The sequence below is a fragment of the Dryas octopetala genome, chromosome 2, assembly GCF_963921425.1.
Source record: "Dryas octopetala chromosome 2, drDryOcto1.1, whole genome shotgun sequence".
Classification (NCBI taxonomy): Eukaryota; Viridiplantae; Streptophyta; class Magnoliopsida; order Rosales; family Rosaceae; genus Dryas; species Dryas octopetala.
This window is the reverse complement of record NC_141367.1, coordinates 14909678-14969832: the sequence shown is the minus strand read 5'-3', so window position 1 is coordinate 14969832 and position 60155 is coordinate 14909678. Positions and strand designations below refer to the sequence as shown.

At 36.5% G+C, this 60155-nt stretch overlaps 2 protein-coding genes and 1 pseudogene across 2 annotated transcripts; all 3 read right to left on the bottom strand.

Annotated features, from left to right (window-relative positions):
• Window positions 1-16929: 16929 nt before the first annotated feature.
• On the bottom strand, window positions 16930-18188 carry LOC147293363 (stearoyl-[acyl-carrier-protein] 9-desaturase, chloroplastic-like). Its single transcript, XM_086230439.1, has 2 exons — window positions 17714-18188; window positions 16930-17622 (listed from the first exon to the last, which is right to left on the bottom strand). The coding sequence occupies exons 1-2, from the start codon at window positions 18149-18151 to the stop codon at window positions 17068-17070; spliced, it is 993 nt and encodes a 330-aa protein (XP_086086565.1). The 5' UTR covers window positions 18152-18188; the 3' UTR covers window positions 16930-17067.
• A 19091-nt stretch (window positions 18189-37279) lies between these two features.
• On the bottom strand, window positions 37280-37950 carry LOC147293362 (AP2-like ethylene-responsive transcription factor At1g16060; annotated as a pseudogene).
• Window positions 37951-55725: 17775 nt separating this feature from the next.
• LOC147293361 (AP2-like ethylene-responsive transcription factor At1g16060) lies at window positions 55726-59110 on the bottom strand. The gene is made up of 7 exons (XM_086231741.1): window positions 58959-59110; window positions 58676-58758; window positions 58524-58532; window positions 58325-58413; window positions 58084-58208; window positions 57672-57748; window positions 55726-56273 (listed from the first exon to the last, which is right to left on the bottom strand). The coding sequence occupies exons 1-7, from the start codon at window positions 59108-59110 to the stop codon at window positions 55726-55728; spliced, it is 1083 nt and encodes a 360-aa protein (XP_086087867.1).
• Between the last annotated feature and the right edge of the window lie 1045 nt (window positions 59111-60155).

Genomic DNA, 60155 nt, shown 5'->3' with positions numbered 1-60155 from the left:
AAAGAAGAAATGCATAGCTTTAAAACAAGCATATGTTTGCTGAATTTTGGTGAGATTTGATAGTGTAAAAGGCAGGCCAAATTTAATAAAACAAATCTGTACATTTATTAAACAAATGAAACAATTAGTGAACCAAAACAGAACTTAAAAAAGATTGTGGACCAAAATTGAACTAGGTATAAAATAACTAGACTAAATCTGTAATTTCCTCAAATATTTAAATATACTTAATATTGGGCTCATATTAAATATCTCATTAAAATATTTACAATAATATAATTATTAAAATAATATAATTTATAAATTTTGATTTATTAGAATATATATGAATATATCAAAGGATAAAGGTATTAACTATAGATTTTGTGCCATTGTAGCAAAGCTCACATAAACTATAACTAAAGCTAAAAAATTGTGCTAAGTTGATACCCGTATTAATTAAGTAGAACTACGTGTCATAGAAATGGAAACAATAAGTCTTGGGATCGTTGTTTGCCTAGATATGGGCTAAGAAAAATGCCCAAGAGACTAGAAACACGTCCATAGGCCTTAAAGGCCTAGTGGATGGGGCGAGACCTAAAGCATGGGCTTGAGACCCAAGGGACCAAGGACCAATTGTGGGTTTAGCGACCCGTGGGCCAAGGCCGGTAAGGCTTGGTGACCCAAAGAAACGAGGCAAAGATAACTTCGGCTTAGACACGGGTTAGTAGCCTGTGATGGACCATGAGTTGGCACGTACTCATGGATACGAGTGCTCAATATTAGAAAGGTGCAAGGCCTAAGAGGGCCTTGGTGCGTTGAGCGTGCAATGCTCAGGGTAGCTTATCCTCGACACTAAAACAAGGCCAAAGCCCGATGATATAGGCTTAGGGTTTCGTTGTAGGGGAGTCTCATAGGCCCACACTCAAGGGACGCCTTGGGGAAGAGGCGCTCTGGAGATGGCCCAGTACCGGTGTCGGCCTAAGATGGCACTTGGGGACCCATGGGGTCCTAGAAGGTAAGGTTCGTAGGCAACTAGGGTATAGTGGATGAGCTTCTTGGATAGAAGGCCCAGCTTGCGTGAGAATTAACCTAGAAGAAGGCGTGTTCTACTTGACCAAGGAGTCATGACCTATCTTAAGTTAGACTTAGGCGACAAGCTATTAGAAACCCCAATTGAACAAGAACTAGGCCCTCAGCCATAATCACTATAAATGGGGCACAGTAGCCCTCAGGTAAGATATGCAACCTTAGCTATCTAGACTACTCTGAAAGGTGTAATTATTGACTTGAGCGTTATAGGGTCATTATTCGGTACCACACCGGTGGCCCTTCTTATGCTTAGTGTTCTTTGTTTTGTTGTGCAGGGTAGAAAGAGAGTGAGATGGTGATCAACGAAGGCCTTAACGTGGAGGTCAGAGGCTAGGTTGATGGCTTGAAGAAATTTGTGCATCAACATGCTAAATATAACATTTAGCAATTTAGCAATTGCTAAACCATTGTACATGCTATAGCTTAACTTGTCTATACCCTTCAACATTCTATAGTTGATTTTGAAGTTCTTTTTTTTAGTATTATAACTAAAGGTATGAATCTTATTCATGATGATTTAGGATGGTATCTATTTTTAGGTTTGGGCTACCCTACTCTCATTCTTGAATGTATTTGTATTATCTTTGTACAAATATTTTGTGTAGTAGTCAATAGTCCTACTACATGGGCCCAAGGTTTGAATTATGCCTACGGTGCCATGTCCATTAACCTGGGTAGGTAGATGAGACTAATTATAATGCACCAAACTAATGAATCGCGCGCTGCCTAGTGCCTCTTACAAGAAAATATGGTAACCAAGCTACCAAGCCATTGGCCATTCTTAACATAATATGGGCCATATCCGATTATTGGGCATCTGTGAATTGTTTAGATTTTGGGTTTTAACTTAATGGCAAAAAAGAAAAAAAAAAGGTTTTAACTCGATTGATTAGCGTCCTTTGCTAATCGATTGATAGTGAATTCAAAAATTTAAATAGTCCGAACGTCTAGACCTAGAATTCATATATATATATGGTCAAATTTTACTTTTAGTCCTTATAGTTATAGTTTAGGCCTAGTTCCACATTATTCCTCCTACTAGTTGTTCCATTTTTGCCATTATATTTTACAAATTGATGCAATTCTAGAAAGTTAAGGTTCCTTGGCAAAAAAAGTTATTTGGATGCACCTTCAAATTTCTTCAACTTTTTTTACCAAAAAAAAAAAAAAAATTACTTCAATTTTCAGCATGGAATACACTCTACTGAGAATTGACATTGCTCAAGATGATGCAGCTCCATTTAAGCAATGGTACCTTCAATATTATGTGTTGGATATTTAATTAACTTTTGGTGGTTGATTGAAATGATTGATTGAAGAAATATTTAACTTTAATGACATTTGATTATTTTCTTTTGGTGATTGATATTTAATTAACTTTTGGTAGTTGTTAGTAAAGTATTACCTTACTATTTTCTCAATGTGTTTTTTTGTTTTTTTATGGAAACGCCAATAGGCTTTTTTATGCATTGTGATTCATCCAAGAATATACATCACGCTCCAAAGACGGCAATAGCCAACTCGGACCGTCCTCCAACAAATGCATCGGATGAACGACATCTAATCCATTATGTGCTAAAGTGTGAGCTACGTAATTACATTTTCTAGACACATAATTAAAGGAAATAAACTAAAAATTAGAAGCTAAAGCATGAATTTCATCAACAAGGTCTCCTTTCACACAAAGCAAAGAACCTTCCCCTTAAACAAGATTAATGGCTCAAGGGAATCACTCTCCACCACAAGTTGAAAGAAACCTGCTTGGTGAGCTATACATAAGTTAAAGCAAGACACCCATGAATAGAATGCATGGAGGATGTCAATAACTCACCCTCTCTAGTAAGGTGTATGCAAGGTGTTAAATTTTGAAATTTTCGGCGAAATTTCGCCGAAAATTTCAATTTTTGAGGGTAAAATCGAAACCCATATTTGTTAACTTTTCGTGATAATTTCACCGAAATCATCGAAATTTCGCTGAAATCTTCGAAATTTCGCCGAAAGCTTCAAAATTTCGACGAAATTTTCGACGGTGAGACCAACCCAGCCCCCGTTGCCTTAGAACTCTGTCTCTTCGCCCAAAAAACATGTAAACGCTCAAACATTAAAAAAAAAAACAGAAACATACATGGCTGTTTAGAGAAGATGACCTCATCCATTTGTTTACAGCTTCATCTATCTGATCCAGGGAGGAAGAGGAGGGGGCGGCATGGAAGAGATCGAGGGAGAAAGAGGGGGCGCGGCAGGGGGCAGCAGAGCGGAGATCAACGGAGAAAAAGGGGGCGGCGACAGGGGGAGAAAGATGGGGCGGTGGCAGAGGGGCGACATGGGGGAGATGAGGGAGAAAGAGGTGAGGGTGGGTTGAAGGATAGATGAGAGAGAGAGATAGAGAGAGAGAGAGAGATGAAGAAGAAAGAAGAAAAAAAGAATTGGAGATGGAGACTCATTGGGGAAAAGAAAAGGAAGGAAAAAAAAGAAGGAAAAAAAAAAGAAAAGAAAAAAGGAAAAAAAAAAGAAGGAAAAAGAAGAAAAGGAAAAAGGAAAAAAAAAAAAAAAGGGAAAGAAAAAAAAAAAAAGGTTTAGGGTTGATTAGGGTTTGGGGCATTTGGGCAATTGTAAAGAAAAAAAATGGTTTAGGGTTTTGTTTGGCCGTTTTGGAGTTTCGTTTAATTATTTTTAAACCCTAAATCAATAAACTTTAATATATTTTTATATAAAAAATAATTAAAAATTTCATAAAGGGCCTAAATTCTTAGATCATATACCATATCCTAAACAATATAGAGTATAGATTATAAAATATATAGAGTTTAGTGTATAAATTATAGAATATAAATAATATACTAATTTCATTTATTCATTATACTAATTTTATTTAATAGTATTTGTCTCCAGCGCACATTATATTCATTTTATATCACATGAAGCCTACTATATATATAATTGGTTTCTTCAATGTTTTTTTATCAATTTAGTAGATAATATGTTAAATAAACATATGGTAAAGTTTCATTTAAAATTTTCGTATTTTGATAGTAATTTCCGTCGTTTCCATCTAATTTTTGTCGAAATTTAAAAAACTTCGAAATTTTCGTCGAAATTTCCATCGAAATTTCCTCGAAACCCGAAATTTTATTCCTTGGGTGTATGCAAACTTTAAATGGATTTTTAACATTTTACCCACCTGAATTTTGACTTATTTTTTATTTCACCACAAAATTTTTTTTTTTGACTTGATGTGGCACCTTAATTTAAAAAAAAATTTCAATGTCAGACCTCCGTCCAATTCCGTCAAGATTTCAATAAAAAAATAGTCATGTGCTTCGCATGTGACCTCTTTTTAAAGGGCATTTTGGTCTTTTTGAGTCTACCATGAGATTTGTTTAGGAGTTCCTCTATTCATACCCTAAATATTCTCTCCACACCCATAAATTTTTAATTTTACCCTATAATAATAACCTAAATTTTTAAACCAACTTATATGTTTATTAATAATATATGTATTTATATTTATCATTATATATATATATATACATGAAGAGGTGTGGCGGTCGGTGTGTGTGAGTGTTATAAGGTTGGGTTAATTAAAATGAAGGCAGCAGCTGGGTTTTAGAGCAAACCAAAACAAGAATAGAGGAGAAAGAAGAGGAGAAGAATAGAGAGTGAAGGGAAGGGAAAAAGGAAGAGATTAGAAAAGCTTAAAGGATCAAACTAAAATAGGAATTGAAGGGAAAAAGGAAGAGATTTTCGAGTTGGGGTGCACTGAGTAATTTTCAGTTTTGGGGTTTATGTTCTTAATGGAGATTTTGATTTCTAGGTTGGTTAGAGGTTGGGTGATTGATTTGAGGTGTTGAATTAGAAGGAAAATGAAGTTATGTGAAATTTGAAAAATCTGCAATTTTCTGAAAAATTTAGCAATTTCGGATAGCCTACTTTGTGATCAATTATCACGAGTTTCATAGCACTATTTTGAATTCTTTTTATATTGTTTTAAAGAGGAGATTCATAAATTCAAAACGAGTATAAGATTATTGATTTTGATAGAGATTTGATGAGTCAAAAGTAGAGGTGAAGTTGAGATAAAAACTGAAAAACAGGAGGCTTGAGGTTGAAGATGATGAATACTAACCTCCAACAAAAATAGAAAGACCAAAATACCTTCATTTTTAATGGAAAATGTGACGGAATATAACGGAAGTCTGACATTGAATTTTTTTTAAAATTAAGGTGCCACATCGAGTTAAAGAATTTATTAGATAGTGAAGTAAAAAATCAGTCAAATTTCATGTAGGTAAATTATTAAAAAGCCTTTTTTTTTTTTTTGGTCCAAGGTGTATGAAAAAAAAAAAAACAACTTTGAGAAGCAAGGGTTAAAGGATATATATTTCAACATAAAAAAAAAAAAAAGGATATATACGCATACAAAGTGTGTATAAAGCCAAGAGTGCATGAGAGGCCAGATGTCCCCATCTTGTACACAATTATTTTTCCTTGTACATACTTACTTTTTACATGTGTCTCATAAAGTTACTGGCTAATTTGATACTATACAAAAACCAAAAAGTAAAATTAATTAAATTAATCATAATGTTTAGTTAATTCCTCAAAAAATAAAAATTTCAAGTAATTAAAATTAATTCACATGCAAAAAGAAAATGTACTGTTTCCTATGGATGGGTAGTTGGGTACCTCTCCGGCCCCTTTATATTGAGAAGAGGCATATATTAATTAATTTTGCGCCTACTAAAGTACATGGTTTAGATAAAATAATAAATTTTGACAAATAAAAAAAATAATAACAATAAAGTAGATAGTGTTTCTTTTTTTGTTTTTTGTTTTTTTATCAAGAGGGAGAACTTTTATTAACTAATTGAAGGCACTGAAGCTACATCAGCATCCAACAAAGACATAAGTAGGGGTGGACGTGGGTCTGATCGGGCCCATATCGGCCAAACAATCGACCCACCTAACTAATCGACCTTGTCTATTTCTGAAAACCAACAACCAACCCGATCATTGTGGGTCGGTTGCAAGTTGGGCAACCGATAAAGTCGGTAGAGGTAGAGTCGGGTAAGGTTTGGCCCGACTTTTTTTTTTTTTTTTTTTTTCCATGCACATTCCCTAATTGTTAATAAATTACCAATGGTCCAATACTCAAATAATCAATTGTTGAGACATTGATTGAGTTGAGACTTATTCTGGTTGGTTATGAATAAAATGAGAAAATGAAATAATTCATTTTGTTTTTAATTTCATATATGCCTTTGTTTTTTTTGTTTTTTTTTTTTTTCACATGATTGAATCAAATTGCAAAGCATTCCACATAAAGCAATAAGCTTTTCACTTCGAAAAGATCCCAAATTGATAACAAGAAAAGAGAACCAAGAAAAGCCAAATATCAAATTAATCGCATGGTAGACAGAGGAATCATCAAAAATCAAACCTTCGAACAGAGAGAGAGAGAGAGAGAGAGAGAGAGAGAGAGAGAAGAAAAAATCAAAACAAATTAACCTTGAGAAATTAAAAACAGAGAGCAGCGAAGGTGTGGGAGGAGCTGAGCTGAGCCGAGCTTAGGGGTTCGTGGTCGCTGGTGAGAGAGAAGATGAGAGAGTGAGAGGGAGTGAGATGAGAGAGCTTAGGGTTTGAGAGAGAAGAATGATTTGGGATTTTAGGCAGCTCGCAAAAGATCAAAACATAGAGGGAGGCCTGGACTAGGCTGGGGTGATTTGGGCTTTGTTTTCCACTATCACACACACAACCCAAAGTAGAAAAAGGCCCAAAAACAATCCCAAAGTCGGTTGATGGGTCGATTGGTCAGATATCTGACTTTCCCTATTTTAGCAACCACTAACCGAACCAACTTTTATGGGACGGTTGGTAACACTCAACCCGACTTTTGTGGGTTGGTTGTTGGTTGCATATCAGCTACAAAAATGGGTTGGTTTTGAGTCGGTTACAACCGACCCAAAACCTACCCACGCTTACCCCTAGATACAAGTCAAGGAAGGCCTTGTTCAATCCAATACTTATCCTCACCCAAAGAGAGAGCATGCTTAGCCAACCCATGTGCAGCCATATTACAAACTCTACGAGCAAAACTACACTTGGACCCCAGGGCACGAAGGAGAACCTTAGCTTCCTGAATGAACTTGCCTTCCTTATTCATATCCTCTTCCAGTAGCCTTTAGGGAAAAATAATACAATCACTTTATTCTTCCCAATATAAGTACATATATATATTATGATATTATGATACTCGGTAAAAAATTTACTATGATTTTTTTTGTGATATTACTTACTATGTCTAACTATTAGGTCACATGCCTTTCTTTTGTTTAGGGATTTATCTTGACCGACCTTGTATGTATATGTGGACAAGACTGGTTTTGGGTTCGCCATATATTTTTGTGATGATGTGTTTTGTTCCTATTTTGATGCACATAAAAAAAAAAAATCTATTTTGATTAATTAATTAAATAATTTTATTTATTTGATATATTTGCAGGCATGAGAAGCCATCCTACATAAACTAGGGTTGGAGGGCAAAAATGTCATGTTACATTATTTTCTTCTCGGACCAAGTAACATGGACACTTGGATGACCTGGCGTGAGTGGAGAATGACTCGTGGAATTGACATATAGCTAAAGGTAGACCCACGGGTGACTCAATTAGATTTGAGGGGATTAATTTCCAAAAAAAAATTCTCATTTAATTAGGACAAAGGCCCAAATTTATTTAATTTGTGACCTTAACTAACTAAGTTGGACTGTAGCTTTTAATTGTCAGGCCCATATTAATTTCCCACAATTTTAGAGAATCAGAATTTGGGCAATTAATAGAACCAAACCTCAACATTAGTTATAGGCCCAAGACTTCAACCAAGGGGAGTGTCTCACTAATTGAAACCTAGCCCACAAGCCCAACCCTCTCTCACAGATTAGGCGTACAAGAGGGATTAAAAATTCTTATTTTGACAATCAAAACCCCCTTGTAGTCTTACACCTATACGCATGTGCGGCTATGCGTACATAGGTACTTTTCAAAGATATGTTAGGATTTCCGAACACTTTCCAATTAAATAGAGGAGAAGGATCCACGATGTACACTATATTTTTTACACAAGTTTTGATACAAGTTTTCAATGGGTCCATTTTATATATAATTTTAATGATCCGAACCATCTATTTTTTAGGTTTTCATTAAAAGATCATCTCTACAAAAAATTAGGTAAATCGGAAACCATTTACCTACAAAGATCAAATGGTCAATAAAATAATCTTTCATCTTTGTAGGTAAATGGTTTCCGATTTACCTAATTTTTTACAAGAATGATACTTTAATGGAGGCCTAAAAGTAAACGGTTTGAATCGTTGAAGTCCTATATGAAATAGATTCGATAAAAAACTTGTGTCAAAATATGGTGCCATGGATTCGCCCTCTTATATAGAATACATGTATTTCAAATGCAAACGTATTCTAATGAAATCACCAAATACTACTAGACGAGCCTCTTTCCGAAGAAAAGGACACTTTGGCCTAGCAACACTTTCCTTATATGTTGTGCCCTATTAATCAATAAAGTTAACATCCTATGACTTTACTTTGTTCCATAGGTCAATAACCAGAAAGGAAGTATTTACGATCTCTTGCCGATTTAGGATAGAGGTTTAAAGCTCTCTTGGCCTTCTCTATGCTATGTGTCACGGTCTGACTTATTACACAGCGGAATATGATCGTGCGACACCAAGATTCTTCTAAATCAAGGTCATGTTTTTCCTTCTCATATGCTTCTTTCAAGAGTTAGACTCATTCATTGCCATCTTGATGAGGTTTTCCAACAAGAATTACTCATTTTGAGTCTCGCTCGTAGCGACTATATGATTACTTCCTTGTGCCAAGGTTATTAGCCAATTAATACACTCACCCCATTGATAGGTTTTCATGAAGTCGGAATTCCATTCTCTATGTCGGGTCTTACTTTATTCCCACATCTTAACTGTCATAGCACTAAGCGCTCATGCCTATAGGCCTTTCCTTAAGTTGAACATGCAAGCCAGCTTGCATGCATGTCACCCGAGTGAACAACTCATGTCCAATGCCCCAAATTAGCTTTCTCTCCTTAGGACAGGGTCTTCCCTTCCCGTGCGTGCTAGCATCACATATTATGCATGGTGAACCTAAGCCAATGCCCTCATTGAGTACTATGTGGCTAAGCTGCACCATGGAGCCTCCGAGAGTTCACATATAGCCCGCATGTTGTGTTTACGACGGATCATAAGAGAATCTCTCAAGCAGCCTCGTATACGTAGGCACAATGCAATACAAGCTCTCCCGCTCACTTGCACTGTATGTGGGACCTCCTGTCCCATGGAGACACATGACCGCCTTTTGAAAGTCATATCCATGCCCCTAGGTCTCCAAAGATTCCTAAAGTAGCTCACTTAACGCCCCATAGGTGTCAAGGGTGGTGGAGAGCCTGACACCATGTCTCTCCCTAAAGAGCATTTTAAGTCTTTCTTTACAAACTAGGAGGAAACATCGCTTTGCGCGAAGAGTCATAATGGCCCATAATAAATTTATCCGAACTCCGATTGGCGATCCACCAGCTGCGTTGGACTCATTTTGATCTCTTGAGTTCACCGGTATTTTTAGATTTTCCAAATTCCAATTGTAAGATCCCGAAACTACCAAATCACCTAATCACCTTTCTACGCGTGCAACTTGGCCACTCTTCGCCAAAAGAATACCACACTCTTGCCATTCAACCCTTCATCCTCCATATTAATGTCACGGAAGCACTACTCTAAGTGCAGACCATGACACTATGCCCGATTCACTCTTTTCAAGCATAGGGGCTTTACTTGCTCAACCATAAGAAGAGGGCTTTTAACATGATCCCATAAATATATATATATATATATATCATGCCAAAGAGTGAGTAACTTAATTGCTCGGCTAACCACTAAGTCACTCATGGACAAATTCCTAATAAAAGGAGATCCCCGTGGAGGTTGGAGATAAATCTATATCTATCAATCACAAAGCCAAGATATATATCCCCAAATTTAGATTGTAAGCTAGGACAAATGAATTTCTTTTCTATTTCTGTCTGGTCTAACTAATTTTCTAGGGTTTAGGATTTAGCTTTAATGGCCTTTTAGCTTCCTCCTCTTCATTGACAGTTGAGCTACTTCCACTCCTCTCCCAATTTTAGTTAGCCACTCCTGGCCTCTTCATTGACAGAGCTCTGACCCTAATTGCCTAGTAACTGATTGAATTAATGTTTATAGGACATTCCTTTTTTTATTACTCATGTAACGTGTATAAATAGGAGTTAACCTTAATGGAATAAAATACTCATCTCTTTAATTTTCTCTGTAGATATATTACTTTTCTCACTATTTAACAACAATTTTCTTTTATCTTCTCATTTTTTCACTTATTTCGAGCCCCCAAACAGTGGGTTAAGTAATTAACCACGCACACAGTAGAGATCACGTACCATGCACAAAAAGGAAGTGTTAGAGTTACTGTTGTTAATTACCATGCACAACTAGATTGGAAGCCAATCATAGTTAAGTTGTGATTGGATTATCATTTTTTTTTTTTAAATTGTACTACAGTGTAGTATAAATAAAGGTCAAAGAAGTACCCTTACACAAAATAATAATTAGTGTAGTGGTGGGAGGTGTCCATTTCATGCCAAGTTGTTTTTTTTTTTTGAGGTTGTTCGATGTCGGTTGGACGGAGGTGGCCTGTGGTCGATCGGATGACGGGTTTCGGTGGTCGGCCGGATGGCGATTGTAGGTGGTTGGTAGGACGACAGTGAAGGTAGGTGGTTGGGTATTTTTTTTATTTTTTATTGTAGTGACATATGATGTAATATTTGTGAAATGTAGTACTCTTTATTTTATTATTTTATTTGACTTTTCAACTAATACATAATCTAAAATGCTATTCAATTTTGATATCTAAACTAAAAAATTATTAAAATTTGGTATTTAAAATCAATGAACCTTTAATATATTTTATGACTTAAGTATTTTAACACATCAAACTGGGTAACCAAGGAAAAGTCAACCCAAACTTAGCTTCTACAAATCTGAAATATATCAACAAAAAATGCCATAAAAAGTCAATCCATAAATGTTGAAGGTCAAAAGACTGAAATTAATATTTGATATAAGACGAGGGTTTATTACAATCACTACAAGAAAAAACACTTTGGGCGACGAACCTAGTTCCTCTCCCAAAGTTGATTTTCGTCGCCCAAAACTTTGGGCGACGGAATGTGTTCGTCGAGTATTTGGTCGCCCAAAACTTGACGCCCAAGAGTTTGGGCGACGAACTTATCAATTTGGTCGCCCAAAGCTACCTAAGGGAGACGAATTTAGTTCGTCTCCTAAGGCATGTGGTTTGTCGCCCAAAGCATGTTTAGGCGACGAATTATTTCGTCGCCTAAACATACTTTGGGCGACGAATTAGTAGTTCCTCTCCCAAAGTATATTTAAGCGACGGAATTATTCGTCGCCTAAACATTCTTTGGACGACGAATTAGTAGTTCCTCTCCCAAAGTATATTTAGGCGACGGAATTATTCGTCACCTAAATATGCTTTGGGCGACGAATTAGTAGTTCCTCTCCCAAAGTATATTTAGGCGACGAAATTATTCCGTCGCCTAAACCTATTTTATTTAAAAAAAAAATTAATTTTTTTTTAAATTTAATATTTTATATATCCAAAATATATATAACACAAAATTAATAAATTTATACAAAACCTATTTTATTTAAATTTTTTTTAATTTAATATTTTTTATATCCAAAATGTATATAACACAAAAATTAATAAATTTATACAAAATGTATTAATAAATTTATTCACCCGCTTCGACTTCAGTCCTCCGAATTGCGTAGATACGAAAGCCACACCGCATGACGCAGGAGCCGAGGTGCCTATAACTTGACTGTAGTGGTGAGCCGAAGAGGGTTGGACTATAGCATCGGGAGCCGAAAAGGGAGTAGCCTAGACTGCTGCATCAGGAACGGGTGAGGACATGGCTTGGACTGCGGCATCAAGAGCGGGTGAGGTATCGGGATCGGGAGTGCATGCCAGCTCGGTGGTCCTAGATGCATGCATTCGCCTTCCACCTTATAATCAAAAAAATTAAATATAACAATTTAACAATTAAACTAAATTCAACAATTTAACAAATTAACTAAATTTTATAATTACTCTAAATCACATATTTTACACACGGTGTTGTGCTGCCATCTAAGAGTACATTTTCAAGCTTAAGGTCTCTATGGCAGATTTGCTGCCACAAATGAATTAATTCCTTACTACAATCAACGCTACCAAAGATCATAAGGAAAAATAGCAGTATAACAACAAATTAACAGAAGAGTTCCAATTTACAGTGGTTCTACAACCAATTAACAGCAAAAGAAAAGGTTGGTTAGTTCTACATTAGTAATCTACATAGAAGAGTAGCATTTATGGATATACACATAATTCATTAGTAACCTCTTTGAATTGAATAATATTTGGATGCTTCAATGACCTGTGGTTCATGATCTCCCTTTGCACATGGTCGACTATCTGCAACACCAACGAAATGAAAAACAAAAAAACCCAATTCCCAGAAAAATTCAAACATCAAAAACAAAGGAAAAACAAAGTGAGAGAATTGACACAAAAAAAAAAAAAAGGAAGATAAGAGGTGAAGGAGATGAAACAGTCCTTCTGGCCTCTCTGGTCCACTTGTCTCCGACCAGCCTTGCAACCCAAAAATTTCCAGACCCTATATCCTTCACAATCTCATAAATAAAACCATAAATAAAAAAATAAAAACAGAAAAACCCACAATTTAAAAAAACAAATTAGAAAACCCACAATCGGGTGGGTTTGCTGCAGGTGGGTTCCGGTTGGGTTGCTGGCCAGGGTGGGGTGGGGGTTGATGATGGGGATATGTTGCTGGTGGGGAATCAAGGGAGGCGGAAGGGAAAGGGGAGAGAGAAAGAGGAGGCCGAGGAAGGTTCGATAGGGGTGGGGATTGGTTTCGTGGAGAGAGAAAGAGGAGGGGGTGGGGATGGGTTTCGGGGAGAGAGAAAGAGGAGGGGGTGGGTATGGGTTTCGGGGAGAGAGAAAGAGGAGGGGGTGGGTTGGGTTTCGGTGGGGAGGGCGGCGGTCACGGAGGGAGAGGGGAGAGAGAAAGAGGAGGCCGAGGAATGTGAGGATTGGTTTCGTGAAGAGAGAGAAAGAGGAGGGGGTGGGTATGGGTTTCGGGGAGGAGAAAGAGGAGGGGGTGGGTATGGGTTTCGGGGAGAGAGAAAGAGGAGGGGGCGGGGATGGGTTTCTGGGAGAGAGAAATAGGAGGAGCTGGGTTGGGTTTCGGTGGGTCGGGTGGGTTTCGGTGGGGAGGGCGGCGGTCACGGAGGGAGATGAGTGGTCGGGGAGGGAGAGAATGAGAGGTGGTCTGCGTTGAAGCAGGGGAGAGGAAGAAGACATTAGCAGGGGAGAGAAGGAAAAAAATAAATAAAGAAGAAGAAATACCAGATCTGGGGAGGGTTAATCGAAAAGACTCTAAGCGAGGAAACTAATTTTGTCGCCCAAAGAGAGTTTGGGCGACGGAATGTTCTATTTCGTCGCCTAAACTCTCTTTAGGCGACAAAATTAGTTTCCTCGCCTCAGTTTGTTAAATTTTTTGCGCGAGTTAACCCCGCCAATTTTTTAAGTAAAATTCAGAAAAAATGAATGAACTGGACTTTGGGCGAGGAATATATATATTCGTCGCCCAAAGTGACTTTAGGCGAGAAATAGATAAATTCGTCGCCCAAAGTATGGCCCTAATGCCATTTTTTACAAATTTATAATTTATATTTAGTATTTAAAATTTATATATAATAAATCATTATAATAAAATTGTATACTTAATTATATACAATAGGATTCTAAATTTTAACTTAATCACTAAATTATATTTATAATTTTACATATTACAAATATAAAAAAATTTCATCGTTATTTAACTTCTACATCTCTGATTAAGCTAATTTTTTGCATGTATGATCTTTGAGTGTGAAACTAAAAATGAACGTTTCAGATCATTGAAAACACATCGAGATGTGATCATCTACATATAAATGAACGGTTTCGACAATTGAAGAGTATAATTTTATCAATTCTTTCATTGAAACCTTGTCATTTCAATAATTGTGAAGAACAATCAGAGCTGTTCATTTTCTATGTTCATACTCAAAGATCATCTCTGCAAAAAATCAGCCAAATCGGAATTCAGCTAGTCGTTGAATTATCATTATAAAACCCACGATCGTTCTTTAATTTGACCACTGTTACCTCATTTCTATATCTTCAATTGAGCTAAATTTTTGCAGGAATGATCTTTGAGTAGGGAACTAAAAAATGAACGGTTCTGATCGTTGTAAACACAATCAAGATATGCCCATCTACATATAAATAAACGGTTTCAACACTTGATTAGTATAATTATATTAACTCTTTCGTTGAAACCTTGTCGTTTCAATAATTGTGAAGACCACAATATGATTTCAATGATCAGAGCTGTTCATTTTCTATGTTCATACTCAAAGATCATCTCTGCAAAAAATCAGCCAAATCGGAATTCAGCTAGTCGTTGAATTATCATTATAAAACCCACGATCGTTCTTTAATTTGACCACTGTTACCTCATTTCTATATCTTCAATTGAGCTAAATTTTTGCAGGAATGATCTTTGAGTAGGGAACTAAAAAATGAACGGTTCTGATCGTTGTAAACACAATCAAGATATGCCCATCTACATATAAATAAACGGTTTCAACACTTGATTAGTATAATTCTATTAATTCTTTCGTTGAAACCTTGTCGTTTCAATAATTTTGAAGACCACAATGTGATTTCAATGATCAGAGCCGTTTCATTTTCTATGTTCATACTCAAAGATCATCCCTGCAAAAAATCAACCAAATCGGAATTCAGCTAGTTGTTGAATTATTATTATTAAACCCACGATCGTTCATTAATTTGAGCACCGATACCTAACTTCTACATCTTCAATTGAGCTAAATTTTTATAAGTATGATCATTGAGTAGGGAACAAAAAAATGAACGGTTCAGATCGTTGAAAATACGATCACATCGTATTCTTATACCTAAATATAAATGCACATAAAAAATAAATTGGACTTTGGGCGAGGAATCTATAAATTCGTCTCCCAAAGTGACTTTGGGCGAGGAATACATGAATTCGTCTCCCAAAGTGACTTTGGGCGACGAATCCAAATATTCGTCGCCCAAAGTCTCTTTGGGCGAGGAAATATATATTCGTCTCCCAAAGTGAGTTTGGGCGACGAATTCATGTATTCCTCGCCCAAAGTCACTTTGGGAGACGAATATATCTTCGTCGCCCAAAGTATAGGCCTAATTAATACCATTTTTTGCTAATTTATAATTTATATTTTAGTATTTAAATATATATAATAAATTATTATAATAAGATTGTATACTTAACAATATATAATAGGATTCTAAATTTTAACTTAATTACTAAATAATATTTATAATTTTAAATATATACAAATATAAAATAATTTCACCATTACTTAACTTTTACATCTCTGATTAAGCTAAATTTTTGCATGAATGATCTTTGAGTAGTGAACTAAAAAATGAACGGTTCGGATCGTTGAAAACACGATCAAGATATGTTCATCTACATATAAATGAACGGTTTCAATACTTAAAGAATATAATTTTATTAACTCTTTCGTTGAAACTTTGTCGTTTCAATTATTGTGAAAACCACAATGTGATTTCAACAATCAGAGCTGTTCATTTTCTATGTTCATACTCAAAGATCATTTCTGCAAAAAATCAGCTAAATCAGAATTCAGCTAGCCATTGAATTATCATTAGAAAACCCACGATCGTTCATCAATTCGACCACCGTTACCTAACTTCTACATCTTTGATTGAGCTAAATTTTTGCAGGGATGATCTTTGAGTAGGGAACTAAAAAATAAACGGTTCAGATAGTTGAAAACACGTTCGCATTGTATTTTTATACCTAAATATAAATGCACATAAAAAATGAACTGGACTTTGGGCGAGGAATCTATAGATTCGTCTCCCAAAGTGACTTTGGGCGAGGAATTAATATATTCGTCACCCAAAGTGACTTTAGGCGAGGAATATATATTCGTCGCCCAAAGTCACTTTAGGCGAGGAATATATATTCGTCACCCAAAGTCACTTTAGGCGAGGAATATATATTCGTCGCCCAAAGTCACTTTAGGCGAGGAATATATATTCGTCGCCCAAAGTCACTTTAGGCGAGGAATAATTTCGTCGCCCAAACTCTATTTGGGCGACGAATAATATATTCGTCACCCAAAGTCACTTTAGGCGAGGAATATATATTCGTCGCCCAAAGTCACTTTAGGCGAGGAATAATTTCGTCGCCCAAACTCTATTTGGGCGACGAATAACATATCCGTCGCCCAAAGTGACTTTGGGCGACGAATATATAGATTCCTCGCCCAAAGTATGGTCTAAGAGTATTTTGGGGCGTAATTTGAGGCGACAAATACAATATTCGTCTCTCAAAAGTGCTTTAAGCGACGAACACTGTATTCGTCACCAAAAGTCACTTTGGGCGACGAAATTATTCCTCGCCCAAATCTTTATTGGTTTTGGCGACAAATGTTTGAATTCGTAGCCCAAAACCTCTTTGGGTGACCAATTTGAGTTCGTCGCCCAAAGTTTCGTCGCCCAAATATTTTTTTCTTGTAGTGAATTCCAATCTTATGCAAAGATGAAAATGTAAAAGCCCCTAAAATAATTTAAGCCCAAAGAGTCTTAATTAAATATGTTTTTATTCTTAATTTAGTAATATTCTAAAATATATTAATGTGATACAGAATTTTGGTGCGTCTCACACACAAGAAGTGAAGAAACAATTAATAGTAGTGCATGTCTAGACTGGTCTGTCAAAGATCCAGCTGAAAGGTGTAGTGGGTGCATGTTTGGCCCTTGCTTTAGCTTTTTCGTCTAGCCTTCTAAGTCTTGGGGCTAACCCACAAACATATTCCTGAGCCTTTTGCCCCTCAGCCGAGAGTCCAGTTAGGCTCTCCACCTTCCACCTCCCCACCAAGAACTCCAATATATCCACATAGTCATCGACGGTATAGACACTGAGACGCTGGGCCACAACCGAGAAGTGCTCGAAAAGGTTGTCATCTCGGCCGTCGTACATCAAGTGGGCCGGCATAGTGATTTTCTTCCTCATCATGTCCGCAAAAGAAATGATGGTATAATCAGGATCTAAGTCGAAGAGCTTTTCCACAATCTTAGTGTAGGCAGCCTCATGGCGCTTCTCATCTGAGGCTATTGTGCCACATATTTGAGCCAACTTCAAGTCCCCATGCTCCCTGGCAAGCCTCGCAGTGTTCCCATGAGAGATAGCAGTGGCCCTTTCTTGGAATGAAGTGAAAATAAACCCGTTGTAGGGACTGTTTTCAACACCAGGATCCTAATTAAACAAGAAATTAAAGATACACAAATTATGATCAGTTAGGAAATATAAACATCATCGATCAAACGGGCCTAAGAAACGTACTCACCATTCCAAAACTGATCAAATAATGAATGGTCTTCTCAATTTGGCGCATGTCCACTCGTCCAGAGAGATAGAGATACTTATTGAGAAGGTCACCATGCCTGTTTTCTTCAGCAGTCCAAGCCCTGTTCCAAATTGCCCAGGAAGAAGAGCTTGCACCCGTTTCATCTCTCACTCCATCCAACGTATTAAGCATTGTTTGATAAGTTGGAAGGGCTTCTTCAGTGATCATATCACCAACCAAAACGACGTAGTAATCATCTGGAATCTCCTTTGCCCTCTCCCTCAGTTCCTCGACCTGCTCATGAAATCCATCAGAGGCAGCGTCTGGAAGAAAATCTTGAGGCTGCCAACTACTTTCAACAGGCTTCAAGTGGACTAAGAGGTTCTTCGCCGCCCAATCATCCAACGATTTGAAGATCTCAATCTTTTCATGTGGCATGGTATGAGTTTTTTGAAAACACAACTCCCGACGAGGCAAAAAAGCCTTCTTCCCATTCACAAGCTCCCTACATTATTGAAACAACGTACACCAATTTTAAAAGAGCAACAGCAAAGGAAAGCAAAGAAAAACAGCACAGTAATTATATGAGAAACTTGATTAATTAGAAAGATACTACAAAACCAAATTATATGGAAGAATTAATGAAGTCTCACTTGGAGGGTGAGTGGAGAGTAGAGGCCATGATGAACTTGGGAGATCTGAGGCTGGTCATTATTTTGTACCAGATAGAGCACATCAACAAAGAATTGGAAATTTCAACACTTACGAGATTGAGAGTGAGAGGTGAAGTATTGAATTAAAAATGCAGTGACAATATATTTATAACAGATTTTTGGGATGGGAAGCATTTAACGTCAATGTGATATACATAAATACATGTCCTAGCAGATTGACCTTTTTGTCCTTGTAATTAAGTTACATTGTCATCATTTCTTCATTTAATAAGTGTTATTAATTCATAGCCCCCTAACTACTTTGGAGTTCTCTAATTGTCACTAACCTTGTTTGTCATATTTTCACCCTGGACTTGTGTCCTTTTTTTCTTTTCGTTTTTTTCACCCCTACCCTTTTTCCCCGTTTCTTTTTCGGCCATGCATGGACAGCGATCAAACAGTAATAATTTAATTGTAGTAGTACAGACTGTACAGTTACAGTCACAATTTGTGACAAAGTTACACCTATAAGGTTATATTATCTAAATATTTATTTTAGAATATATATTGTTAATGATGTAAGGTTTACATCCTAATTTTTGGGCAGGACCCCAAAACTTGGGAGCTACACCTTAAAATTATAAGCTCTAAAGCGACTATTCTACCACTAATTAAAGTAAATCACCCTAAATTCTATGCTCTAAACCTCCTAAATTATACTAAATCTTACACTAGTAAACTACAATATCCCCTAATAAATCTTATGGAAATTAAAAATAATTAAGAAAGAAGAAACTATATTTGTTTCAGCTAGTGGGAGGAAGATAAGTTATGTTCAGGTGATTACTTTTGAACGGAAAGTTTGACATAAATGACGGAAAGTTCCAATTTGACACGAAATACAAGTTAAGTTCAAATTACACTTACAGTCACAATTTGTGACACAGTTACACCTCTAAGGTTGTATTATTTATTTTAAAATATCATTAATAACTGAAGGTTTACCTCCCAATTTTTTTGGCAGGACCCCGTAGTCTATAGACAATGGCAGTTCTATTTTTTTAATTTGTATACAGTATATTAGGGGTTATTCAAGTTTATTAGTATAAAATTTAGTATATAGTTTAATGGGTTTAGGACTTATATATGATTTAGGGTTAATTATTTTAGAGGGTGGAATCATCGTTTTAGAGCTTATAGTTTAGGGTTTAGTTCTTAAGTTTTGTGGGCAATCAGATCAAAATCTTAAACCATAAGGTCCATAAGCGATTACTAAAATTCTTAAAAAAAATGCATTTAATGATCAAAATGTGCACTGCACCCTTTCCAAGGATAAATAATAAACTCCACTAAGTTATAATTAAATGAATATGGTCCACTTCATAAACCAGCATTTGAACGCCCATTGTAACATTGGTCAAGAATATTTTAGGGTTTGGAAGGATATGTGGTTAGACGATCGAGGGGCTATAATACCATGTGAAATAATTGTGTTTAATCAACTGATCGATCAATATGATTTACAAGGAATATATAGGGTTCAAGTCTAGCATAATTACAAGAGAGCTACTTGAGACAAGTTACATATATAATATATGACCCTAGCTAATGTGTACATAGGAAACCATAATATAGGAACCTAATGCTACCAAAATCCTATCATTAACGTACGTACAGTTGCTAGTATATATGTGTGGTTGTAACTGTACAATACTAATCATCACATGTGCTATATGTACGTTTTAAGATATTTTTCTTTTTTGAACTTATGTATTTTACTTTCTTGTAGTTGCATGTGTATTAACATTTCACACATAACATGTAAAAAAATAACATGTGATCGAATGACTATTTTTTTTTGCATAATTGTGAGTTGTAACTAAATTGACTGTTACAACCTGAGCGTTCATAGTTGCATCAAGCGTTCGAATTGATTGCTTAGAAGCTTGAAGAGAAAACTAAAAAGTGCACTAGTTTGTTCTTTAAATTTTTTTTTTCAGTGCCTCTCTTTATTTACCATTATATTTTATGGGTTGTTCTTCCAGAAACAAAAAACTACAAAAACATAAGCGAAAATACACTTGATCAGTATATAACTGTGACACAGCAAATTGTAACTGTATGATCAGTGTCAATGACTGGACAATAAACAAAAATAAAATAATTTAAAAATCTGTTAGCCATTTAATTGTTATTAATTCATAGCCCTCCTAATTAACTACTTTGATTATCCCCAGCCTTGTTTGTCATATTTTCCCCCTGGACATCTTTTTTTCTTTACTTTTTCTTTAATTGTCCACTCTGTAGACAATGACAGTTCTATTTTTTAAATTTGTAGGTAATTTGGGGCCCATGTAGTGCGCTGGCTACTACACAAAGTCTTTGTTACTTTGTATGAAGGTAATACAAATATACAATACATTCAAGAATGAAAGTAGGGCAGCCAAAGCTAAAAATAGCATGAGATGTTAAATGATCATATATGAATTACATTGATACGTTTGGTACGTCACTACCTAGTGGACAATTAAATTGCTAATCTACTAATGTACCTACCTAGTTTCTTTGTTGCATATCTTGGTATTTTGTTGCAGATCTTGTTGGTTTTCACTTGAAGGGATTGAACTTGTTGGTTTTGAGATCTGATTTTGTTCATGAAATGATGAACTGGCTGCAGCCATGTAGATAGTGCTGCAAGACTTTCTGTCTACCACTTTGTCTACGATGAGGGGTATTTTTGTCTAAAAATGGACAAAGGGTTAGGCAAAGTAAAAGTTTTGGCGCCAATGTCATAAAAGTAGGAGCTTCATATATTAAAACAGGTCATTTTTGTAAATTGCACTATTTCTTATGAATAATAATGTACCTACATGAATATGTCAATTAATGGATTATGTAAACTTAGATGCCCAACATACTTAAATGACTTGTCTTTTCCTACATTTAGGTGAATCAATTCTATTCAGCTTCCATGCTAACTCGAATGATGTAGGTGGACAATATTATAGTAGTAGGTACACTATTACATGTAGGTACATTAATATATATAACCCTTCTAAAGAGGGTGTCCACACTTATTTTTAGGACTTGTATAGAATTACGTCATCCGATTTTTACGCATCAGCAAAAATAAAAATAGAGTGCTTTAATTTCAAGGTACTGATAAGCTAAAAACTTAACCAAAACCACTATAACATACAAATTTAACTTGCAGGTAACTTTATAGAAAACCAACTCTAACACAAGTCCAACCCACCCAAAATAAAAACTGAAACTAATACAAGTCCAACTCACTCAAAATAAAAATTGAAACTAACACAAGCGCAACCCACTCAAAATTAAAAACTGAAACTAACACAAGCCCAACCCACCCAAAACAGCTTCAGCACTAGCCAAACTGAAATTGCGTTAGAAAACTAAAACTAAAACTGCAACTGCAGATATATTTTTACTACACTTTGGATAAATATAAGTTTTATATACAAAAAAAACTAAGAGAATTTGAGAGAAGAAAATTCAAAACGAACAAAACTAAAAAAAATGAATGTTACAAATGACCTAGAGATTACAAATGTTATCTTATTGTTACATTTTAACAATAGGTGTACTAGAGGTTAAGTATGATGTTTGTCATGCATCCTACACTAATTTATTCAAAAAAATAAGTGTTGATCCTCCGCACTGAGAAGAATCTTATATATATATATATATAGGAAAAAACTTATTTATAACAGGGATAGAGGCTGATTTGGCATCTCATGAGATATGTTTTATCTTAAAATTGAAGAAAGTTTTATGTGATGAAGTATAATAGTATATGTGTCATCATGTTATTGGGTTAGAATACCAAATCAGCCATATTTCTGTTACAGGGAAGTTTCTCTCATATATATATATATGATATTAATTTTTATTTCTCATCTAAAAAATGTACCTACACAAAAATAAGTATATTATTACTACATATATTGCATGTATATATGTGTAATTAATACATATTTATTACATAATATCAAGCACCTATATATGATCACCGAAAGATAAAAATAAAGCACCTACATGTGTATAAGTATGCTATTACTACATATTTATCATTTAATATAAAGTACCTATTAAATTAGTTACAAAAAGTAACTCATGAATAAATATTTAAATTGATTGGAATTTGTATTACTACCTAAAATTAGGAATCAATTTAAATAATATGTATATATAATTTATTATGAGGAGAGTGGCATGTTTTGTAATTATAAATTAACTCTTAGGTGTGATTTAATCATAGGTGGCCGATTGAGTATTTTAAATCTTGGCCTAATCTCCAAACCAAAAAGTCAATGAGTTGGAAGCTTTTAAAAAAGAGTTGTAGGTTGGGACAGGAATCCAAATAACCCTAAATTATACCATGTAAATACAAGAAAACAATCAAACATGCAATTCATCAAAAAAATAGGTCATAGCATATAAACCCTAATTCATGCCAATTGAGTTAATAATCATATCTTTAAGCATAACCTAAGCTCTCATACCAATTGTTGGAACTAATCCTCAGCACGGCAGAACATTAGTTTTATAATTTGTAATGAACTTAGGATAAAGATCGTTTGCTATATATGATTAATTATTCCATGTGGAAAATTAAACAATAATTCAATTAATAAAATTCAATTAAACATTAATTCACTTAATTATTCAAACATATACTAAACAAGTAAAATATGCATTCAATACATAAAAACAATTAGCAAGCCTAATTTGGAGTTTATGTGGATCGCAACAATTTCCCTTAAGAGTAGCCAGAAATCCCTCACGGGGTTCTTTAAATATTCTTCGTCTCCTTCGAATTTTCTTCGTGTGTTCAAACCTAGCTTAAACAATAACACAATTAATTTAGTGTATTTTATTATACTATATTATGTATTTGTGTTTATTTGGTATCATTTTAATAAGAATTTAATCTTTTGAAGAAAAGATACCTAGTCTTGCATAACCGCATTGTCATCCCTACCTTTTGTTTAGGTTATATATGCAGGGCCAGCCTAAGCTAAGGAGAGCAAGGCTTGTGCCTTGGGCCACATTTTGAGCAAAGGCCGCAATTTAGAATAGGTTAAATTATCGATTTACCACTCAAAACTATAACTCATTCTCATATTACTACCTGAAAGATTTTTTGTTCAGCTAGATTACCACCTGTAACTTACATCTGTGTCTCATTTTACTTTGTTCCGTCAACAATTCCATTAAAAATGCTGACTTGGCCGTTAATGCTGACGTGGCACGCTGGATGTGCGCCACGTGTCACATCTTTGCTTTTATTTTCGGATTTTTTTATTTTCCTATTTTTATAAACTTTGAAAATTATAAAAATAGCTCCATACTTAGAAAAATACACGAAAAATTCCTGTGGATTCGTCTTGACTAGCACTAATTTACTATAAGATTAAATTACCAATTTGCCCTCTAAAAATTTCCAAAAAAAATTGGAAAGTCCAAATTTATTTCTAAAAAATTAAAATAAATTTCCCTCTATTAAATAAATTCTAGAATTTTCATAAACTCTCGGATGAATTCTCAAAAATATTTTAGAAATTACCAAAAGCCTGTTTTAGAGAATTATTTCGAGACTTTACATAAATTCTAAAATTTTTCTAGAATTTATTTTATAGAGAGAAATTTATTTTCCTCTAAGACCGAGAGGTTTTTTGGGTAGCAAGTGTTCACAAGAAAGGTATTGTTAGTTTTTAGAAGACTAACGGTGCATACCTCATATTTTTTGGTGTTCGGGAGATTATCCTATGAATTTCCAAAGAGTTTAGAGTATTTTAATTTCTAGAAATAAATTTGGACTTTTTAAATTTTCTAGAAACTTTTAGAGGGAAAATTGGTATTTTGACCTTATAGTAGATTAGTACTAGTTAAGACGAATCCGTAAGAATTTTCCATGTATTTTTATAAGTTCGGAGCTATTTTTAATTAATTTTTAAAGTTTATAAAAATAGAAAAATAAAAAAATCCAAAAATAAAAGCAAATATGTGACACGTGATGCACATTCAGCGATCCACATCAGAATTAACGGCCAAGTCAGCATTTTTAACAGAATTGTTGACGAAACAAGGTAAAATGGGACACGGATGTAAGTTACAGGTGGTAATCTGAGACAAAAAAATTTTCAGGTAATAATGTGGGAATGAGTTACAATTTTGGGTAGTAAATCGATAATTAAGCTTTTAGAATAAGTCAATTATACATATAATTTAAGAAGCACAAATAAAAAAGAAACAATAATGGTGCTAAACAGAAAAAGGCATCATTTTTTCGAAAAAGCCCAAGTGGGAAAAAAAGAAGTAATGGCCCTAAATAGAAAAGAATGCCTCAATTTAGAACAAGTCATTTCTACCTACACTTTCATAAATAAAAGCCCAAATAGGAAAAAGAAAAATAATGGCCCTAAAATAAAGAAGCCCAATTGTCCAATGAAACTTATTTTTCTTCCTTCACAAATAATATTAAGTAGATTAGCCATGTTATCTATTAAATAACATATGTTAAACAAACTTATGGGAAAAAAAAAAAACATATGTTAAGCAAACTTGAATATAAAACATTAGAAAATAATTTAGCATCCCAAAAGGCAAGAATAATGATTTTTCAACAAAATTTTGAAGGAAAATTTTATATTTTAATAATAAATTGGGAGGGCTTCTTTCGAGTTTTTTTTCCTTAGGCCGGCCTAATTTTCAGTTGGACCCTGTATACATGTTTCAAAAGTAGATTTATTATATGTACCGTTTGATTATGCTGATTTCATATTCTCTATTTGTAACTAGAAGTTGGTTTTATGTTTTTGTGAGGACCAAGAAGTGTTGGCTACAATATATACCTTCTAAAAAAAAGTTTGTTAGAATAAATAGGCATAAATACGATATTTACCTCTACACGGGAGGTGTTGGAAAACTATAGGTATAAATTGCTATATTTAAACAAAGAGATTTAAAAAAATAGAGAAATAGACAGTAAAGGAAGTTTAGAAAAACCTTTGAAGTCGAGTCTAGTGTTCAACACTATGACCTTAAGACGATTTACGCCCGCCCTACCGTGCTATAGTCAATCGGCGCTCGCCTCCCAGGATACAACGACTTCCTCCTTGCAGTAGTAGCACTTCAAACTACAAGGTTCTGCGAACCCAAAAATGTAGAGAACTCTCTCTTTGATAATGGAAGACTTTGATTGAAAATAAGAGAATGAATGCAAGTTCTTAATAATTTTTCGTTAAAAAAAATGAGTGCAGGACTACTCTATTTATATATGCAAAGTGCCCTTTTGGAAAGGTTTTGATTGAATTAAATGGGCAAGAGACACGTCTGATTGAATGGGCAAAGACACAACTGTTCATGGCCATGGTTGATTCAATTCAACCAGTGCATCTGTTCAAATGGTTTTGAACAATAACATGTATCTCTTCAAATTGATGGGCAAGATAAAACCCAAAGCCAAAAAGCCCACCTGTACGTGCCTTATATCTTTCAAGGCTTATAACCTTAATATGATCAACCTTTTTATAAAGCCCAATACTCAATTCATTTCCATTTACTTTTTCCATTCACATAGAATATGATATTTAAACAAATAAATATATATATATGTCCATAATTAATATATTTAGTACTTAAATATCATAATTCCAACAATCCCCCACATGAATGGAAACTGGCAAAAATATGCATATTATGATGCAGACACTAGAGAGAGTTTTCTTATTAGAAAATTATTGCATCAAGAAAGGTAGCTTGTGGCCTTGAACCTTCCCTAGTGAAGTACTATCGGATTTACTTGGCTAATCAGTGAACGTAACGTCTTGAACTGTTCAGCCGTTGGTGTAAACCAAGACAATAGTATTCACACAATAACCTCCCAGACATATTTTGGTTCTAACGGTTGTGTTCATTTCGGCCTTGAACAAAACCTGGTATTCATGAGTGCTTTAGAGAATTCAGCCCTACTTAAAATTCTCATAGAAACGGCCACATTTCCACTCATATAGGTGACTGCCTATAAGGAATATCCTGCCATACCCCACTTGGATAAACCAAGATATAGAATCATTAAAAGCATAGCTTAGCCTAAAATCACATTGCAGGCAGCACTGCTTCTTATTAGGAATGGGAAGGAGATTTTATCTCCGCAGTGCTAGGTCAGAGCATACCATAATTTAGTTGTCCCTTTTGAACCTAAATCTTGGGATCGCCAGTCAACTAGGTTGGGTTTCCACTATGGCTTCTCTTTTACAAGGGCTTTAATCCCATTCCCCTTGATAATCTATAAACTTGCTCTCTATTCAAACCTTTCGTAAACGGATCCGCTAAATTATCTCTTGACTTCACATAGTCAATGGTAATGATACCACTAGAGAGCAGTTGCTTCACGGTGTTATGTCTTCGACGTATATGTCGAGACTTACCGTTATACATGTTATTTTGTGCCCTTGCAATCGCTGATTGACTATCACAATGTATACATATAGCGGGCACAGGCTTAGGCCAACATGGAATATCCTCTAAGAAACTCTGAAGCCATTCAGCTTCTTCTCCTGCTTTATCCAAGGCTATGAACTCAGATTCCATAGTGGATCTAGCAATACACGTTTGCTTGGTGGATCTCCATGAAACAGCCGCGCCTCCAATCGTAAAGACATATCCACTTGTGGATTTTGAGTCTTTAGTATCTGATATCCAGTTGGCATCACTATAGCCCTCAAGTACGGCTGGATATCTTGTATAATGTAGTCCAAAATTCTTAGTGTATCTTAGATATTTAAGTACCCTAATTATAGCCTTCCAATGATCCTTTCCAGGATTATTTGTATATCTACTCAATCTGTTAACTGAGTAGGCTATAAGGTCTAGTGCAGTTCATAAGATACATTAGACTGCCAATGATACGAGCGTATTCTATTTGTGATATACCTTGACCATTATTCTTCATAAGATGAATATTTGGGTCATAAGGTGTTTGTACAGGACTAGTATCATACTTGTTAAACTTATCAAGTACTTTCTCAATGTAGTGTGATTGAGACAAGACTAGTCTATCAGATGTTCTAGTAATTTTAATTCCTAAAATCACATCTGCAACACCCATATCTTTCATGTCAAAATTATTAGTTAGCATTTTCTTGGTTGATTTAATCATACCAATATTACTACCCATAATCAACATGTCATCTACATAGAGACAAATAATGACAAACCCATCTTTAGTGCTTTTAGTGTACACACATTTGTCACACTCATTTATCTTAAAGTTATTTGACATCATGGCTTTGTCAAATTTTAGATGCCATTGTTTTGGTGCTTGCTTTAGGCCATACAAAGACTTAACAAGCTTGCACACCTTACGTTCTTGACCAGGAATAACAAAACCTTCAGGTTGTTCCATGTATATTTCCTCGTCTAATTCACCATTTAGAAATGCCGTCTTGACATCCATTTGATGAATTTCTAAATTATGCAATGCTGCTATTGCAATTAACATCCTAATGGATGTTATTCTTGTAACTGGTGAGTATGTGTCAAAGTAATCTAAGCCTTCCTTTTGCTTATATCCTTTCACAACAAGTCTAGCTTTATATTTATCAATTGTTCCATCGGCCTTCATCTTCCTCTTGAAAATCCACTTATAACCCAAAGGCTTATTTCCAGGAGGAAGATCCACCAATTCCCAAGTATGATTCTGTAAGATAGAATCAATTTCAGAATTAATAGCCTCTTTCCAAAGCGGTGCTTCAGGTGAAGACATTGCTTCCTTGTAAGTACGAGGCTCATTTTCTAACAAATAAGTTAGAAAATCTGGACCAAAAGACTTAGATGTTCTTGCTCTCTTGCTACGTCTAGGTTCAATATTGGGTTCTCGTCCACTAGACCCTTGGTCTATATTTTCTTGATGGCTTTCTTGGTTATTATCATTTACAGTATTATAAGTTCTTTTAAGAGAACTTCTTTCTCGTGCCTCTTTATAAGGAAATATATTTTCAAAGAAATATGCATTCCTTGATTCAATAATTGTGTTCACATGTATATCTGAAATATCAGATTTATGTACAAGAAAACGATATGCACCACTGTTAATTGCATAACCAATAAAGATACAGTCAATGGTTTTTGGTCCTATTTTAACCTTTTTAGGTTCTGGGACTGCCACCTTAGCTAGACACCCCCACACTTTGAGATATTTGTAAGAAGGTTGGTGACCTTTCCATAATTCATATGGGGTCTTGTCTAACTTCTTATGAGGCAACTTGTTGAGAATAAGATTTGCAGATAGCAGTGCTTCCCCCCACAAGTTCTGAGGTGCTCTAGAACTTATTAGTAAAGCATTCATCATCTCTTTTAATGTACGGTTCTTTCGTTCAGCAATACCGTTTTGTTGAGGTGAATAGGGTGCCGTAGTTTGGTGAATAATTCCATGTTGAGCACAAAACTCACCAAAAGGTGATTCATATTCACCACCCCTATCACTTCTTAATACTTTGATCTTTCTGCTAAGTTGATTCTCAACTTCAGTCTTATAATGTTTGAACATCTCAATCGCCTCATCTTTGCTTCTTAGTAAATACACATGACAATATCTTGTACAGTCATCAATAAAAGTAATAAAATACTTTTTCCCACCCCTAGTTTGTATAAATTTTAAATCACAAATATCACTGTGAATTAAATCCAGAGGTTCAGTAGTTCTCTCAATAGAATGGAACGATGTTCTAGTTAACTTTGCTTCAACACAAGTTTCACACTTAGTATTAGAATCAATGTAACACTTAGGAATTAGATCCATGTTAGTTAATTTGCGTATTGTATCAAAGTTAACATGGCCTAATCTACCATGCCAAATATTAGATGACTCAAGCATATAAGCAGAACTAACTGTGTTATTATTATTAACTTTTGGTACAACAGTCATTACATTCAATTTGAACAGACCATCATTCAGGTACCCTTTTCCCACATACATCCCATTCTTAGTAAGTACAAACTTGTCAGATTCAAATACCAACTTGAAACCATTCTTGCTCAATAGAGATCCAGAAACCAAGTTCTTTCGGATGTCAGGAACATGGAGCACATTGTTGAGAGTAACCTCCTTGCCAGATGTCATCTTCAAAACCACTTTCCCTTGGCCTTCAACCTTTGAAGTGGAGGAGTTTCCCATGAACAGTTGTTCTCCATCAAGCCCATGATAAGTGGAGAACATTTTCCTATCAGCACACACATGACGAGTAGCCCTAGTGTCCACCCACCATTCTTTGATATTTCCCACCAAATTAACTTCAGAGACAACCGCAGAAAGATTGATATCAGATATATCATTGGAGAGCTTATCTTCCTCGGTTATGTTTGCCTCATTTCCCTTGCCTTTCTTCTTGCCATGTCTCTTGCCTTGACTCTTGCCACTCCTACAGTCCTTTGCACGGTGGCCAGTCTTATTGCAATTAAAGCACTTGCCATTGAACTCCTTGGCCTTCTTGGAATTTCCTTGACTTGTGCCTTCCCCAAAATGCTTCCTCTTTTTGCTATTATTTGGCTTATTCTCCACTATGTGTGCCTTAGCCTCCACGGAAGAACCTCGCTTATCAGAATGGCGATTATCTTCCTCGATCCTCAATCGCACGATCAAATCCTCAAGCCCCATCTCTTTGCGCTTGTGCTTAAGGTAGTTCTTGAAATCCTTCCAGGATGGCGGTAATTTCTCAATTACAGTAGCCACTTGAAATGACTCAGGAAGTACCATATCTTCTGCATCAATTTCATGCATAATAAGTTGGAACTCTTGGACTTGACTGATCACGCTTTTGGAGTCCACCATCTTGTAGTCAAGAAAACGACCCACAATAAATTTCTTCATTCCAGCATCTTCGGTCTTGTATTTCTTGTCCAAAGACTCCCACAACGCCTTGGCTGTTTTCATTGGACTATACACATTGTAGAGTGCATCGTCCAACCCATTGAGGATATAATTCTTGCAGATAAAATCAGCATGGTTCCAGGCATCAGCAGCAACCATAGATTCTTTGGAAGTTCCAGGAGCAGGAGCATCTTCCTTCAAGAATTTGACCAAGTTCATTGTTGTTAAATAAAACAACATTTTCTGCTGCCACATCTTGAAATCAGTTCCATTGAACTTTCCAGGTTTCTCCCCATGGTGAGAAGATTGCGGCAACACAGGAGCAGATGTCATAGGAATAGCAGATGACAAAGGGACTGTATCTGTCACAGGTCCAGTCATGGTATTCATATTCTCAGTACTTGAGGAACTCATTTTTCCTTTGAAGTATAAAAAAAATCTTTAAATAAGCAGATATATATAACAGCAAAATAAAAGAAGAATAATGAAACTGACTTTCAACGAAAGACAGAATACACAACCAGAACAAAGAATAAAAAAAAAACCACAGATTAAATGTATGGAAAGTAATAAAAGAAATAGACAAAATGAATTCTTTAATGTCAAAGCAACAGTAAAGTAAAAGCACTAAAGACGAAAATATGGCAAGATCAAAACTAATAAAGATCTAAGAACTAAACCCACTAGCAGATGTGAATAAAAAATGATATAAATAGGAATAATGAACAGTATGTATATATTTAAAATATATCTATCAAAACGTAACTACTAAACAAAGCAGCTCTTAATTGAACAAAATCAAAGCCACCACAATTGACAATGTCAAAGCAGTTATTAAATGAATAGATAATGATAAATAAATAAAAAATTAAAGTAGAAACAATATAGCAAATTACACAGTTAAATCGTCTTAAGATTGTTGGAAAACTATAGGTATAAATTGCTATATTTAAACAAAGAGATTTAAAAAAATAGAGAAATAGACAGTAAAGGAAGTTTAGAAAAACCTTTGAAGTCGAGTCTAGTGTTCAACACTATGACCTTAAGACGATTTACGCCCGCCCTACCGTGCTATGGTCAATCGGCGCTCGCCTCCCAGGATACAACGACTTCCTCCTTGCAGTAGTAGCACTTCAAACTACAAGGTTCTGCGAACCCAAAAATGTAGAGAACTCTCTCTTTGATAATGGAAGACTTTGATTGAAAATAAGAGAATGAATGCAAGTTCTTAATAATTTTTCGTTAAAAAAAATGAGTGCAGGACTACTCTATTTATATATGCAAAGTGCCCTTTTGGAAAGGTTTTGATTGAATTAAATGGGCAAGAGACACGTCTGATTGAATGGGCAAAGACACAACTGTTCATGGCCATGGTTGATTCAATTCAACCAGTGCATCTGTTCAAATGGTTTTGAACAATAACATGTATCTCTTCAAATTGATGGGCAAGATAAAACCCAAAGCCAAAAAGCCCACCTGTACGTGCCTTATATCTTTCAAGGCTTATAACCTTAATATGATCAACCTTTTTATAAAGCCCAATACTCAATTCATTTCCATTTACTTTTTCCATTCACATAGAATATGATATTTAAACAAATAAATATATATATGTCCATAATTAATATATTTAGTACTTAAATATCATAATTCCAACAGGAGGTTGAGAAAATTCTAAATCCAAGAGTCTCTACATGGGAGGTTGAAAAAATTTGTAAATCCAAGAGTTAAAGATGGATAAACTCAAATTGAAGAGTTCTGAATTTGTTTCCCTTATTTACTTCAAGGTTCAACATGATTATAAAAATAAAGAATAAAATATTCAGACATAAATAAAAAAGTCAATGGACTTAAATCAATAAAATAGTTGACCAAAACTAAATCTACTAAGGGCCAGTTTGGTATTGCTGTGAGAAAAAACAGCTGTGAAGTAAAACAGCTGTGAAGTAAAGTCAGCTGTAAAGTAAAGCAGTTGAGTGTTTGGTAAACTATGTTTTCAAAAGTGTTGTGAGTGCAAAAAATAGTATCAAAGTGTTTGGTAAATGTTAATATAAAAATGCTGTGACTGTGCATATAATTATGGACATGATGCTGAAAGTGCATTTCACTTATTTGTTTGGTAAAAATAATATGTTTTTTTACTTGTTTTTGAAATTTTTGACTACAAATTTTTATTAGCATTAATTTTTCTAAGAACAACATTATTAAATAAGTATGCCTATTATTTTTTTAGGTATATTATAATTTTAATCCTATAAATAAAATATCATAATTAATTATCATAATATAAAATATAACTAACAATAGACATATTTTTTAATTTAAAATAAACAAATAAAAATCATAAAAATCAATGAGGGTATTATGGGTAAAATAAAATATTCATTGTTGCTGTGAGTTACTGCAGCTTTCAAAAGTACCTAGAAACCTGCTTTCTGTTTTTGTTATGGGGAGTTGAGAATTGTGGGAAAAAGCAATTTTTTATTTTTTTACCAAACACCAAAACTGCTGTAGATAATTGAGAATTGTCATCCACAGCAGCTTTTGAGTCTTCCACCGCAATCCCAAACGGGGCCTAAGAACATAAGATTTTCGACTTGGATGCCAGTGACAATTGGAATCTAGATATATCCTCTCCTAAGCATTTTCTTCTAATCATTTCCTAATCTTTTAATCGATCCTAACCATTTATTAATATCCTATGGCTAATTAAGAGATAAGTTTCTCATTTGAAAAACCATTTCGAAAACGGCTTAAAGTTGCTAATGCGCCCAAAGCACGAGACAAGAAAATAAATACGAAATGTTTAGGGATCTTTAAAAGCATGCTATGCAATGTTATCAAATACCTCATTATGTGCGTCTTGCTTCTACATTAAAAATAGTTGACAATTTAAAATCTGTATAATATATATTATGCCTAAGCCGAAAACGACTAGCGTAAATCTCTGAATAATGATAACATGCTCAAACATAAATTATCAAGCCGTATAAAATTTGTTGTTGTATACTAATATCTCAAAATATATATTACTCAAACAATGTTGAAATCTCACACCACATTAATTAGTCATTAGTACTCGAGGAAAGAGCTGGTCATACACATGTGCGGAGCTCATCGCATAGTTAGGTGTGATATGCTGGACATACACATGTGCAGATTGATCTTAATGCACTTGTAGGAAAAACTGAATTATCATACGTACACGTAGAGTTGCCCTTAAAGGGTTAGACATCTTGACACATGGCCCAAAGTCTCTCTATGCATGTGTGCCCTGATAGGTTCCAAAGATCTAACTGTAGCCGGTGAATATATGCTGAGTAATTGTTGGGGGCATGAGTATTATTGGCAACTCCTTTAGTAAACATTTCATAAATACATAGTGTAAACCAATCTCAACTTAATGCAATGTTTGTTTCTAAAACCTTGAGACTGTTTTCCACAAAATTGATTAATCAAGAACATGAAAATATTCCTTTCTTTTTTTCGTCAATAAGAACTCATTATCACTACATCAAAACTAGGCATCGCGTGTCGTAAAAAGGTTTTTACTACACAAGCAGCACGCCGTTAAAAGTCTATATTATTTAGGGAGTGCGTTACGTGTCGTAAATTGAGTCAAAGCATGTCGTAAACGAGTCTGTCATTGGGTGTTGTACATAGTCTATCATCTTGTAAAAGAAGGTTCCAGACCATATTATTCACGGCATGCAACATGTTTTTACGACACACTTTGCGCATCGTAAAAACTGAAGGTGCATCCTATTTGAGGCACATCACTTTGCACTCCGTATTTGTATTTTGTTTAATATATAAATTGATGGAATGTTCTTATTACTAATCCCTGTTCATTTCTATTTAATATTACATCTATATATATCATCTTAGCATTTAATAGGGATAAAAAACAAAGTATAACAAACTATGTAAAATAAAACACTTAATTGAAACTACATATCATATTTAATCATTAATTTGAATTAGAAATCAAAATTCAAATTGTTAGTACATGATAATGCATAATTACAATATGCAACCCATTCACTTAACAAGCCAAGAATCAAAATCCAATCTCTAACATGTACATCATACCACAAGAAATACAAACACACCCCCAATAAATTTATCATAAATTGATGATCCAAAACATGAAGGAGGAAGAGGCAATACAATCCATTAGTCAACATTATTTCAACTTCTCAGTATTCCCAATAAATTCATCAATTGAAAGAATTAAAGAAGATATTACCTGCAAGATCGATGTAAGACTAGCATAATTTGATGTACTTTTATCAGCCATGCAATTATACTTCCTAATGCTTCACGAAGAAGAAAGAACTCACGTGTTGGTCAATACAAGGACACATCATCATTGATATGGTATATCATGCACCCAAACTTTCCAACACTCATGGCCAAGAGGCACATGATGAACCAATACATTGGGATCCATACATGAAAATTCTACCAGTTGCCACAACTTCATCTATCCCAAGCCAATTTAAGAATTTGCACTTCGTTGTCTCAAGATTAGCACTTTGAACACTCACATTTCCTTTTTTCTTGCCTTTTGATATCTCACTACCAGAAACACTTGGATTCTCCTTTCTTTTCCTATGTGCTCTCTCATTTTCCTTTTATTGCAAAAAATATTTAATATGATAGAGACATTAATTAAATAAAAGTTTCTTTTGTATCTATTGTATGTTGTAATGAAATTTATATGGGTGCCGTTATTCGGACCCAATTTATTTATCAGTAGCCGCAACACACTTTTTACACCCAATTTAATTTAAAAAAAAATTAAAACTTATTAGTACACCGCGTACCCAACATATTTTCCTAATCTACCCTTACTAAAACCCAACAATTAAACTCAACATAACACAGTGGCCAAAAAAAAAAAAAAACTCAACATAACACCTATTAATTCTACTTAGTATATCCAACGAACACACACCTTTAACTCAAAAATACCATAAGAGATGCAAATCATAAGAGGAAAAACAAATTAATTATCAATTGTATTAAAGGCCACTTGCCATGTGCAACAACAATTTGACATTGTTGCTGCTCCACCGCAAAACCAACTCTCCATCAATTTCTTTATTAATCTTTGTGAGCAGCCCCATAGCATACAACCTCTGTGATTTATGAATATATACTTCCATATGTTTGTCACCTCCATTAAACCCCGAACATAATAAACTAAACACATTCTTGAAGGAACACAAAAAATAAAAATCATTACAAAAAAGAAAATCAAAACGACTAAAAAAAATAAACCCAAGTGACAAAAATGCCAGTACAGTGAGACACTGAGAGCAACAGAAGCACATGATCAAATTAATTGATTCAAGCCAGGACCTTGTCGCTCTTGAGTGGCTTGAGCACCTCCCATATGAAGTCAACATCGTCCCTTCCAAAATGTCCATAGGCAGAAGTCTTCAAGAACCTGCCATTGCGCGCCACCCCTCTTGTGATCGAGGTTGATGGCAATCATGCCAGGCCTGAAATCAAAGCTCTCCTTCATAATCTTGAGGATCTCCTTGTCTGGGATCTTCCCAGTTCTATAAGAATCAAATCGAGCGCCGAGAACACCGAGCGCCTCATCGGTGCATGGGCCTCCTGTACCTCGGCATGGGGTCTCCGACTGCAAGGAGGGAGCCCACTTCGGCCCCAGCCTCATGCTCGATGGGTCCCACCACGTCTACACCAACGTCCAGAAAGAAGTCTGTGTCGCGCCGGCACCAGAGAAATAAGTCGGAAAGGGTGGGCGGTGGGAAGATGATGGGGTACATGGGGTGCTAGGTTTGGTGGTGGGAGTGGGTTTTTTTATTTTTGTTTTTTATTATTCTAATATGTATTTATTTAAGGTGATGTTAGGTATTGAGATCATGTTGAGTTTCGGAATAGGTTCAAGTGGATTTGTTTTTTAATTAATTATATGACCTTTTTAGTCAATTTACATTATGTTATAATAGGAACATATTTTTTATTAAAGTGTTAGAGATACTAGTAAATTTGTTGAGTCTAAACAGTGGCACCCAATTTATATTAGGTTTTACATTTCTCTGAAAGTTACTATTTTAAACTTAATCTGTGAGATGAAATCTTGAAATCGATCATGTCCACAATGTTTAGCAACATGGCATACCCAGTCATATCTCAAACACATGTATTAGTACACAATCTACCTTAACAGTGACATCTTGTCTCAACTTTATGTGAAATTAGTTAAACTTCACACTTATAGGACTCTTGGTTCATGTCATCATTCGACCTGAAATCTATGTGTTTTTGTTTACTAATGTAACTAGAAAGGCATAGAGGCTGAAAGGATTATGTTACAAAGTGTAGAGAGCAAAATATGAAATGGATTCCTAGCACTTTATGAGTGTGAATGAAATTATATAAAACTTTGAATTTATATATATTACAAAGTTATAATTAAAACAAGTAAAAACAAAAAAAGTACAGAATCCAAATCTCACATGAGATATGCCTCACATAAGAATCTCTTTTATGACACAACTTATAAATGAGATTATGTTATTTAATATATATATATATATGGTGTAATTATCATATTAAATTGTTGATGAATATGAAAATATGCTAACCAGAACTCTACATATCTTTGAATATGCCAAGAAAAGAGTGATCTGCCCATCTGCCTACAAGCCAACCAAAATGATCACAATAGGGAAATAATTACCAGTTTAGTAAAAGTGAGAGAATTATTACTTATTATTAATAGAAAAAAAAATGATGAACAATTTTATTCTTCTTAATTTAAACTTACAAGAAAAATTAAATGAACCAAATAATAATTATTCTCTCCCACATGATGATGATCAGTAATGAAATTTCACTCTTCAAAAGAATTTTATCTCTTGTCCCTCATTGTTGTAGTCATGGATATTGACCTTTCCATATATATTCATAGAAAAAAACTAATTTTAATAATAAAATAGCAAAAAAAAAAAAGTAAATTAAATCACCGAATACGCCCCTCTATGCCGTGAAGTGGCACTGAAACATAGACGACATGAATGATTTGAGCTCATTGAACATAACATCATCTCCATCTCCATAGCCACTAGAATTATCTTGACAGTCGAAGTAAGTCTGTATGTCGTTCGAAAACGTGCACTGTGGCAGGTCCAACTCTGGCGGTGAAGATGTGGCGGAGGAGTCAATGGTCGTTGTCATCTCCATCATCTCCTTGAACTTTGATGACTGAAGGAGGAGCCCTAGGGCTGACGTGGCAGTGGTTGGTCGTGCTTGCTGAGTCATCATGGTTTCTAGAGGACTGTATGCAGAGGTTGTGGAAGAAACCTAGCCCACTAGTACGTTCTTGAATATCATTAGGGTTTTGGGTTACATAGGCTAATTTAGCCTCAACAATAATATTAGGGTAGTCTGAGCAGTAATATCGTTGTTATGGCCATTAGGTTTAAGCCATTTGATGTAACGACTGAGATCAAAGTTGGTGACGGCATTGAGGCCACGGTACTCTATAGCTGCCATGTCATATGTTGTTGCAGCTTCTTCTTGGGTAGCTGAGAAAATTAAAGATACTATTAATTAAGCGTAAACGTACAATAGATTGAAGAAATTATATTGAGTTCATTGACAAGGAAAATTATATTCATACCCAAAAATCTTCTTTTCTTACCCAACATAAATTTTGAACATGAATGGACTATTATGTCCCACCATGAAATTACTATTAAGGACAAATTACATTAAAAAAAAATAAAAAAACTCTATTTTCCTTCTGAGCCTCCAAATGAGATATGTGTACATATATTTTTCATTTTTTCTACAATTTTTCATATCTATGACGTATTGGAAAAATGTTGATTCGTGTTTTGTTCGGTGGACCAGTACCCGTCGAATACGATAACTATATTCGGCGGTGGCCAACCAAATATTGAACACTAATTCGGTGGACACCTACCAAATAAGTCTTCTCCATTCGGAACCCCTCCGCCGAATGGTTATATTTGGCAAAAAAAAAAAAATCTTTCAGTGGGGATGTGTTGAACAAAGTACATATATTCGATGGTTGGGTGCCGAATACTGTCATTTTATTCGGCGCACTAGTACTGAACCAACCCCTTCAACAATCACACTCATAACCCGCATTTCCCACAGAAAAACTCAAATCAATCCTTAAAATTCACACAAAAACATCAGATTTATCATCAAATATAGGAACATAGGGATATAATAGGAAAGTGAATTGAGTATAATGAGAAAATAAAAGAAACTGAAAGTTTTCGTATTTATTCTTCTCCCTTAGAGGTATTAATAAATTGATACAGTCTAGGTCTAAATCTTGACTAAAACACTGAATAAAACAAATACAAGAATTAAGCCTACATTATTGGGATTTACAATTAAGAGAGTTGACTAGAGAGAGCTATACAAGGTAAGTCAAAGAATAAATAAATGGAATTAATGAGATTAATGAGGTTGTCTAACACTCCCTCGCAAATCCGACGAGCCAGGTGAGATGTGGTTTGAACAAAGAAGCTGAAAGCGTTGTGTAGACAGACCTTTGGTGAAAATGTCAGCAAGCTGATTCGGAGAACGAACAAATTGACTCGGTGAATCCCAGAATGGATACGCTCACGAACAAAGTGATAATTGAGTTCAATATGTTTAGTGCGAGCATGAAAGACCGGATTGGAAGCCATATACATAGTGCTAAGATTGTCACAGAACAACAAAGTGGGTTGAGAAAGAGGAAACTGTAACTCAAGGAGAAGTTGAGATACCCAAGTAGTGTCGGCACAAACGTGAGCAAGGGCACAGTATTCAGCTTCAGCTGAAGAGCGAGAAACTGTAGGTTGTTTCTTAGCACACCAAGAGATGAGGTTGGGGCCGAGAAACACACAAAAGCCAGTAGTAGACCGACGAGTGTCTGGACAACCAGCCCAGTCAGCATCCGAATAGGCACACAGTGCCCAAGCAGCATTAGAATAAGCACGGAGAGTGAGAGGGCTGGGAGACTGACAAAAAGACAAGCCAAAGTCAATAGAACCTTTAAGATACCGAAGGATGCGTTTGACAGCCACCAAATGAGGAGAGCGATGAGCACTCATAAATTGGGCAACATGATGAACAGCATAGGAGATATCAGGTCGAGTGAAGGTGAGATACTGGAGAGAGCCCACAAGTTGCCGATATTCAGTAGCATCGGATAATAACTCACCATCAAGATTAGAAAGCTGACTTTTGGCACACATATAAGTGGTACTCGGTTTACAATCAACCATAGAATGACGGTTGAGAAGATCTATGGTATACTTAGTCTGAGAGAGATGAAGACCAGTAGTAGTAGTAGTGGCTTCAAGGCCTAAAAAATAGGACACATTACCAAGATCAGTAAGCTCAAATTATGCGCTAAGTGTAGCAACAAAGCTAGAAATGAGAGATGGTTGATTCCCTGTCAAAATAATATCATCAATATATAACAATAGTATCATAATGTCAGAGGCCCAACGAAAAATAAACAGAGAAGAATCAGCTCGACTCTGAAGAAATCCAAACTGAAGTAAGAAACTACTGAGACGCTGAAACCAAGCACGAGAAGCCTGCTTAAGACCATAAATGGCCTTATGGAGGTGATATACATGCTTAGGGTAAGTAGGATCAACAAACCCCGGAGGCTGAAAAAATAGTGGTATCCAAAATGCCATGGAGGAAGGCATTCTTCACATCCAGTTGACGGAGAGGCCAGCCAAAGGAAACAGCTAAGGAAATAATAGTTCGAACAGTAATTGGTTTAACCACAGGACTGAAGGTCTCATCAAAATCAATTCCAGGTTGTTGATGAAAGCCATTGGCAACTAGGTGAGCCTTGTGCCGCTCAATAGAACCATCAGACTTTCTTTTGAGCTTAAACACCCACTTAACGACCGACGACATGCTGTTGAGGAGAGGGTAGAACAAGGACCCAAGTCTGATTCTTAAAATGTGCATTGAACTCGATGGTCATGGCCTCACGCCATTCTGGAAAGCGAACAGCCTGGGTGAGGCAAGTAGGCTCTTTAGGAAGAAGAGAAGAGTGAGCTAACAATGCACGAGCTAACAAGACCATGTGTGCGAACCAAAGTGCGACGAGTACCATCATGTTGCCGTGTATCCATAGAACGGCGCACAACAGCCAGAGAGCCAGGTTCAGAGGTGTACCCATCAGTAGAGGGATTAGCTGCTCTAGGAGAGGATGGTGCAGAATGAGTTCCTGAAGCAGGAAGTTGGGGCTGGCGACGCTGGTAGGTCCGAATAGGAGCTGGTGATGGTGGCGATACAGATGACAAAGGCCCACTAGAAGAAGGCATGGCGGTAGCAGAGGGTAGTACAGGGGACAAGAGCCCATTCTGATGGTTGTGGCTGGGCAGGGGACTGATCAGCAAAGGGAAAAGAGTGCTCGTGAAACCGAACATAGAGGGAGGTGTAGATACGGCCAGTGGAACGATCAAAGCATTTATACCCTTTGTGCTGCGAGCTGTAACCTAGAAAAACACACTCAACAGTTCTAGGCAATAGTTTGTTTGTCAAATACACACCCAATGCAGATAACATATACAACCAAAAACTTGCAACTCAGAATAGCAAGGTGTTTGGCCATAGAGATGAGAATAAGGAAAAGACCACTGAAGAACTAGAGAAGGAAGACGATTGATGAGAAAAATAGCAGCTGAAACAGCCTCAATCCAGTGACGGACTGGAACATGGCTCGAAAGAAGAAGAGTGCGAGCCATATCAGCTATGTGTCGATTCTTGCGTTCAACAAGCCTATTCTGCTGAGGAGTGTGAGGACAAGAGAATCGATGATGAATCCCATAAGAAGTGCATAGTGCTTGAAAGGAATCATTATCATATTCTTTGCCTCCACCACTTTGAAACTGTTGCAAAAAAACATAGAATTGTGTGTGGATGTAGGAAAGAAAATGTTTAAAATGATGAATAACTTCAGACTTATTTTTCATGAAATATAACCAAGAAAAACGAATAAATTCATCAGTGAATAGAACATAGTACTTATAACCCTTAACAGAAATATTAGGAGATTGCTATACATCAGAATGCACAAGTTGAAAAGGATAATTTGCTCTTATTTCATTAGAATTTGGAAACCAAAGTTGTGTAGATTTACCCAAAGCACAACCTTTACAAAAAGATTTTTCAAATTTGAAGGTGGAACTTAACAACTAATTTTTGCTTAAGAAGGACATTATTTTACTAGATGGATGACCTAAGCGACTATGCCATAGAGACGACGACTGAAGAGAAGCGGATAAAGCTTGAAGACAAGAAGGAATAAATGGAAGCTTGTAGAGACCATCCCTACATAGGCCCTGAAAAAGGAGTGAACCATTAGAACGGTCAAAGATATAAAAATGTTGAGAGTCAAAGGCACATAGAACATTATTATCACGACAAAGTTGAGCAAAGGAAAGAAGGTTCTTGCGCATAGAGGGAATGACATAGACATTATTTAACTGGAAAGAGTTGGAGCCAAAGGAAAGTGACATTTTACCGGCATAAGAGATAGGCATCTGATCACCATTGCCAAGGTAAACTGAATCATTACCAGTATAAGGGGACCGTTGCTGTAAGAGACTTGGGTTTCCAGTCATGTGAGTGGACGCTCCAGTATCTGGATACCAAGAAGGATCCCGAAGTGAAGGTGGAGCATATGTCGGACCAGGTGAGTACGGAGGTTGTCCAACAATCTGTAAACCAGCAAAAGCAGTATGTAAGGAGTTAAGCACCGGAGGGCGTGCACGATGAATCATCGAGCATGTAGGAGCAAGATGTCCGGATCCATGGCAAAGTTGGCAGGTACTAGTAGGAGCAGTGCCTAGAACACCAGGGCCAGTAGAACGAGGACCAGAGTTGTTGTTTCGGCGACATGAATTTCGATTGTTGTTCCAATTATTGTTGCGGTTGTTATTCCGAGAACTATAATTGGAGTTTGAAGACTGGGAAGATTTCTGAACGGCTAACATGGCAAGTGGTTTAGGTTGTGGTGAAGCAAAGAGACGACGTTGAGACTCTTGAGTCAAAAGGCGAGACCGTAGTGAATTGAATCGAGGAAGTGTGTCGACGCTCTCAAGAGCAGTAACCAGCATTTCATACTCATCACCAAGGCCACGGAGAGCAGCATTAACCAAGTCGGTATTAGAGACTGGTTCCCCAATAGAAGCAAGTTGATCAGCAATGGATTTTGCATCCTGAAGATAAGCAGAAACTGTTCTACTGTCACGATATATTTCATTAAGAGTACGTCGAAGATGTGAGGAGTTGGCTGTGGACTTCTGACTGAAATACTCCGAGATAATAGACCACATAGAGGCAGAGGTCTTGTAGCCCACAACTGAAGCTAGAATAGGTACTGACAAAGTGGCAGAAAGAGTGCTCACAAGAGTCTTATCAGTACGTATCCAGAGACTATAATCTGGAGAGCTCTCCGCTGGACATGGGTGAGATTTATCAACAAACTTAAATAAGTCTTGCCCAATGAGATAGACTTCAACTTGATGATACCACAAGAGATAATTATCATCATCAAGTTTCACAGTCACAAGATGAGTGATGTTGGGAAAGTTAGAAGATGAAGCCATGGCAGCAGTGGAAGAGGAAGCAGCAGGAGAACTCATAATGGTGAAGTAGACTGAGAGAAAGATAACTTGATCTGCAGGCGTAAGGCAGCGAATCCAAGGAAGAAGAAGAAGAGATTGGCAGCAGAAACCCTAGGTTAGGATCACTGCTCTGATACCTGAAAGTAGGGGTCGGCAATGGGCCGGGCCGGGCTTGGGCTTTAATACACAAGCCCAAGGCCCGCCCATCGGGCTTTGGCTTGCGGGCTTGGAGGGCCGGGCCGGGCCGGGCTAGGCCCGAACGAGCGGCCCAAAATGGGCCCAAAGCCTATTTAGACACATATATATCTTCAAAAAAAAAAAAAAAAGGATTTTGGCTATATTGTGATTTGAACATGAGACCTCACATAACAAGCTTCAACTCTCAACCAACTGAGCTGACTAGTTTATTTGTCAAGTTTGTGAATCATAACATATTTAATAGCTCTTTCGTTTATTTACTTCAATAAATTATTAATATGCTTATTAAGTTATTATATAATACTATTATGTTAGTAATAGTGTAATACCATAAATAATAAACTTTTAAAATTATATACAACATTACAACTATAATAAAACATAAATGTACATATGTATTATTATATATTTTATTACATATTTTTATAAACAAACGATGCAATTGTGTTGTCAACGATCCAAACCGTTCAAATTTTAGTTCCTCACTCAAAGATAATTTGTGCAAAAAATTAGCTCAATCGGAGATGTAAAAGTGACATAATGGTGGTCAAATTAATGAACGATCGTGGTTTTTCTAATGATCATCGAATGGGTAGATGAATTTCGATTTAGCCGATTTTTTGTACGGATGATCTTTGACTATGAACATAGAAAATGAACAGGTCAGATTGTTGAAATCACGTTGTGGTCTTCATAATTATGGAAACAATAAGGTTTCAACGAAAAAGTTATTAGAATTATACTCTTCAAGTGTATTTATATGTAGAAGCTCACATATCGATCTTGTTTTCAACGATCCGAACCGTTCAAGTTTTAGTTCTCCACTCAAAGAGAATTCTTGCAAAAAATTAGCTTAATCGAAGATGTAAAAGTGATTTTTCTAAATGTAACGGTGGTCGAATTAATGAACGATCGTGGTTTTTCTAATGATAATCGAATGGGTAGATGAATTCCGATTTAGCCGATTTTTTGTAAAGATGATCTTTGACTATGAAAATAGAAAATGAACGGTTCAGATCGTTGAATTAATGAAATGACGATTGTGGTTTAATAACTTTAATTATACTTGTATTATAAAAGTTGTATATACACATATACATTTATATTTTATTATACTTGTAATGTTGTATATAATTTTAAAATTTTATTACTTTATTATTTATGGTATTACATAGTTTACACTATTACTATTTACTAACATTATAGTATTATATAATAACTTAATAAGTATATTAATAATTTATTATAGTAAACAAACAAAAAACCTATTAAATATGTTATGATTTCCAAATTGGGCTTTGGGTCGGGCTTTGGGCGGGCCTAAACGGGCCGGGCTTCGGGCGGCCCATGGGCTTGAAGGGGATGGCCCAAGCCCAACCCAAGAGACTTTCGGGCCGGGCCGGGCCGGCCCAATTTTCGGGCCAAATCGGGCTTCGGGCCTAATGGGCCGGGCGGGCTTCGGGTGGGCTTCGGGCCTTGGGCTTTTTGGTGAGGCCTACCTGAAAGTTTTCTGAAAGTTTTCTTATTTATTCTTCTCCCTTGGAGATATTAATAAATAGATACAGTCTAGGTCTAAATCAGGACTAAATCACTGAATAAAACAAATACAAGAATTAAGCCTAAATTATTGGGATTTACAATTAAGAGAGTTGACTAGAGAGAGCTATACAAGGTAAGTCAAAGAATAAATAAATGGAATTAATGAGATTAATGAGGTTGTCTAACAGGAACATCAAGTGAATGTTGGGTAAGAAAAGACGATTGTAGGGTATGAATAGAATTTCTCTTTTGACAATGTTAGATAATTTATATTAGACTTAATTATTGATTTACCACTCAAAACTATATATAACTCATTCCCACATTGCCACCTGAAAATTTTTTTGTCCCAGATTATTACATATAACTTATATTCGTGTCTCATTTTACCTTGTTACGTCAACAACTCTGTTAAAAATGCTGACATGGCCGTTAATACTGATCTGGCACGCTGGATGTGCGCCAAGTGTCACATCTTTGCTTTTATTTTCGAATTTTATTATTTTCCTATTTTTATAAACTTTGAAAATTAATTAAAAATAGCTCTGAATTCAGAAAAATACACGAAAAATTTCTACAGACTCGTCTTGACTAGCACTAATTTACTATAGTGTTAAATTACCAATTTACCCTCTAAAAATTTCCAAAAAAATTGGAAAGTCCAAATTTATTTCTAAATTAAAATAAATTTCCCTCTAAATAAATTCTAGAAAAAATTCTATAATTTTTGTAAACTCTCGGACGAATTCTCAAAAATATTTTGGAAATTACCAAAAGCCTGTTTTAGATAATTATTTCGAGATTTTACAGAAATTCTAGAATTTTTCTAGAATTTATTTTTCTCAAAGACAGAGAAATCTTTTGGGTAGCAAGTGTTCACGAGAAATGTATTGTTAGTTTTTAGAAGACAACGATGCAGAACTCTTCTTTTTTGGAGTTCGGGAGATTATCTTGAATTTTCAAAGAGTCTAGAAAATTTTAATTTTCTATAAATAAATTTGGACTTCCCAAATTTTCTGGAAATTTTTAGAGATAAATTGGTATTTTGACCCCGTGTAAATTAGTACTAGTCAAGACGAGTTCGTAGGAATTTTTCGTGTATTTTTCTGAGTTCGGAGCTATTTTTAATTAATTTTCAAAGTTTATAAAAATAGGAAAATAAAAAAAATCAGGAAATACAAGAAAAAATGTGACATGTGGCGCACATCCAGCGCGCCACATCAGCATTAACGGCCAAGTTAGAAGTTTTAGCAGAGTTGTTGACAGAACAAGGTTAAATGAGACACGAATGTAAGTTACAGGTGGTAATCTGAGACAAAAAAAACTTTTAGGTGACAATGTGAGAATGAGTTACAGTTTTGGATAATAAATCGATAATTAAACTTTTATATTAAGGTCAAAAATATTGTAGTGGGTTTGGAAAATGTTTTTTTTTTTTTTTTGAGATAATAAGCTTGGCATTTATTCATGAAGTAAAACTTCATACAAAAGATCTGAGAGCCAAGAAGGCCCAGATACAGAGTCAAGCCAAACACTTGGAAGCAAAGAAGATAGTGCATGTTTTGCCAGAGCGTGCGCCACTCTGTTGCCATCACGTTGTCTAAATTTGCAGCAAGCCGCGGGAAAGCAGTTCATCAGTATCTTGACATCTTCCACCAGCGCACCATCTGCAGCCATACATGGGTCTTGGCTGTTGATATCCTGCACCACCCCTTGAGCATCGAGTTCAAGGATTATGTTCTGGAGGCCCATGTCAGCAGCCAACTGTAACCCAGTCAATGCAGCCATGAGTTCTGTTGTACGGGCGGCGAGAGGAGCGAAGACCAGCTTGGTCGCCGCAAGTAGCAGAGCCCCCTCGCTGTCTCTGATGACCATTCCCAACCCCTTCGTTCCGCACCCCTTCCCGTGGCACCATCTACATTAAGTTTGATCCAGGCCAGCGGTGGTGGCTCCCAGTGGCATCGAGATTGTACCGACACAGTGGGGAGGTTCGGGGTTAGGTTTGCAGTTTCATACTCGGTGGCAAGAGAGACCAGTCGTTCATAAACTCTTCAGGCCGATCGTCTATCTGATTGAACACCCATGTATTCCTTGAGTTCCATATTCCCCAACATAGGTAGGCGAACAGAGTTAGTTCCTCCCTTGTAAGAACTGTCTGCGCATATTCCAGAAAACTAATGAATCTCCCATCCATTCGCAGCCCTACAGCGGCACCGAAAGTGGAGAGAGCCTACACACGTTGTGCAATGGGGCAGCTCCATATACCATGAAGAACAGTTTCATAGGCAGAGTGGCAGCGGGGGCAGTCAGGGGATTGAATTAAATTCCTTTTAAATAAGCCCACCCCACATGGAAGTGCTTCAAGACAACACCTCCATATGAATAATTTGATTTTGCTCGGGATTTTTAGCTGCCATATGCCCTTCCAGAAATGATGGAGTGGTTTCCTCCTGGAGGTCTCGCCATCAAAGTTACCAGAGGATTGTCGATCAAGCCAGTAACCACTGCGGACACTGTATCGTCCATCCCTGGTATAATGCCAGAACATTCTATCAGGTTGTTGCAATCTACCGAGGGGGAGGCTAATGATTGCCTCCACCTCTTGCGGCCAGAAATGTTGTTGAAGCAGTGCAATGTTCCATAGCCCCGTTGAGGTGATGAGATCCTTAACCCGTGTATCAGGGGGCAGGCTCATCGGGGATTGTGGCATAAAGGTGGTAGGGGTGGGCAGCCATGCATCCTGATAAACTCTGATAGAGGTGCCATCGCCCACCCTCCATCGCAGGCCTTTGTGGAGCAGAGTGCGTGCCCAATGTAGGGATCGCCAAACAAGAGATGGCTGGGTGCCTAGCCCAGCCGAGAGAATAGAACCGGTCGGATAATATTTGCTCTGCATGACTCGACTGACCAGAGAAAGTGGATTCAACATGAGGCGCCAGCACTGTTTTGCAAGTAAAGCACGATTAAAACACCTCAGCTCTCTGAAACCCAGGCCTCCTTCCCATTTTGGCTGACAGAGCTTGTCCCATCTAACCCAATAGATACCACGAGTCAACTTCTCTTTTCCCCACCAGAACCGAGCAATAAGAGAAGTGATAGTTTTTCGGACCCCGTTCGGCATTCGAAAAATACTCATGTAATATGTAGGAATCGCCTGTAGGACTGCCTTAATAAGGACCTCTTTCCCGGCCCGTGAGAGGAAGCGTTCTTTCCATCCTTGAACCCGTTGCCAAACCCGATCTTGTACTACTTTAAATAGCTTCTTTTTTTTCCCGTCCAGCCACAGTAGGGAGGCCTAAATATTTTTCGTGGCAGGCGACGATAGGCACATGTAGACATTGTGAGATGATCACTTTAATTAGATGATCAGTATTTGGACTGAAACATACTGCCGACTTCTCATAGTTGACCTTTTGTCCCGATATTTCTTCATAAGCATGGAGGATGTCCCTGATCGCAAGGCAGGCGTCGACAGTGGCCTCAAGAAAAAGTGTGCTGTCATCCGCATAAAAGAGGTGGGTTATAGGGGGGCATTCGCAGCAACCCGGACACCCGTAATTCTTGCATTGTGTTCGGCTTGGTGAATTGCCAGACTCAGGCTCTCCCCGCAAAAAAGGAAAAGGTAGGGCGAGAGCGGGCACCCCTGTCTCAGACCTCGCTTCGGGGTGATAAGACCCAGCGGGTTGCCTCGCCAAAGGACAGAAAAGGACACCGTTGAAAGACAATCCATAACCCGGTTAATCCACTGCTCATGAAAGCCCAGTTTCCGTAGAACCGCCTCTAAAAAGTTCCATTCCACTCGATCATATGCTTTCGCCATATCAAGTTTAATGGCCATTTTCGGAGTGGCATTCACTTGTGTATGCTTGATGGCATGGGTGGTTTCGAATGCAGCGATCACATTATCCAAAATCTGTCTACCTGGAACAAAAGCACTTTGATTTTCAAATATAACATGGGGTAGCCAAACTTTAAGTCTATTTGCGAGTGCCTTGGCAACCAGTTTGTAAAGAACTGTGCAAAGGCTGATGGGTCGGAATTCAGTGACCCGCTTGGGCTCGTCAAGTTTGGGGATTAAAGCTATCAATGTGTGATTGACATCCCGAACACTCGCATCGCCATTGAGGATACGCAAGCAGAAGGTGGAGACGTCATCACCAACAATATGCCAGTAGCGTTGGTAAAAAAGAGCAGGCATTCCGTCAATCCCTGGGGCCTTAGTGGGATACATTTGCTTGAGTGCCATTTCAATATCTGCTTTCGAGTATGGATATATAAGCTGGCGGTTCATTTCAGCAGTGACTTTCGGTTCAATCAATCCCAGAAATCGTTCCATATCAATACCACCTGTAGAAGTGAATAGAGTGGAAAAATAATTGCAAAACATAGTACCAATCACATCCGAGTCCGTGACCCAGTTGTTCCGATCATCCAGCAGGCCGATTACTGAATTTTTTTTCCCCCGTGCCTGGGCCTGTGCATGGAAGTATCTGGTATTTTTATCTCCCTCGGTAAGCCAAGTAATTCTCGACCGTTGTCTCCAGTAAGTCTCCTCCCCAGCTATCAAGGTGTCCAGTTGTTGTTCAGCTCTCATTTGTTTTTGGAAAGAGCCCTCATGCAGTGGTTGTGCCTTGATATGTTCCAGTTCAGTTCGAAGGCGGTTGATAGCTTTTTTTCGGGTCCCATAAAACCTATGACTCCAAGCAGAGAGGTGCCCAGCGCATTGTTTGATTCCATCCATCACCGACTGCCCCTGCCGAGTCGCCCAACTCCAAGTGTCCGAGATAACTTCTTCACATTGGGTCTCCTTGCACCACATTTGTTCAAAGTGGAACCGTCGAACACGTCTCCCAAGAGTGATAGGGGTATTATGTGGCAAAATCTCAGTCAAAATAGGGATGTGATCAGACCCCGTAGCCTCCAAATGGTGGGTGCATATATAGCCAAAGCTGGCTTTCATATTGGCGTTTACTAAGCAGCGATCCAATCGCTCACGTACAAATACTGACCCATTTCTAACACATTGCCAAGTAAAGTGGTTGCCAACATATCTGATAGTTTCAAGCTCACAATCCATAATTGCATCCCGAAAATTTCCCATCTGCCCCTGTGCTCTATCTAGACCTCCTTCTTTCTCCTGTGCAGTTAGGATCTCATTGAAATCCCCCATTACAACCCATGGTCCTCTCCTCATATCACATAAACATCGTAGCAGTTCCCATGAGTGGCGACGCTGTCCAGTTATGGGATTGCCATAAAACCCGGTGAGTCTGAAATTGTAAAGAGTGGGAGTCTCTATCATCATGTCAATATGGCCTTCCGAATAATTGAGGAGCCGAAGGTCCCAGCCATGTGCCCACAGAATGAGAAGGCCTCCGCCAAGACCACGTCTACCCACTCGCATACTTCCTTTCATTCCCAATCTTGTATGCAAATTCTCCATTTGTTGCTCTGTCATTCGCGTCTCCATTAAGAAGACGACGTCCGGCTTTGTCTCCCTTAAGAGATTCTTAAGGGAGTCGAATGTTCGGGGTTGTCGGAGCCCCCGAACATTCCAGCTTAGGAGCTTCATTGCTTGTAGTGGGTCGGCAAACCCGAACCCACCACTTTAGCCAAAACGGCTGAGTTGCTGTCAGTTTTCATAGTCTTTCCTTTCTTGAGTACTCCTGTCTCAGACGGGACGATGCCTTCTGCTTTACGTTTTCTAGTCAGAATCACATCCCTTTCAACCCCCTCTCCTCCACGGGAAGTAGGTTTGCTGGGTTGAGGGGTGGTTTTGTCAAGCTTTTTCCCACGTCCAGTTGTCTTGGGTTGCCCGGGGGGCGTTGCCTGAGGCGGCGGCGCAGCTGTAGGTTGTAAAGCCTGCTTTAACACATTGCTTAATTCTGTGATTAGACCCCCCTGCACTGCAGGTATTTTTGGTGTTGGGGCCTTTAGCTCTCCCTTCATTGTGTGTTGCAGGTTTGCTTGGTTTTCTTTTTGTATCTGTTTCTCCCTTTCGTGTTTCTCCCACTCTTCCACTCGTGCAAGTCTCTGCGATTCTTCTGTTGCCCTTTCTTGCAGTATTGTCCTTACAGGGGAACCCCCGAGTGGGTTGGGAGGGGAGGGGGTGTTGGTGACATCCTTCAGTACCTGCGTGAGGTTGTTGAAGATACTTTGAACTGGAACCTGTTTGCCAGTGTTCTCAGAGGCAGCCCTCTTCCTTACATTGCCCTTAAATCTTTGTCCAGAATCCAGGCCATTGTTATGCGGCACAGAGGCAGAATCCCCTGGATTTCTCTCCCCGCCTTGTGTCGTTCTGCTTCGCAGCTCTCTTTCCACCACCTCGTCGACTATTGTATTTACTGCAGCCTCATGGTGTCCATCCTCCGTCATCCCCACGGGGGAAAATTTTCCAGGTTCTCCCCGCGCCAAAAGCCAGGCCCCCCATTGGTGCAGAGGTTTCTGTTTCTGCTCTTTGGGGATGAAAGTGCAGTTCTTGGAGTTGTGTCCAATTCTTCCACATTCAAAGCAGAAATGTGGAAGCCGTTCATATCGGAATTCCGCCGTGATCATAACCCCCTCATCAATCAACAGCTTCTTAACTCGAGGCAACAGGCGAGTAACATCAATTCTGACCCGGATGCGTAGGAAACGGCCCATCAAATGTGATTCATATCCCCCTGCTCCCTCTAAAAATTGGCCGATCCCATCCCCAATAATCTTACTAGTTTCCTCAGTCATATACTCAAAAGGCAGGTTGTGGCATTGCACCCAGAAATCTGCGAATTTTAGTTTCATCTGTGATGGGGCGATCCTGCCATTTGGTTCGTCTAAAAGGACCAAGGCCTTGTCAAAAGTCCAGGGAGCGTGCCTGAGTACCTGGTCCTTATCCTTTGAGAAAGCAAATATGAACAAGAACAGATTGGGCCCAAGGTCTTTCACAGTGACTGTTCCCATCACATCCCAGATCTTCACCATTGTCTGCTGGAAAGCTGTGCGATGAAAGGATTTCATGGTGAGAACGTGTCCCACCAGACTGCGCTGCAGAACCTCCGAGTTAGTCGTCGAGGTCGGCCTGGCTATCGGGATCGCTTCCACCTCCTCCTCTGTGAGCGTCAGGGTCTTTGAGAAACTGGTTTCTATTTCTTCCATCTTTCGTCCACTGCAATAGGCACGCCGTTGCAGAGGGTGGGAGAAGAGGAAGATACAAGCCTCGACAGTGGCGTCGAGATAAAGAAAACCTAACCCTAGCCGCCTGCAGTTGCAAGCGTGAGAGTCACAGTTTGGAAAACACTCTCGCTTTCAGGAGGAGAGTACCCTAAAAATTAGAATGATGGGTTTGGAAAATGTTTAATTTGTTCAACTAATTGATCTAATATAATTAAATAATCTATAATTTGGTATCCAAATATGGCATGGAAGTAAGACTACCCAGATACCCTTCAGCTAAAAGTTTCAAACTTTATATTAAATTAAGTAACCAAATTGACTGTAGCAAAATTATGATAAGCAGCATAATGGGCATTTGGATATTGGCAACTATTAAAGACAAGCTAGTAAACCTATGAAAAGAAAATAAGACAAAGCTAGTAAGATTCTTTATGTCTGATGGAGTGATGGATGAATGAAATCCAAGAATTTCATAATACTCTATAGTAATGAATATATTAATTAAGCATCAAGTTAGGCACACCTTCCTAACTGACTTCTTTCATGCCTATGATTTGTACTATATTTATTAACTGTAATATTAATTGTTAACCACATCCCTTATAAAGATAATGCAACTAAAAATTCTACTATTATTAGAGAAATATGATCAATAATTATTTATATATATTCAATATATAATTCTTTTTTAGGACATTACACCAACCCAAAATTTCAAGCATTTCCAATAAATTTATCATAAATAGATCCAAAACATGAAGATAGAGGAGGAAATACAATCCATTAGTCACCATTATTTCAACTTCTCAGCATTCCCAATAAATTCATCATCAATTGAAAGAATTAAAGAAGATATTACCTGCAAGATATAAGACTAGCATAATTTGATGTACGTAATTTATCAACCATGCAATTGTACTTCCTAATGCCTCACGAAAAAGAAAGAACTCACTTATTGGTCAATACAATGATGATGTGTCATCATTGATCTAGTACATCATGCACCCAAACTTTCCAACAGTCATGGCCAAGAGGCACGTTATGAACCAATACATTTGGATTCCTAGATGGAAATTTCACCAGTTTCCACAACTTCATCTGTCCCAAGCCAATTTAACAATTTGCACTTTGTTGTCTCAAGATTAGCACTTTGAACACTCGATCACATTTCCTTTTTTCTTGCCTTTTGATATCTTACTGCCAGAAACACTTGGATTCTCCTTTTCTTTTCCTATGTGCTATCTCATTAACAGAATGTTGACCACCTTCATTTTGTGTTTGTTTGCTATGTGCTCTCTTATTAGCTGAATGTACGTTGAACATTTCTACTTCCCTTTCTCTTAATTTGTGCCCTCTCATTTTCCTTTTGTTGCAAAAATATTTAATATGATGGAGACATTAATTAAATAAAAGTTTCTTTTGTATCTATTGTATGTTGTAATGAAATTTTTATTAGGTTCTACATTTCTCTGAAAGTTACTATTTTAAACTTAATCTGTGAGATGGGTTCTTGGAATCTTGTCCACAATGTTTAGCAACATGGCATACCTTAACAGTTATATCTCAAACAGATAGTACACAATCTACCATAACAGTGACATCATGTACATCATGTCTCAACTTTATGTGAAATTAGTTAAACTTCACACTTATAGGACTCTTGGTTCATGTCATCATTCGACCTGAAATCTAGGTGTTTTTGTTTACTAACATACGTAACTAGGAAGGCATAGAGGCTGAAAGATCAAGTACTTAGAAGGCACAATAGGTAATTGACTTTCAAGTACTTGACTTTGTTTACCTCAGCCTTTTGGTTCTTTTCTCTCAATATATAAATTTTCTCAACCCATTATATATAGGCACCATGGGAGGCCTAAGTGATGAGGATTGAGTGTATCTGAATTCAAAATCAAATGCATGTCAATCATTTATTCAAACTTGAGTTACCCAAATCTTCAAATAACATGATCTTATCTTTTTTTTTTTTTTAATTGGCATCTAATCTTCATTTTTTTTCAAACTCTTTTTCCCTTATTTTGAATGCATCCAACATATATCACTATCCATATTTTTTTTTTATGGTACAACAAATCTTTTTTCCAAAAGTTTTCTTAAGGACGAGTCTATTTTCGTAAAATTATTTTAAAACCGTTTGTGCAAGAATTTTTATGTCCAGTCAGCCGAGGAAATGATTGGTGGTTTGGTAATGTTCACCTCTACACATGCTTTTGTGCATGAAACAAGGATCAGGGTGAAACCACGCCTATATCAGGGGGAAACAGGAATCATGAAATAAGGTTAATTTGGTTTCGAGCAAATGATCAAGGTACTATATATCTGATGGTGAAACCACGCCTACATCAATGACATTGGGGTACTCAAGCTCGAGCAATTCATTGATGAGCGAGTGAGTACAACGTTCCGTTAGGTTTCGTAGTTTTCTTTATTTGTTAAGTTGTAGCAGTCATTGGCTCATTATATTGTTGTAAACCCACATATATTGAGATTATACACTATTTAGACTCTTATGGATGTGTTTTCGAGTTGACCGTGGTTGACTAGAACATTGACTTTGACTTAGGTTGACCGACTTAATATTTGCATGTTAATATGTTATTAATTATCAGTTCGGGCCTTTAATCATATGAATTAAAGACACACCTTCCAATGGGTTTACGTGTTTGTGAGACGTTTAGTTAGCGGACTCTGCCTACTCGGATCCTTTGAGTGTAGTTTGGTAATTTTAAGGCTTGTGCTTTGTGAAGATGATGCACCGGAGCGGAGGTACCTATACGCCAATTATAGGTTACGCCAGTTGCCACGAGCTCAATTCCTCTAGGCCCGAAATTGGGGAGCGACTGTATGATGCCGAAAATATGAAATTGAAGTATCAAAATTCGGATCCACTTTTAAAAATTAGGGTACCAAGTTGCAAAACGAGCTATACTTGAAGTACTAAATGCAGGTTATCCTATATAGATATGATTGCTTATGTAATTGCTATTTTTGAGAAATATAAAATTTTTCTTTTAAATCCAAATTACATCTCTCTCTCTCTTCTCATCAGTTCTCTACCTCTTTAACGCCATTACATTTTTAAAATATTGTTACTGTATGACCCCTTTCTCATATAATTAAGTGGGGTGAGACTTACTCATATGTTGAGGTCCTACCTCACTTTTATAGTTTTATGAGAGGGGATAACGTAGGAGGATCCAGATCCTCTAATTTTTTTTCTTTCATTGTTTATTCTTTTAATCATTATCTTAGTGTAGAGAGCAAAATATGAAATAAATTAATAGCACTTTATGAGTGTGAATGAAATTACATAAACCCTTGAGTTTATATTACATAGTTATAATTAAAACAAGTAAAAAAAAAAATAGAGAATCAAAATCTCGCATGAGATCTGCCTCACAGAAGAATCTCTTTTATGACACAACTTATAAATGAGATTATGTTACTTAAAATATATATGGTATAATTATCGTATTAAATTATTGATGAATATGAAAATATGCAACCACAACTCTACATATCTTTGAATATGTCAAGGAAAGAGTGATCTGCCCATCTGCCTACAAGCCAAACAAAATGATCATAGTAGGGAAATAATTAACATTTTATTAAAAGTGAGAGACTTATTACTTATTATTGATAGAGAAAAAATGATGAACAATTTTATTCTTCTTAATTTACACTTACAAGAAAAATTAAATGAACCAAATAATACTTAGCCTATTCTCTCCCACATGATGATGATCAGTAATTAAATTTCACTCTTCAAAAGAAATTTATCTCTTGTCCCTCATTGTTGTAGCTTGTCATGGATATTGACCTTTCCATGAGTATTCACAGAAAAAAAAAATAGCGAGAAAAAAGAGAGTAAATTAGATCACCGAATACGCCCTTCTATGCCGTGAAGTCGCATTGAAACATAGATGGCATGAATGAGTTGAGCTCATTGAACATAACATCATCTCCATCTCCATAGCCATTAGAATTATCTTGACAATCGAAGTAAGTCTGTATGTCATCCGGAAACGTGCACTGCGGCAGGTCCAACTCTGGTGGTGAAGATGTGGCGCAGGAGTCGGCTGCCGTTGTCATCTCCATCATCTCCTTGAACTTTGATGACTGAAGGAGGAGCCCTAGGGCTGACGTGGCAGTGGTTGGTCGTGCTTGCTGAGTCATCATGGTTTCTGGAGGACTGTATGCAAGGTTCTGGAAGAAACCTAGCCCACTAGTACGTTCTTGAATATCATTAGGGTTTTGGGTTACATTGGCTAATTTAGCCTCAACAATAATATTAGGGTTAGTCTTAGCTGTAATATCATTATTATGGCCATTAGGTTTGAGCCATTTGATGTAACAACTGAGATCAAAGTTGGTGACGGCATTGAGGCCACGGTACTCTATAGCTGCCATGTCATAGGCTGTTGCAGCTTCTTCTTGGGTAGCTAAGAAAATTAAATTAAGATACTATTAATTAAGGGTAAACGATAAATTGAAGAAATTATATTGAGTTCGTAATTGACAATATTGTTACATAATTTATATTAAGGTCAAAAATATGGTAGTGGTTTTGGAAAATGTTTAATTTGTTCACCTACTTGATCTAATGTAATTAAATAATTTATAATTTGGTATCCCAATATGGCATGGAAGTAAGACTACCCAGATACCCTTCAGCTAAAATTTTCAACTTTTATATTAAATTAAGTAACCAAATTGACTGTAGCAAAATTATGATAAGTAGCATAATGGGCATTTAGATATTGGCAACTATTAAAGACAAGCTAGTAAACCTATGAAAAGAAAATAAGATAAAGCTAGTAAGATTCTTTATGTCTGATGGAGTAATGAATATATTAATTAAGCATCAAGTTAGGTACACCTTCCTAACTGAGTTCTTTCATGCCTATGATTTGTACTATATTTATTAACTATAATATTAATTGTTAACCACATTCCTTATAAAGATAATGCAACTAAAAATTCTACTATTATCAAAAAAATATGATCGTTAATGTCATAGGGCTGTAAATTGGTTCGATACAGCTCGAGTTCGTATCGAGTTCGGCTCGAGCTTGATTCGTTTAAGCTCGACTCGAAAAGAAACAAGCCAAGCTGAAGCTCGCTCGTTTAAGAAACAAGCCAAGCTTGAGCTTTAGTATGTTCGGCTCGAAAAGCTCGTGAGCAGCTCGTATTTTCTAGTTTATATGTTTCATACCTCATTTTTCATAACTTATATGAGAACTTCTATTTTTATTTCCTATTTTGTTTTTGTATTGTTTGGTTATAAAACTTCTACTAACTTACATCTCTTTTTTAATGAGAATTTTTACAAATGTTATAAGTTATCAATGTTTAGATGAAATTATTTGGTACAATTGTATTTCATGGAAACCATATTCATCTATATAGTGTTTTAAAGAAGTCTTTGGTGCCTATCTAATTTAATTAAAAATATATATTAACTCTAAGTTAAATTAACATATTATAATGCTTTCAAGAAGAAAATATTCTATAGAAATTAATATTTTTTAAAAATAATAGCTAATAAAATATCTTCGATAAAATTATGTGAATAAGCTCGATACAGCTCGAGTTCGTATCGGATTCGATTCTTTTTTAGCTCGTTCGAACTTGGCTCGTATAAGAAACAAGTCAAGCTAAGCTCAAGCTCGAAAAAATTAAAACAAGCTAAGCTTGAGCACGGTGGTATTCGGCTTGACTCGGCTCGTTTACACCCCTAGTAGTACACATAATTTGATTGTAAATGTCAAAAAAAATTTATTATTGTGGATAAAACAGGTTCATAGCCTATAGGCTATAGGTTTTGTTGTTGAACGTACCATATGTCCCGAGATAGAGATATTTGTTCCCAAAGACTCGTCCGATTCGAGCTTCCCATCTTCCATTGTGATGATGTCTGCTCATCCATGAAATCAAAGAATATTACTATGAATCAAATTCGCAATATATACCACATACACCGTATATATTCATGGTATTATACAAAGCTATCAAGTAAATTATTTGGTCTTTCTATAGATCATGTAACGGGAATGAACTAAATTTCATATTGGGATGATGATGGATCAATCAGCTGAAAAGGGAATATATATAGTCTCACAAAAATAAAAGAAATATATTTTATATTTTCTTATGAGAAAATATAAATATTTGTTCTACATAAATAAAGAAAAAAAATATATGTTTTTTTTTTTAAAAAGGGAAATTGGGATGACTAACTAGTAACTATACCTTGCAACGCCTCTATATTTGGAAATTCCCCGAGAAAAACCACTGCTCTTCCTTCTCAATGATCCAATATATTCCTCCCTTGACTGACCCTCCATATCTTTCAATTCTTTTGGATATGTGGATAACTGCAATCGTTAATGCAAATGAAGTAATTAGTTTCTTCCTTAATTAATTTTCCATTTTGTAAAATCAAATATTAAAAATAAAAATAAAAATAATTTCAATTAATTAAGAAAATTACCGGAAAGTTAAGAATGGTATCTGGACCCCAGTATTTAAGTGCTGCTAAGTCATAAGCATGTGCTGCAGCTTCCTCATCATCATATGCGCCTGCAAAAGGTCAATAGCAAAAGCATTCACTTATTGATTGTTCTCTTAATTTTCCAATAATTGTATTGTAATAAAATATTGTACGTAAAGTAATTCAAATTAAAACGTACCAAGGTAGACTGCATTTGAGTACCATTCCGAGCATAAACCGCAACAGCGCAAAACCAAGAAGGAAGAAATTTTATTTCAGATACCATAAAGAAAATGCTGTACATTAATTAAAAATAATCAAATATATGAGTATGTGGATGAGATTGTAAACCTTGGCGCCCTTTCTTGTTTTGTGATTCATTCCAGCAATTCTTGTCCCACAAATGAGCCTCATATCGGCCTGTCCATCGGTGCCTGAATAAAAAATCATGCACAATCCATTTCGGAAAAAAGAAAAGAGAAACATGCAAAATGGATCCAGAAAACTTCAAAGGGAGATCATGTTAAATGTGATGTCTGACAACGTTCGAACGTCTCCATTGTTGAGCGTTCAAAAGTTATGAGACATCCTGTGATCCAATATATATATGATTGATTGATTTGAGATGCTGAACCTGGTAACCCCTCGATAAATGGAGCTACGTTGAGGTGGGGAGTCCCTTGGGACACTTCTCCTTGTTCGTTTGACCTTTGTGACTGCAGTGTTATTAGTACTAGTGTTATTAGCTGCATTGGTTTTCTGTTTTTGATTTGATAACTTGGCCATGAAATTGGAATTAAGAAGATGGAGGTATTGGAAATGGTGAGAGAGAGAGAGAGAGAGTGATAAAAATTAAATAGAGGGAGATATGACTAAATCCTCCTATGAGGAGGTTTATAAAGGGAAGAGCAAAAAAGAATGGGTCGAATATTATATTGGAAGAGTGTGAGTTGTGCCAATTCACAGCTGATTGCCGGCTGAGGAGGTTGTTTCTTGTGGCCGTCTTTAACCGGCTCGTCTGGTATCTTCTGCCTTGTCCCACCCCTAACTTATATGATATGTGCTATTGCCATCATAATAAAATGTCAATTCAATGAAGTCGACAATTCTGTCTTAATCCACAAGATGATCTCTCTCTCTCTCTCTAACATGATAATACATCACAGATTCATTTATACATATATACATACTAATATTCAAACATATTAATATGTATACACAGCTCTTCTCGTATATATCCAAATTTTAATGTCTAGTAGTTTGTGTTCTAATGCAGTTGTCCATCGATTGACCACTGTAAATTTTGTTTCATTTTTCCTCCTAACCATCAATCGGCACCGGTGTTTTCAGACGCAAAAACATGACGTGAGGCGTTTTAGTCGTAGAAGGCGAGGCGTAAGCCTCAACACGTTAAGGCGTAAGCTTTTTGGGATATATTTTTTATAATAAAAAAATTATAAATATATATATAAACATATATAAATAGGTAAATATATATATAAGTATATAGAGAAAATTACAGATTTGGTCCCCTTATTTTATAGCTAGTTCAATTTTGGTCCATGATCTTTTTTAAGTTCGGTTTTGGTCCATTTATTATCTAACTTGTTCAGTTTTGGTCCATTCCATCTATTTTGGATGGATGCCGTTAATTTGAGGGGCAAATATGTAATTTCCTAATAAAATTTATAAAATAAAAAAAACAAACAAAAAAATAAAAACAGAAAAACAGAAATTACAAAAAACAAAACTGAAAAATAAAAAAACATACCCAAAGTCCGGATCGGGGATCCGGCCTAGGCTTACTGCTGGGTCGGGGTGGGGGAGGATT

What these genes read in the sequence shown, in the direction of transcription:
- LOC147293363 (XM_086230439.1), bottom strand. Translation starts at nt 18,151, where the DNA reads ATGCCACATGAAAAGATTGAGATCTTCAAATCGTTGGATGATTGGGCG. An exon ending in ATTTGATCAGTTTTGGAATG is followed by an intron (nt 17,623 to 17,713) that starts GTGAGTACGTTT and finishes TTGTTTAATTAG; the next exon opens with GATCCTGGTGTTGAAAACAG.
- LOC147293361 (XM_086231741.1), bottom strand. Translation starts at nt 59,110, where the DNA reads ATGGCCAAGTTATCAAATCAAAAACAGAAAACCAATGCAGCTAATAAC. An exon ending in ATACCATTCTTAACTTTCCG is followed by an intron (nt 58,209 to 58,324) that starts GTAATTTTCTTA and finishes TAACGATTGCAG; the next exon opens with TTATCCACATATCCAAAAGA. An exon ending in AAATATAGAGGCGTTGCAAG is followed by an intron (nt 57,749 to 58,083) that starts GTATAGTTACTA and finishes ATGGATGAGCAG; the next exon opens with ACATCATCACAATGGAAGAT.